The sequence below is a fragment of the Salvia splendens genome, chromosome 3, assembly GCF_004379255.2.
Source record: "Salvia splendens isolate huo1 chromosome 3, SspV2, whole genome shotgun sequence".
NCBI classification, from domain to species: Eukaryota; Viridiplantae; Streptophyta; class Magnoliopsida; order Lamiales; family Lamiaceae; genus Salvia; species Salvia splendens.
This window is the reverse complement of record NC_056034.1, coordinates 11426559-11481331: the sequence shown is the minus strand read 5'-3', so window position 1 is coordinate 11481331 and position 54773 is coordinate 11426559. Positions and strand designations below refer to the sequence as shown.

The window sequence follows — 54773 nt, the reverse complement described above, 5'->3', positions numbered from 1 at the left end:
GCTTCAAACTCCATGGATACCCGGAGTGGTAGCAGGAGAAGAAAACTAAGAACCATTCTTCGTCGGCGCCGTTCAGAGGGGGTCGTGCGGCTGCAGCTATAGCCGGAGGAGAAGGAGCGCCCATCACCACCATCGGGAGCAACCAAGAGGCTGCTAACAATCGAGGCGGCAACCCAGGATCAGAAGGGACGGTGGTCGGAGTGGCATCAATCGCTAGAGGATGAGGCAGTGAGAATTCGGTGAACATGGGGGAAATGGAGGTGGAGGCGCCGAATTTGGTGGAAGGTATATTAGAGTTGGGAAATTTATTCCCAAGCCCTCAACTTCCTAAGATACCACATAATATACCCCATACCAAGAAAAATTCCAAAACCCCCCTTATGATCCTGGAAAATTGCAAATAAAACCCAAAACTCTCAAAAATTCCAAAACCGACCCCCTACAGCTAGAAAAATTCCAAAAGCCCCATTACATTGTGAAAATAGATTTCAGATTCTTGAAAACCTTCCTGCGTCATATGCCATGTTTGTTTCCTCTGAATATAAAAATGATAAATGGATTTTTGGCTGCGGAGCCACTGACACTATCACTTATGATATTTCTGATATATCTAATATGCATAGGGCACCGAAAAGTCATATCCAAACGGCTAGTGGAGAATGTAATCCTGTGGAAGGAGCATAAACTATCAAAATTTCACCTGCTCTGACTTTATCCAATTGTCTATATGTTCCTTCCATGTCACACAAATTGTTATCAATCAGCCATGTGACAAAGGAGTTAAATTGTACTCTTGTGATGCAACCCAATTTTTTCCTGTTACAGGATATCACAACAGGGGTAATCATTGGACGTGGCACTGAACGAGACGGGTTGTATTACGTGGATGAGATAGATCAACAAGGCACTGCTCTACTTACTCATGGATCGACAGACAAGGAGGCTTAGCTCTGGCATCGCCGTTTAGGACATCATTTCTCGGGTTATTTAAAAATTCTCTTTCCCTAATTTATCCAAGATATATACTGTGAAACTTGTGTGTTGGCCAAAATCCATAGACATTCCAATAAATCAAATAATACCCGAGTTGATTCTCAGTTTTCACTAGTCCATTCTGATGTGTGGGGTCCGTCTCCAGTTATAGGGGGACAAGGGTTTAAATACTTCATCTATTTATAGACGATTGTACTCGCATGACTTGGGTCTATTTTATCAAACACAAAAAAGAAGTCTTTGAACACTTTAAACACTTTCATGCCTTAGTACAAACAAAATTTCAAAAAACCATACAGATTCTTAGATCCGACAATGGGGGAATTTGTGAACTTGAACATGAAAACCTTCTGTCATGAAAAAGGCCTTGTCCACCAAACCACATGCTCATACACTCCAGAACAAAATGGTGTGTCTGAGAGAAAGAACCGCACCCTTCTAGAAATGGCGCGTGCCTTGCTCATTGAATCCAACACCCCCAGAAATTTTTGGCTCGAAGCCATCGCCACATCTGTCTATCTGACAAATCGGTTTCCCACGAGTACCTTGAATCTCCAAACACCACTTGAAGTCCTCTCACCATTAGCCCAAATTCTTTTACCCTTTTGACCCCGAGTGTTCGGATACTCAGTCTTTGTTCACATACCCAAACATGAGTGAACCAAAATATCACCTTCTGCCGTAAAATGTGTTTTCGTGGGATATGGGGCTTCTCGGAAAGGATATCGATGCTTTGACTAAGTCTAATTACATGTTCACCACCATGAACTGTGATTTCCTTGAAATAGACTACTTCTTTAACCAACTTAGCAGTCAGGGGGAGAGAGACAATGACCTATTAAGTCGGTTAGACTCTTCAGTAGCAGGACCACCAGAGGAAGTCATCAAGGCACCGGCACAATCCTCTAAAATACAACCCACACCAATCAGTGACACCGCCCAAGAGAACCCTCTACTGATATCCGTTGTGGGTACTTCTGATACTTCTCTTGTGCATAATGATGATGATGTTCCCATAGCGGGTGAGACTGACCCTGAAACAGATATTGAGTCTGAATTCGGCAACCAGACTGAACCAGATGTATGTGACTTATTGGAAGAACAAGTGAAGGAAGGAGTTGGTAGCTATACACTACCACCACGAGAGAACCAAGGAGTTCCAACAAAGAGGTATGGCCCTGAAATCATTGGCAAGAAAGCTAAATATTCAATAGCCAACACGGCTAAAGGGCAACTCTCAGAGATGGCTCACGCGTTTGAAGCCGCATTATATGAAGAGGAGGAAATCCCCTGCACAGTAGATGAGGCGTGGAGACATAAACATTGGAGAGAGGCAATGCTAAAGGAAATGGGTGCACTAGAAAGGAATGGCACTTGGGTGAAGTGCAAGATACCAGAAGGGAAGAAGGCAGTCAGATGTAAATGGGTGTTCACTATCAAACGTCGACCACACGGTTCCATTGAAAGATACATGGCACGGATGGTGGAAAAGAGATATACTCAAACCTATGGAGTAGACTGTGATGAGACATTCTCTCCAGTAGCAAAGATGAACACAATCCGAGTGCTATTATTAGTTGCTGCAAATAGAGATTGGCCATTGCATCAATTTGACGTCACAAATGCCTTTCTCCATGAGGAATTGATGAGTGAGGTATATATTGAAGCACCACCAGGTTTTTCAGAAGGATACAAAAAGGGAGAGGGATGTCGACTGAAGAAAACGTTGTACGAACTTAAGCAGTCCCCTAAAGTCTGGTTGGGAAGGTTCACTGAGGCTATGGCGAAATATGGATTCAAGCAAAGCCAATCGGATAATACACTATTTCTGAAGAAATGGGATGACCGAATTACTTGTTTGATCATCTACCTAGATGACATGATCATAACCGGAGATGATACAGAGGAAATCAAAAGGCTCAAGGGGAGTCTGTTTCAAGAATTCGAGATGAAGGACTTGGGAAATCTTAAGTACTTCTTGGGGATAGAGGTACTAAGATCTGAATGAGTGATTTTCCTAAGACAGAAGAAATATATCCTAGACATTCTTGCTGAGACAGGGCTCCAGGACTGCAAACCAATTGATACACCAATCTTGGTTAATCATGGACTACAAATCTTGGAGGGGGCAGAGTTAGCACACCAAGGCAAATATCAACGCTTGGTTGGGAAGCTTATTTACCTATCTCACACCAGACCTGATATCACCTATGCAGTTGGAATTGTGAGCCAGTTCATGCATCGGCCATAGAAGGATCACCATGAAGCTGCATTGAGAATTGTCAAGTACCTCAAGGGAACAGTTGGACACGGAATAATGTTCAAGAAGAATGAACATCGAGGAATGTATGGATATACAGATGCTGATTGGGCGAGTAATCCAGTAGACCGAAGATCGACAGCAGGCTACTTTACCTTCGTCGAGGGTAATCTAGTCACTTGGAGGAGTAAGAAACAAAAGGTAGTCGCACTATCCAGCACTGAAGCTGAGTTCAGAGGGATTAAAAGAGGCCTAATGGAGATACTGTGGCTGAGGAGACTAATGAGGGAGATTGGACTCGCATCTGAGAAGAGTCAACTCTTCTGTGAAAACAAAGCAGCCATCAACATATCAAAGAATCCAGTATAACATGATAGGACCAAACATGTCGATATGAAGCTGTAGAACTACCATTTGTTCGATATGAAGATCAACTGGCTGACATTCTCACAAAGGCCGTTAACTCGAGAAGCCTCACAAGTGTACTGGGCAACTTGAGCTTTGGAGATCCCACCACTCAACTTGAGGGGGAGTTTTAAACAAGGAAAAGAAGATATGATTATGGGAGATGAATCACAATGATACTCCAAAGATAGATTGATACAATTAGGGGATGAGATTGATATCATTAAAATAGAATGATAGCATTCCTTGTATACACACTTGTAAATGCTTATATAAAGAGACTACATGTGAAATAATAAAATCATCAAGGAATTATCGATCATACTCTTCTCTCTACAACTTCTCTATCCTAAACTATAAACCATGCCTGATACACCATTCAAGAAAATCATTATAATGGTTACAAGCTTACAACAGTAAAGTAGCAAAATTAAAATAAATCAAATCAAATCACCATAATGGTTACAAGTTTCGACCTAATTTATATCAAGTCTATTATACAGTTTCTTTCAATTAATGTATTTTAACTCTTATATTGGAATTCTATAATTAATGCAGATGTAAAATTATTTAGCACTACTGAAGATATATGTTCTCGCCCTAGCTAGGGTTCGTAGTTCCGGTTTTGAACCAGAAACCGGTGTGTTTGGTGGGGTTGGAACGTTTTTTTTTTATCAATGTTGTCGTTTTTTCATAGATTTTCACAATTTTTTCCATTTTTCCAATTTTGGGATTGAAACTGCCAGCGTTGAGTATGGTTCCAAATTATCTAACTAGAATCAGATAGATAGAAACGGTTTTCATTCCGCCCATGAGAGATAGTGATGGTTTCTAAATTGGAAGGTATGGAACCGTTGATACAGTTCCAAGCCGAATTATCAGTTCCGATTTAACCATGCATAAGCCAAGCACTAAAGTAGTATACTTGAAATTCCTGCATTTATAGTTAAGGATATATATAGGAGGGAGTGATCAATTGTTAAAAAAAATTATTAAATAAACTTAAAGGGTATTAATGTCAATTCACTCTCATCAAAATCATCTTAAAACTTTAAATTTACGTAACTCTCTCGATTTAAATTATTTTTTCGCAAATAATATATATAATTTTATAAGGATTCCAACGAGATCTCAATTGCATATGTTATGACGATGTTCGGGCGATGAAATTTGATAAATTATATTTTAATTTTCGTATATGTTGATAAGCATATTTTATCCATAAACGCAAAAAAAATCTCAATATTGTGTATGCAAAATCTCAATATAATGTAGGTAAAATATCAATAAAACTGTGTTGATATTTTCTTATAGTTGTGTTGATATTCTCATATCATATTGTTGATATTTGTAATACGCTATGTTGATATCAAAAAACACCTACGGAAATTATAATATGATAATATAATGATGATATTACCCTTTTGTTGATATTTTATCTACTATTTATTGATATATTTTTATTCAATCTCAGCCTTTAATTTTTGGATCAAAGGGTCCATATTCAGTCTCATTTTAGGATTAAGGTGATAAACTCAGTAGAAGACGACCCTATATATAGGTACATACGTGTGGCGAATATATATAATGAAAATGATATTAAAGATATGAGAAGAGAACAAAAATATTCCTAAATTCGTATATCTACTCGTATGGATTCTAATCTGATCCAAGACATAAATATTCTGAAACCCATCTTACAAGTTCCAACTGTGAATCAGGACGTGTATATGAATATGAATCAAGATTTGTTTGATTAAACATTTGTAGTTTATCAAATGAATAGAAACTGTAGCACCATTTACTCAGATTGACACTCATATAGTAGTACATCGGAATATAATTTCTAGACTAGGATTCTTAACATGTCATTTAGGATTGAAGCCAACTTCTAGGACAATTAATTCCCCCATAAAAAAGATTTGAAAATCAGGATAATATGTGTTTCCCATGATCTATACTTGATTCTTGTCGTTCCATGATGTTAGATTCAAGAGAATTGGATATATATATATATATATATATATATATATATATATATATATTTTATTCTGTATTTGGACATGCATCATCAGACAAGAAACATGGCAATCTCTCACTTCACATTCTTGAAAATGAAAATGGAGATGCTTCCATCAGCATGCATTTGATTTCATTCATTAATTCAAAATATTCAAATAGAGAGTTGTAATTTGTAATTAGATGTTGAGTGTGTATTTACCATACAAAAAGTTAAAAGTATACTGTATTTAATTATAGTTACCCATCACCTTAAAACTACTATTTTCAAATTCAATCTAGCTAGTTAGATGATTGTACCACGTCCTAATTCGACTTAAATGATGTTGTACTTATCCTTACAGTGACAATAAATCGCTACTTTAAATAGTTGAAGTCTTGTCATCCACTACACGATGTTATTTCTTTGTTAAACGGAACTGCAAATTAGCCATGCCCATGCTTGCTTAATGTGCCAAAAACATAGATTCATATATTTAATACTCCTATAAATTATACTTAATACACTTACTTTTTTTATCTACATACGTTAGTCATTGCCGTTTACAATCAAGACGTATGACATTTCAAAACGGTGTTTTATGAAATCAAATGAAGTGGATTAAGGCCATCTTATTTTGACATCGCAATACACACGCATCTCCAAAGTGCCTAAGTTCAATGATTGGCCATCATTTTCTTATAAATAATGGATCTATTTCATGATTTTCCATTATCTAATACTTGTGTTTATGTACGTTTCTATCTATACCTATTTGTCACATTAGGGTAGTGTATCAAGGTGCCCAATTTTATAACTTTGAAATTCCAATATTTAGTTGTGATATGGAATTCCAAGTATCTAGTTTTAATATGAAATTCAAATTGTGAAATTGAAATTATAATTCTATTCTAAATTCAAATATTTTGAGTATCTAAAATTGCATTTAGAATTGAAGGCTCCAATTCCAGTTGTGCAAGCTCAATTTATGATATAGCCTAAAACTATTTCGGAATAATAAGTATTTTTTTAAGAAAATGATAATTGGGCTAAAGGAGAGGGTAGTTTGAGTTCTACTAGCTCTTGCAAATAGGACCCAATGATTAGGCGGCCATCAGAGCCAGGCCGATTTTCTTCGAAATAAATAAGGAAGATATTTGAGCCCATATTTTATTTATAATTCTTGAAGCCCAATAAGGAAGACATTTTAATATACCAATAAGATAATCACCAAAAATGGTGAAAATTTTGTCATGTCATTTTCTTCAGATTAAAGAAAAAAAGATAGCTCTCTCCAGTTATCAAAGAATTTCCAACAGAACAAGAAAAATTATACTCTCTTCGTCTCATAAAAATATGTATACTTTCCATTTTTGTCCGTCCTACAAAAATATATGCATTCCATTTTTAAAAATTTATATCAATTTAATAATGTAAGTTCCACTATCCACTAACACTAATTTAACTATCATTCTCCTCCTCTGTTTTACTTTACCATACAATTCTCCTCATTCTCTCTTACTTTACCATTTTTTATCTTAATTTCCGTGCCATATCCATTGCACCTATTTTTATGGGACGGAGGGAGTATGCCTCTGAGATTCTGAAAGAGCAGTTACTTTAACACAACCGATTCCTAGTCATTTAGAGAATTAAATTACACAACTTAACACGTTTTTCCAATCATTATAAACATCTTTTAAAACAAAAATAACAATTCCTAGCTATCACCTTCTCAATATAATAATTCCATACAAGTAACACCGTTTATATATAAATATGTAAGGAAATACCATGATAAAACTTTTTTCCGTAGAAAATATTGATTGCTTTTTTAGGAAAATTTCTGGTACTTTGAGTTACAGTACTTAAAAGGATAATGATCTAGTCTTCGTCATAATAGAGACAAATTTATACTAGTTTTGTATTATTTCTACATATTTTAGATTAATTTTGAAAATCTTCTTTAGATTATCTTAGAATCTAATCAATAAATTGTGATTATCGTAGAATCTGATAAAAATAAATTGCGATGATTTTAGAATCTAATACTCCTACCAACTTAAGAATTATTATTATTTTCAATTAAATTAAATTTTAGATAAGATATGCAATTAAATATAGAATACGATTATGAAAAAAAGGATATCGTGATATATGAGTATTATATTAGAAAAAATACTTTTTTATTCAAAAACAAAAACCTAAAGCGGCAGACAGATATAGCAATGAGACCATTTCCAAAGTTTTCATTATGAAAATAACAGTATCTTATCACGACACGTGGAACTAGCTGGCTCGATGAAACCGCCGTACTCCCCCCGTCCCATAGTAGATGTTACATTTGGGGACTGACACAGTATTTTAGGAAGTGTTATTTTGTGTGTTAAGTGGAAAGAGAATAATATATTTATATTAATGTGAGAGACAATTTTTTCCAAAAAAAAATGCGACATCTTTTGGGTGACAAACTAAAAAGGAAAGTGTGACATCTATTATGGGACGGATGGAGTATTAGAATTATCAGTTTTGTAATTAATCTAAAATCATTATTTGTCCTTTTCAATAAAAAAAAACAAAGCTAAAGAGTACACAACTCTCTCTCTGCCAAATCTCAGTTCAATTTTAACGAACTTAACGTCTATTGAGATCGCATCCTCAATCCAACATTCCAACTCATCACATCTCATAAAGCTAATGCATTTCACACGCACACACACACACACAATTTTTTGCATCTAATCTCAACACACAATCATCATCATCGTCGTCGTCGTCTGGAATAATGAAAAATGGAGCGGCATTGCTCTTCAGATCAGAACATGATTCGGCCTCCGACTCCACCAGGATTTTCATGCCCTCGTCGTCCGAGATCGAGACAAAGCCTCTCATTTCGAGAACGCCGAGCTTCACGAATCAGAATTCGACTTCCGATCAGAAGAAGAAGCGGCGGCGGCGGCGGGTCCTCAGCGAGACCTCCGTCGTCACCATATCCCTCGGCGGCACCCGCCGGAGGTTCGGGCGGATGACGATTGCGCCATCCGAAACCTTTCTCATCACTCGCCTCACCTTCAAGCTGTTGGCCCTTCTAGGGTAAAATGTTTCTCTATGTTTCGGATTTGAAATGATAATGGTGTTTGGATATAATTTGTTGTTTGCAATTGCAATATGAAATGTAATTTCTACTTATAATTGGATTGTAACCTACAAATTTGGGGGAAATTTGTACATTAAGGATATAATCTCAGTTATAAATTCAGAAGTACATGATATAAAATGGTTTCTGACTCTAAGTAACGATTAGTATATTCTAGCAACATGCTTTCTAATCGTTTATGATTATTCAGGGTAGGCTACAGATGGATCATGAGATTCATGGCACTTGGTTTCTATGCTTTTCTGCTCATGCCTGGTTTTATTCAAGGTTCGCCTGTGTTTCAAGCTATGCCACTCTATTTTGACTGTTTCTAAAATTCTTGTGGTGGAAGGGGTGTTTCCTAAATGAGATTTACTTCTGTCTTGCAGTCGGATACTATTACTTCTACTCCAGTAGGGTACGTAGAAGCATAGTTTATGGAGATCAGCCTAGGAATAGGTAAGGTTTGATGTGCTACTATGTTTTTTTGTATTCTGTTGAATTTCACTGTGTAATGGATACCTTGTTTACTAGTGCAGGCTTGATCTCTATTTACCAGAGAACAAAGATGGGGCGAAGCCAGTTGTTGCCTTTGTAACTGGTGGTGCATGGATCATTGGGTATGCTCTCTCCGCATTTGTAAACTGATTAATGTATCTGCCGGCATAGATGAATTATACTCCGTAGTATCTTTCTGTTTACCAGAAAGAAGTATAAAAATGGCGATAAACTGCTGAAATTTGGTTCTAAGGAATTATTATGTACAATTACATAGGCCTAAGAACTGCATAGGTCCTCATATTTGCATGAAAGTATATAACAGAAGAAAATTATAGTTTTTCCTTCTGAAATATGTAGGGAGGAACTTCTAGCTATGCATAATATTGAGTTATAAGATCATGTCCTCTTGATTTCTGACCGACACTTGTGCCTTCTGATACAGATATAAAGCATGGGGTTCTCTTCTGGGCCTACAGCTATCAGATAGAGGTATCATAGTCGCTTGCTTAGATTACAGGTAACACGAGTGCAGTTTTCTTTTTGTTAATATGCTTGTTCAATCAGATAAACATGTTCAGTTAAGAATTATCATCTCCTTTAACAAAAAAATGGCATTGATAAGCTTCACGAATGCATAACAATCAGCAGATCCAACTGGGTAGTGCATTTCTTTACTGGAATTCACGTTCTTGCCTCTCCTAAGCTCCTTGTGTTTACCAGAGATGCTACAGAATATGATTTGATTGCTATCCTGTATGCAGGAATTTTCCTCAAGGAACAATTGGTGAAATGGTCCAAGATGCAGCTCAGGGCATCTCATTTGTGTGCAAAAACATTGCTGACTATGGAGGCGATCCCGACAGGTTGTTCTGTTTTTCATCAAAATCCTTTTCTCACACTTAGATGTGTGATACAGATCCACAAAAACTGATCCCTAGTTCTCTCATTGCTTAGAATCTATATTATGGGGCAGTCAGCTGGTGCACACATTGCTTCTTGTGCTATATTACAGCAGGCAATCAAGGAGGCTGCTGGAGAGACGATTACTTGGAGCGTATCTCAAATAAAATACTACTTTGGTTTATCTGGAGGGTAAGATTTAAAGTTTGAATCAGTGCAACATCTAACTCATGAAACTAACGCGTGCATTCTAACCTTACAATCCATTTTCTTTGAAAAATGTGTGGACTGAAACATTTATGGATAGGTATAATCTATTCAATTTGGTAGACCACTTCAACAGCCGAGGATTATACCGCTCATTATTTCTAGGGTATGAACTATGAACTTTGCCTCGTCCCTTACAACCATAGATGCTTCCTGTCTAGCATCTCACAGCCGGTTTATATCACTTGCACAGGATAATGGAGGGAGAAGAATCTCTACATCAATATTCTCCAGAAGTAGTGGTGAAGGATCCAAACAGGAGGAATGCAGTTTCTCTGTTACCTCCTATAATTCTGTTCCATGGAACTGCTGACCTCTCGATCCTCCCTGATGCCAGGTCTGTTTCTCATGTATCATATAAATGAAGACTGTTTTTTCATTTTGTTGTGACATTGAAATGTAACAGAGCATTGGCATAGGGCAGAGGCCTAAAACTCTTGTTGATATTGCATATTTGCAGTACAAGTTTTGCTGCGGCTCTTCGAGATGCTGGAGTTCAATCTGAGGCAATTCTCTACGAGGAGAAGACACACACAGATCTGTTTCTTCAGGTAGCTAAAGATTCCACATTCAAGAAAATACAACTCCACTATAAGCTTTGAAAGTTGAAACTACTACATACACGTTGGAAAATATTTCCTGACTATTTGCATTGTAAAATGTAGGATCCTATGAGAGGTGGAAATGATGATCTGTTTGAAGATTTGATAAGACTGATTCACGGCGACGATGCTGAAGCTCTGGAGAGAGACGTGACAGCACCTCCACGGCGACGCCTTGTGCCTGAATGTATGTTGAGATTAGCCCGGAAAGTCAGTCCTTTTTGATCGTTTTTAGAGTTCAGTTCATTTTTAGCAAAGGATAGCAGTATTTAATGCTTTGTTGTTTATTGCATATAGGTTAGTGATGACCCATTTCATTTCTACTAAATTACTATATTATGGTTTAATTTTGATCGAGTCCAATATTTTTATATTCTTGAATAGCCAGCTCCATGGTTAGTAGTCTCAAGCCCAAGAATTTCGTGTGTAAATGTAACCCAATTATCATTTATGAGCCCAAAATATTTGTCTGATTATACTGGTCAAAAGGAGTAGTTTCTAAGACTTATGTAATCATGTTCAAGTTGCTTAGTGACTAGTCTAATTCACACCATTGCAACCAACTTTATTGCAAAACACTCCAAAAATATTATGGCCACTAATTTGAAGCAATGGAGATAGATTTTTAATTATATACGTTATAAGTACGACATTACATCATAGACTTAGTCTCGCACGACCCAACGTTGTCATATGAACTTAATATTTCAATATTTCCACAACGCGGAAAATTGACTTGTAACTTTTTGTGGAGTATATAAATTCAAATGTTAGCTATTAAAATGGGCAATATTTTAATTATGGTTCAATTTTCGTAAGATGTTAAATGAGTAGGAAACGATCTGGTATTTACTTTATAATAAATTGCAAAAATAAAATAAAATGGGAAGTTTAGTTAAATTTGGGTCTGCCAAGTAAATTTAAAAATTAAGTACTTAGAAACTATGAAATTTGGATTCGCAATTACATTAGACAACGAAAACGTTGGTACAATTGTAACTGATATGGAAGCTGAGAAATCATACAATGTCTGTGAATTAAACGATGTAGTCTATTTATAAAAAACAATTAGTAGTGTATGGTAGAAATACATCAACAATATATTACACATAACTACATAGGTGACCAGATTCTTTCGCTGATATAATTGTGACAAATCCAAATTTTATTATTTTTACCATTACTTTTAAAATTGTGGGATGAGCTTGACTAATTTTCTTAACTTTTCTAACAATTTTCGTTTTTTTTACATAAGGTTACTAATCAGTAAATTAGAAGTTTAGATCATTTCGGGAAATTTAATGAAAAGTAAAATAAAGTAAATATCTAAATTTTGTTTTGAAAGTAAAGACCACTTTTCTTTGTAAAATAAGATGACCTATTACTATTTACTAGTAATAAAAACATATTATGTGCATGTGTAGATAAAGTAATAAAGTGATTAAGAGCATCTCCATCCGTGCTCGTTGGCAAGAGCACGGATATGGGCCTGGATCCACTTTTACTTCCTGCTCTTAGGCAAGAGTACAACACCCACATCCGTGCTCTTCCGCAAGGACAAGCTCAAGGATCCCACCATTCTATTATTCAATTTAAATAAAAACATTTCCACAAAATTAAAATGCATTAAAAATATCCGGAATACTATTACAAATTACAAAAAATTAAAAATTACATAATTAAAATCCTAAAAATTAAAAAGTACATAATTAAATTCATAAAATTAAAAAAAAAACACTACTCGTGGCCGAATTTCACCCAAATGTGTTTGATTAGGTCTTCTTGTAGCTCAATGTGGGCTCGGGTATCGCGCATTATGTTCCTTATTTCGATCCCCTCGCCCACCGTCGTATGCACACCTCGACGTGGGGGAGACCTCGCGGTTGAGCTTCCGGCTTCATCCTCGTCGTAAAAGCTAGCCGCCATCAGTCCTTCGTCAGCTATAATCATGTTGTGCAAGATAATACACGTGTACATGATGTCGGCGATATTTTTCCCGTACCACAGCCGAGACGGGGCCTTCACAATGTTGAATCGGGCTTGAAGGACCCCAAAAGCTCTTTCGACGTCTTTCCGAGCGGACTCTTGACGCTGCGCAAAAAGAACATGTCTCGGGTCTTGCGGGTTGCTGAGCGTCTTCACGAAAGTCGACCACCTTGGGTAGATACCATCGGTGTGATAGTAACCCATGTGGTATGCATTTCCGTTGACGGTGAAGTCGATCGCCGGTGCTACACCATTCAAAACATCATTGAAGAGTGGTGAAGAATAGAGCACGTTCAAGTCGTTGTTGGATCCGGCAATACCAAAATATGCATGTCAAATCCATAGGCGGTAGTCGGCGACCGCTTCAAGGATAAGTGTTGGGCCGCCGCCTTTGTGGCCGTTTAAGTGTTGCCCCCTCCAATCAGTCGGGCAATTCTTCCACCTCAAATGCATGCAGTCAATGCTGCCAAGCATACCGGGAAAACCATGGACTGTTTCGTGAAGACGAAGCAACCGTTGGCAATCATCGGTGGTGGGTGCCCGAAGGAATTCCTCACCGAAAGTTGAACGAACGCCGTCGCAAAAAATTTGAAGGCAAAGGATTCCAGTTGACTCACCGACATGCAAATACTCGTCGAAGAGGTCAGCCGTTTGCCCAGTAGCAAGTTGTCGGATGGCACGCGTACACTTCTACAACGCCGAGAGACTTTGCCGACCGCTTGCGTCTGTACTTGTTTGAAAGTATTCAACACGGGCGGATAATGTGTTGGCAATACGCATAAACAAGTGTTTTGACAAGCGAAAACGGTGTCGAAAGTAATCTTCCGGAAGCCGCGGCTGGTCGGAAAAATAGTCTGCAACGAGCCTTTCGTTGGCTTCCTCCCGGTCACGATGGATGTAGCGGCGAGTTGATCTAGTTGGTCGAGGGGGAGGGGCGGGGGTATTCGCGGTGACATAGGCTTCATATGCGACACGATATTGTTCATAGTATTCTTGTTCTTCGCGCTCCGCTTCCGCAATGAGATTGGTGAAATTCATTTGAGAGGGTTTGAGTTAGAGAGGAAGATGTAGATAAGTTGCATGAAAAAATATGAATGAGAGATTAATGGAAGATGATTTGATGTGAAAAATGGATGATAAATGTGTGTATTTATAGATGATTTTGGGAATAAAAAATATTAAAAAAAATCAAAAAAATTTCAGAAAAACGGTAAAAAAACGGTCATATTTTTGGGTATCTGAAAATATTTTTTTTAATTTTTGGTATTATTTTCAATTTAAAAAAAATGAATTTCCAACGGAAATGCTGTTGGCCAATCAGAACGCGCCACGTCAGCTGCTCGCTGTCACGGACGTGCTTGATGCATTGAACAGCGCCGCGCCAGCGGGCGGACAGCGGGTGTCGTGCCGCTGACATGGACAGACGGACGCCGTTCGACCGCTGCGAATGCTCTAATGTTTGGACTAAAAGATCACGAGTCGAGTTTACTATGGCGACCTTTAAAAATTTGTGAACGTAGGGAGTATTGTTGAGACGGCACGCCGATCATGGAAAAAACAGAAGTTGAAAAAGACGGCAATACGGAATGAATAATGCAAATAGTGGGCCAAATAATTAATTTGGGCAGACACGTGAAAGTTATGGAGTTCGAAAAGTAATGGACGATTGTCAATTCTCTTTTTAGAATGTTGTTATTTGGATATTCCTTTTCCTGGTAGTAAACGCCAAAACGTTTGGTGTCACGTTGTTAATAATTTACTAAAAAGAAAAACCACTTTGATGATTCTCACATGTTATTGGTTGTCAGGATATTTTAGTATGTATAGATATATATAAAATATAAATGCTTATTTTTGGAATTAGAAAATGCCTATTAGACTGAATTATTGTTGTTTAAATTTCGTGACAGAGTCATTGTAAAAGGAAAGGGTTTTCAGATTTAGGAATCGTTGAATTGAAGATGATAACATAGGTCATAGGTGTACTTTTGTAAGGAGGAATTGAAACTATTGAGCAAGTGATTATATGTCTTCTTATAATTTATAATGTTATATTTATTGTTATTGACGGAACATCTCATATTTATCAAAACAACCAAAGAATTGTTTCGCTGCAACGCCGTTCACAAATTTGATAAGAAGATATTAGTATCAATGTTCTAGGTCATTATTTAGAATATATTCAGATTAAGATCGTTTTCTAAGGTTTAATCTCAACTGAGAATTTGGAAAAAAAAATGTCAGTTTTGATGTATTGGTAATTGGACATGGGGATGATACAATGACATTGACATAGTTGATACGAACCAGATTAAATTCATGTTCCTCCCCAATTTAATTTTCGTTAAGTCGGGTCATTTACTGTTTGTAAACATTAGTCTGTAATTTTATTTTGAATACCTCTTTGTACTTGCATATATAAAAGAACTCACGCGGTGCCAAATTTCATTTAATATATGGCGAAGTTAATTAAATGGCCTGAGTTAAAATTAAAAGAAATAAGTACAACTATATCCTAATTGATCATAGCCACTTCCCCAAACTTCACAACCATATATGTAGTGAATTTAATGGTAAAATGCCGACTTCCACCAACCGAAATTCAATATTGGTATGGCATCAAACCAGTTCATGAAGCATATGCATATCAAAGAGGGTGGTTAGTTTTAGACCATACCTAACATATTTTAGGTTTTCATCGAAATTTGTTTTTTACTCCTTGATTAAATGATTAAGTAATTTTTTTCGTTGAAACTAACCAGTTTAATTTTGTATTAATCTGGTTGAAAACGAATATAAAATCAATTATGAATAAATAAATTGAATAATATAATGAAATTAAATTACAAACTAAAGAAATGGTGAATTCCATATGCCCATAAGAGGATTACGTTGTCAACATAATTAATTTAATCATCAAAGTTAATGATTACCACACACAAAAGACTGAAAGAGCACTAGTCATATACGTAGCATATGTACATTCATGATTCATCCATATTTATTTATAAATATATACTATCAGGTACGTAAAAATCGATATAATAAATGAGTACTACTATTTATGTTCATATATAGTACTACTACCATCATAAAATATGTTGGCAATTGAAACTAAAAATATAACATATAACTGTCCCACATCGGTGTCAAGAGAAAACTGAAACTAGTATATAAGTCTCATGGGCCCCTTCTCCTATAACCAATTGGTTTTAGGATGGAACACACGGATTTCTATCAAAATAGATTTTGAATTTCGATTGTAAATCGTTGGTTCAATGGTTTTGATCGTAAATAAAAACTGACATGAATCAAACGTCAATAAAACTCACAGTACATGTTTATAAATGATGCGTGACTTATAGATTCTCATGTAAATTATTATAATATGATTTTAATGCTGCAGTTTGTTTATCTAAGACTAACAACCGAGTAATTAATGCTGCAGTCCTTATCTTGATCATAGTTTTATCATTGTCAGAATTAATTGATTATCCTTTAAAATAATTTTAGTTAATGGAGTAGTACTTGATTTTGTGTCGTTAAAGGCTGATTTACTTCATAGCTGGCGGCCTAGATTTTAAAAAATAACCTCTCTTAAAATAAAACTTGCCCGTGTGATACGGTACCTCAACCTGTGGACGAGAAGCCGGCGAAGGCACGGCCGGATGGGCGAAGGGAGTTGCAGCAGCCGTCCATCACGACTTCGAAGCCGAAGAGGAACGTGCGTCCGCCGGAGAAGCTAGGCGACTTCGTTCCTAGATAGTGAATTAGATAGCAAGTTAATTTATGTTTTATTATTTCCTTGAATATTAGTATTTTTGTTATTTTATTTTTGCTAAGTGTCGAGCGTAATTATAAGCTCCGTTTCGGGTTTTCTTTGTTGGTTTTTTCCCGAGATGTTTAGGAGGTCGAACCAACCCTAGGGCTTTTGTTCATAATCTCCATGTGAATGAAAATATTATTTGCCCAACTTCTCGTTGACAAACTACACAAAACCCTAGATCTCGAGCTGCCCGACGGGAAGAGTCCCGCGCACAGCCGAATCTTGATTCCGCCGACCCTACGATTGGGCGCCGGAGAGTTCTATCATCGTCGAGCAGAATCGTCGACGTTCGTTAAGGGAAAAGCCCTTAACACCGTGACAACGTAGATTTTATCAAAATCATTGTTACCTGGCATTGGTAACAAGTACTACCACAAATACTTATTTGTGTGTTTTTGGAATGTAAATTTTGTATAATTGATGCAAATAACACAAGGCAACTGAAAAAACTACCTTAAAAATGCCCAACAACTACACCAAAAAACTTCAATTTTGCATTATCACCTATACTAATTGAAAACTTTTAATAACTGTTTGATTTGAAATAACTAAAAAAGATAAAATATTTGTAGTTCGTGAAAAAACATTTAAGCTTGTATTAAGAATATTATTGAAGCAATATTACTGATGGAGTACGTACTAAACAAGCCCAACAGCAGTAAAGCCCATCAGCCTAAAGCCCAAGAAAGAGTATCAGTTCGGCATGACTAAAGAGTATCAGTCCGGCATGACTAAAGAGTTCAGTTCGGCACAACCAAAGAGTTCGGCCCCAGCCTACAGCTCGGTAAAAGCCAACCAATCAAACTCTGCTCTCAGGTCGGCATCAAGCTCTACTCTCAGATCGGCAAAAGCTGCTCGGCAATAATTCAGCAGTTCGGTCTCAGTATTCGACCGAACTAGGAGATAGTGGACTCATGCAAGATTTCCACCTCCACTACACCCACGATCTATTTAGTGGTGTCAAGCAGTCATTAACTCATGCAGGATAGTGGACCCATGCAAGATCGCCACGATCTCCACGACATCCACTACCTAGTAAATGGTGCTGCATGCCACGATCTTGGTTCAATGTATAAATAGAACCTAGATCAGATAGATAGGGTTAAGTTCTGTGAAGCTCTCTAGAGATAAAAAGATCAAATAGCAAGTCTGTATTGTAAGCTGTAGAAAACAGATCAAGCAATACAACTCTGCCCTCTTTTCTTCCCGTGGACGTAGATTTACCTCAGTAAATCGAACCACGTAAATTCATTGTGTCGTAGTCTTTATTCTCGACCAGCATTTACTAACATCAGAAATTCGCGGATTCATCACTGGCGCCGTCTGTGGGAAACAGAGAACCAAATTTGTGATAAAGCGAATTTTTGACCCTTTTTCCACCCCAAAAAAATGCATACCAGATCACACACTACCCGTAATACCGTTCGTGATAACCGTGAGGAAGCTAGTCCAGCTCGCAGGTCTGAAAAACGGCCTCGGGAGACATCTACCTCCGGTTCTCACGAAGAAGGAACAAGCCACTCCAGGAGAGATCGCACCGAGTCTTCCCAGCAGCCCGATTTAAACGAAGCTGTCAAGCTGTTCTTAGCCGAGAAGCAGGAGGAGTTCTTAACCTTCCTGCAGAAGAGCCAACAGCCGGAGAAGACAACGGCGGATTCTCCCTCCTCATCCAGACATGAAAGTCACTACCGCAGTAGTGACGTGTCTTCCAGGAGAAAGAATCCTCAACCCCGACATGTTCCTGTTCCTCCTCGGTACCGGAACCACAGGAGAACTCCATCTCCTCCGTACCGAAGAGATGTCGGGTTCGCCATGTACGGAGCATTAAAGACTCCGTTCTCGGACGATATCACCCGAACTCCTTTGCCGCGGAACTACCGGACACCGTCAATGACTTATGACGGGTTGGTGGATCCTCATGACTTCCTGGGACGCTATCAGTATAATATGGCAAACCAGGGTCTCAATGAGGTCCATATGTGCAAGCTGTTCCCCGAGCTGCTCATCGGGAACGCCAGAAGGTGGTTCGACAGCCTTCCTCAAGGCAGCATTAGATCCTACCGAGATCTAATGGATGCTTTCCACAGGAGGTTCTTTCAGAAAGCGGAAGCCCGAATTACTTCGGCTCAGCTGCTTTCTATACGTCAAGGTCGCGACGAAAAGATCAGCGACTTTTTGACGAGATTCCACAAGGAATGCCTACAAGTAGATGATTTCAATGATCTACTTGTCATTTCAGCATTCCAAAATGGAATCCTGCCCGGAGCTCTCTACAGAAAGCTCGTGGAATGCAGTCCGCAAACAGCTCAAGAGATGTGGGACATTGCGGACCAGTTCTCCCGTGCCGATGAGGCAGACCGTCGAAAACGGTCTTTAGACAGCTCATCTAGAGGAGACGAAAAGAAGCCCGATCATAGCGATCAGAGGTTTCCTCGCCGAACTCCTTTTGAAAGAATTCAAAGGGCACCGGTACAAGGCAGATTGGGACCACGTCTCAATCCTGAGAAGCCGCCCGCTCAGTTCGTACCATTGAACAAGTCAAGAGCGGAAATTTTCGAACTGCATTCCGATATGTTCGAAAAGCCAAGGCGGATGACGAAATCGGCCGCGCGCCGACCTCAGGATCAATATTGCTCCTTCCATCAAGACTACGGTCACGATACCGAGGAATGCCGACATTTGGCTGCAGGTATTGATGCCCTTGTGAAAGCAGGGACGTTAAAAAAATACCAAAGCAAGCAGCCGAAAAGGAACAAAAAGCAGGGAGGTGCGAACTGCGCTCCTCAGGATCCGAAAAGGCAACAGGATCCTGAAGACGATAACGAGATCCAGAAGGTGGTTCGACAGCCTTCCTCAAGGCAGCATTAGATCCTACCGAGATCTAATGGATGCTTTCCACAGGAGGTTCTTTCAGAAAGCGGAAGCCCGAATTACTTCGGCTCAGCTGCTTTCTATACGTCAAGGTCGCGACGAAAAGATCAGCGACTTTTTGACGAGATTCCACAAGGAATGCCTACAAGTAGATGATTTCAATGATCTACTTGTCATTTCAGCATTCCAAAATGGAATCCTGCCCGGAGCTCTCTACAGAAAGCTCGTGGAATGCAGTCCGCAAACAGCTCAAGAGATGTGGGACATTGCGGACCAGTTCTCCCGTGCCGATGAGGCAGACCGTCGAAAACGGTCTTTAGACAGCTCATCTAGAGGAGACGAAAAGAAGCCCGATCATAGCGATCAGAGGTTTCCTCGCCGAACTCCTTTTGAAAGAATTCAAAGGGCACCGGTACAAGGCAGATTGGGACCACGTCTCAATCCTGAGAAGCCGCCCGCTCAGTTCGTACCATTGAACAAGTCAAGAGCGGAAATTTTCGAACTGCATTCCGATATGTTCGAAAAGCCAAGGCGGATGACGAAATCGGCCGCGCGCCGACCTCAGGATCAATATTGCTCCTTCCATCAAGACTACGGTCACGATACCGAGGAATGCCGACATTTGGCTGCAGGTATTGATGCCCTTGTGAAAGCAGGGACGTTAAAAAAATACCAAAGCAAGCAGCCGAAAAGGAACAAAAAGCAGGGAGGTGCGAACTGCGCTCCTCAGGATCCGAAAAGGCAACAGGATCCTGAAGACGATAACGAGCCGCAATATGATGGAGTAATCCTAACTATTGACGCTCTCCCTGCCGGGAAGACTAAAACGTCTCTGAAGTCATAGAGCAGAAAAAGGCTTTTGACGAGCTCAAAAGTTATTTAGCCGAGCTTCCAATTCTCTCTGCTCCAACAGATGCCGAAGTGATTTTCTTATACTTAGCGGCATCCGATCAAACCATTAGCGCGGTGCTTGTACGAGAAGAAGGCCTAAAGCAGTTTCCCATCTACTTTACAAGCCGAGCATTAAGAGGTCCAGAAACAAGGTATCAACCTCTGGAAAAAATTGCTCTGGCGTTAGTAAATGCAGCAAGGAGACTGCGGCCATACTTCTATGCTCACAAGGTATGCGTCTTAACCGATCTGCCTCTTCGGCAAGTTTTGACCAAGCCAGAAGCATCAGGCAGAATCGCCAAATGGGCCATAGAGCTGGGAGAACACTCAATCAAGTACCTACCTCGGAAAGCCATCAAGGGACAAGCCTTGGCAGATTTTCTTGCAGAAGCAAAGTTCGATCAAGCAATTCCTGTTATTGCCGAACAGAAGAATTCTGAAAATGCCGAACTAGCACAGCCCTTGGAATCCGAAGTAGAGCCGCCGGACTGCTGGAGCGGATTCGTAGATGGAGCTTCAAACAAGATGGGAAGTGGAGCTGGTATTTTACTTGTCGCTCCCGACGGACACGAGGTAACCTACTCACTTCGGTTCCTATTCCCCACTACTAATAATGAAGCCGAGTACGAAGCCCTCCTGGCCGGACTCCAGTTAGCGCAAAGTCTGCTCGTCAAATCTCTCAAAGTCCATTGTGATTCACAAGTCATAGTAAATCACATGTTGGGTACAAATGAAGCTCGTGACGAGAGAATGAAGAAGTATTTGGACAAAGCGCAAAGCATCAGCCGAAGTTTCTCCTATTTTCGGATAATCCGCATTCCCAGAGCGGAAAATAGCCGAGCAGATACCTTAAGTAAGTTGGCCTCAGATCCGAGCTCAAAGGCGGAAGAATTAATGCATCGAAGCATTGATGAAGCCGAGGTACATTCAGTATCCAGCTCGCCGAACTGGATGACGCCGATCTTGCAGTATCTGGATCAAGGACAATTGCCCGAGGATAAGAGAGAAGCTCGGAAGATCACGTGCCGAGCACTTCGGTACGAACTTCATGAAGGAGTCCTCTTTAGAAAGTCTTACCTCCAGCCGTTATTGCGGTGCGTAGGACCAGAAGAGACGGACTACATCCTCAGAGAAGTTCATGAAGGATCGTGCGGTAGCCACATCGGAGCCAGAGCTTTAGCTAAAAAAGTTCTGAGATGGGGATATTATTGGCCAACCATGGTACAAGAGGCAGTGCAGCTCGTCAAGAAGTGTACGAAGTGCCAAATTCATGCAAATGTCCCAAGGATGCCGCAGACCGATCTATACACTATGCAAAGCCCTTGGCCTTTCATGCAATGGGGCATAGACATAGTGGGTGGAGGCTGAACCATTAGCTACGATAACGAGCTCAAAGGCATTGGACTTCGTCTGGAAGAACATAGTGTGCCGATTTGGCATACCCCACATCCTTATCTCGGATAACGGGACTCAGTTCACCGACAAGACGTTCAAGAATTGGTGCCAAGAGCTGAATATTCAACAGCGGTTCACTTCGGTCTCTCATCCACAAGCAAACGGACAAACGGAGGTAACAAATCGTATCCTGGTGAAAGGGTTAAAAGCTCGGTTAGAACAAGCCAAAGGACAATGGGTAGAAAATCTCCCTCAAGTCCTATGGTCCTACCGAACTACACCCACAACCTCCAACGGTGAAACTCCGTACAGTCTTGTGTACGGCACTGAAGCCGTGATTCCGGTGGAGATCGACATACCCAGTCCCCGAACTCTAAATTTCTCAGCAGAAATGAATGACGACGGACTGAGAGCCGAGCTAGATCTTGCCGAAGAAAGAAGAGAATTGGCATGCATAAAAGCAGCCAAGTACAAGGAGCAAGTAGCCCGGTATTACAACCAAAGGGTGAAGAAGCTGCAATTTCAAGTGGGAGATCTCGTCTTGAGAAACAACGAAGTAAGCCGAGCAGAAAAGCTGGGCAAGCTCGAACCCACATGGGAAGGTCCGTATCGGGTGTCAGAAGTCCTCGGCAAAGGGTCTTACAAATTGGCTCACATGTCAGGAGAACAGGTACCCCGAACATGGCACATTTCCAACCTCAAAAAGTTCCATTTGTAAGAGACAGTCCGGTCAGTCAGTCTTGAGTCCTGTTCGGTCAATGTGCTTTCTTTGGTTTGCTTGGTCTTTGTTTGTCTATGTGCGTTTTGTCTATGTGCGTTTTGTCTATGTGCGTTTTGTCTGTCTATGTGCGTGTCGTCTCTTACAAATGTTACTGAGGTATCTTGTTCTTCGAAGGCTGATCCCCTTCTTAGAACATATACAAGCCAACGATTGTGAGTCAAAGCTTCTAAAGAGGATACAAGACCACAATTCAGCTTAAGAATCAAGCACTTCGTCTGAAACGAACTGCAATAAGCCAACGATTGTGAAGTCCAAGCTTCTAAAGAGGATACAAGACCACAATTCAGCTTAAGAATCAAGCACTTCGTCTGAAACGAACTGCAACAAAAGTCCGATTCACGCGATAAAACTTGCCTGAATTAGGACAAGGGAAAGTCCGATCCACGCGATAAAACTCGCCGAATTAGGACAAGGGAAAGTCCGATCCCCAAATTAGGACAACGGAAAGTCCGATCCGAGCGATAAAACTCGCCAAATTAGGACACAAACCAAGTCCGGTCAAAGAAGAGTTTACTTCATAAGACCGAGGACAAACATCAACTTACCCCGTACCTTTATCCAGAATGCCGAAGTGATTTACTTCGCTTTCCGGGGGGGGTAGTGATGGAGTACGTACTAAACAAGCCCAACAGCAGTAAAGCCCATCAGCCTAAAGCCCAAGAAAGAGTATCAGTTCGGCATGACTAAAGAGTATCAGTCCGGCATGACTAAAGAGTTCAGTTCGGCACAACCAAAGAGTTCGGCCCCAGCCTACAGCTCGGTAAAAGCCAACCAATCAAACTCTGCTCTCAGGTCGGCATCAAGCTCTACTCTCAGATCGGCAAAAGCTGCTCGGCAATAATTCAGCAGTTCGGTCTCAGTATTCGACCGAACTAGGAGATAGTGGACTCATGCAAGATTTCCACCTCCACTACACCCACGATCTATTTAGTGGTGTCAAGCAGTCATTAACTCATGCAGGATAGTGGACCCATGCAAGATCGCCACGATCTCCACGACATCCACTACCTAGTAAATGGTGCTGCATGCCACGATCTTGGTTCAATGTATAAATAGAACCTAGATCAGATAGATAGGGTTAAGTTCTGTGAAGCTCTCTAGAGATAAAAAGATCAAATAGCAAGTCTGTATTGTAAGCTGTAGAAAACAGATCAAGCAATACAACTCTGCCCTCTTTTCTTCCCGTGGACGTAGATTTACCTCAGTAAATCGAACCACGTAAATTCATTGTGTCGTAGTCTTTATTCTCGACCAGCATTTACTAACATCAGAAATTCGCGGATTCATCAATTACCAACCACAATCTAGAGATAATATGTAATTATTGAATAATCTATGATCAAAGCAATGAAGTCCGCTTAAAATACTTGTACCTCAATTATAGGTCAACTTTTTTACACCTAACTTCAATTTCTTTATTCTAAGTTTCTTTTTTTATTGAGTTGAAATATCATAAAATAAGTTTATCGCGTAAGATCGTCAAAAAAATCAAATTAACTCCATTCTCAAGAAGTCAACTTTGGTTTACACTTCATTAAATATATGATAGATACTTAAAGATTGAAATCGACTCGAAGACTATTTGCTACATGAAACCATATTACTAGTAAAATCGTTAAATTAATACTAAGACCATCTCCAAGGGTACACTAAAACCTATGGAGATACACTAAAATCTAAAATGAGATAGGTATTTAGCTCCAATAATACTTTAAAATCAATCCCATTTTTAGTTTTTAGGAAAAAAATATATATATTTAGGTTTACGCTAAACCCAAACCTAAATTTTTTTCAAATTTTGTGAAAAGAAAAGCATAATATAGAGAAGATTCTTCTAAGTTTGAGTTTAGTATAAATGGTTGGAGTAAAATCATATTTAATACTCCCTCCGTCCCAAGATAAGTGAGCCAAAACTTTTCGGCACGGGATTTAAGAAAATGAGGTTTTGTTAATAAAGTGGAAAGTGAATAAAGTAAGAGAGTTAATAAAGTAAGAGAGAAAAAGTAAGAGAGAGGATGCCAAAAAAGGAAATGACTCACTTATCTTGGTACGTCCCAAAAAGGATTGTGAATCGCTTATCTTGGGACGGAGGGAGTATGACATTTACACTGAAATGAGTTTGAGTTTAATGTAAATAGTTGGAGATGCTCTAATATTTTGATGAGAAATCCGTACGTGATTACTATTCATGGATATATTTGAATTCAAGTTAATTTCTAACCAATTAACATAGGTATATAACATGAGAGGGGAAAAATGCACCAGATAAATTTTCCACGACCAAAATTCATAATCTTTAAATTAAAAGGTCAATGCACCACCAAACTAGGCTGGCATAGAGGCAACGAAATATTGTAAGTTATAATTTCACTCAATTTAAGTAAGTTGTGTTTTAATTAATCGCAATTAATTCATTTCTTTCTAGAAGCTAAAGATCGCATAGATTCACCAACGCGCGGACAATGGCTGAAATAGATTTTGTAGCAATTAACTTAGCAAAATAACAAAATTAACTCGAAGCTTCAAAATTCAAGTCATAATTTTCAATTACTACTACTCCCTATTTTATTACTACGAATCATAAAAACCACGACATAAATGAGCACGACTTCCGGAATGTTTCTAGAAGCTACATTCCACCAAAAAAATCAAATAAAAAATCAGTTTAACTTTCTTGTTTAACAATTAATTATTTACAATCCGCCCACACTGTTAGCCACTAAGGCCATCATCCACTGTGCTGTCACTATACCGTCTATTAACAGTCCATTAAACTACTATTTAATGCCCTCACTGTCCTTTTTTACTCCATCCCTTAACTAAGGGACGGAACCTGCAACCCTCTGTCCATTATCCGTCCCTTAACCGTCCCTTAAATTACTATTCATTCAATTTCATTTTTTTTAATTTCCAACCAAATTCAATTAATAAAAACACAATTCATTAAATAAAATAAACTTACAACATAAAATTCGTAAAAAAAACATAATTTAATAATTTCCTAAAAAATAAAAATACATAATTTAATAATTTCCTCCGCTAAAGTTCGCCGCGTCGTTGGGGCGGCGCGGCTTCCTGCGCCTTCCGGCGTCGATCTTCTTCAGGTGATTGTTCCATTATTTGACGCATTTGCTCAAAAGGATCCATTAGTTTGAGTTGATTTGAGATGGAAATTGGAGTGGATATAGAGAGGATTTGAGAGGAATAGATGTGTGCTTGTGTGTGAAATGAGTATGAAATAGGAGTATTTATAGAGTAAAGAAATTAAAAAAAATTAAAAACAAATTGAAAAACGGCTTAAAAAACGGTAACATTACCGGTTGAATTTTTTTTAAATATTTAAATTCAATTTTTTTTTAAAAAATGAATTATTGCGTCAGCGTGACGAAACCCACTCGGGGGGCCAGCGGGTGGGCGTCACGCATGGCCTGGGAGCTCGCCACATCGCCTCGGCGCGTGGCGAGACGTCTCGTCCTGCGTCGCGGCGTGACGGGTCTCGGGACGGGCTGGGGACGGAACGACCTGCTGCAATGCGTCCCGCCGCGGTTCCGTCCCTCCGTGACGGAACGCGAGACGGTGACGGGACGCGTAGTGGATACTCTGAGCAAGAAATTAATTTTTGAGTAAAGGCCAAAATTGGTCCTAAACATATAGTCATTTTACAATTTTGGTCCTAAACATTATCTTTTGGATTTTTTGGTCCTGCACATATGGACATTTGATCATTTTGGTCCTGCACATATGGAAATTTGATCATTTTGGTCCCCCGTCAACATTTTCGTTAAAAACTAACGGTCAACATTATCTTTTGGATTTTTTGGTCCTGCACATATAGATATTTGATCATTTTGGTCCTGCACATATGGAATTTTGATCATTTTGGTCTTCCGTCAACATTTTCGTTAAAAACTAACGGTCAACGGCCGATTTTTGGCTAAAACAATGGGTTGGGTCGGGTCGTGTTTGGGTCGGGTTTGGGTTACACGTTAAGAAAAAAAATAATTATTTTTTATTAATTAAAAAATTATAAAACTTTAATTTTTAGTTATTTTTGTTGATTAAAAATATTATAACGACTAAAACATGATGTTATTATACGATTTAAACATGATATTACACAATAAAATAAAAAATTACCAAATTAAAATAATTATTTTTTAATCAAAATAATAAAATTAAAGTATATTAATATTAAATCTATATAATAAAATTAAATAATTAAAAAATTATTTTTAATAAAATCTAAGCATAATATTTTCTTCAAATTCATGAAAAAATTAATTAAAAAATACTATACTTTAATTTTATTAATTAAAAATATTAATTAATTTTTTAAGAATATTATCCTTAGATTTTAACGAAAATATTATGCTTAGATTTTAAGAAAATATTATTTTTTTCTTAACGTGTAACCCAAACCCGACCCAAACACGACCCGACCCAACCCATTGTTTTAGTCAAAAATCGGCCGTTGACCGTTAGTTTTTAACGAAAATGTTGACGGAGGACCAAAATGATCAAAATTCCATATGTGCAGGACCAAAATGATCAAATGTCCATATGTGCAGGACCAAAAAATCCAAAAGATAATGTTGACCGTTAGTTTTTAACGGAAATATTGACGGAGGACCAAAATGATCAAATGTCCATATGTGCAGGACCAAAAAATCCAAAAGATAATGTTTATGACCAAAATCGTAAAATGGCTATATGTTCAGGACCAATTTTGACCTTTACTCTTAATTTTTTACCAAAACATGGCGTCATTTTATCTTCAGATTTTCGCTGCAAATTCATAATATAAACGCATGAGCATAAATCATGCGGTTTTCCATAGCATTTGGTCTTGTGAAGCTTCTTCAACAAAATTCTCATTCAGAAAATATAAATAAAGAAAAGAAAAATATTATACTCTATTCTTTTTCCCTATTTATACTCTCTCTATTTTTCAAAAATATGAACTTTTGAAGTGATATGATTTTAATCGTATAAAATTATTAAAATAAAAGAGACATACATGAAAACGCGTGTAAGTGGAAAATGAGTTTCTTCAATTAAATTTTTTTTTAAATATAAAATTTCTAATTTTAGGAAATAAATAAAATAGAAAGAATTTTTATTTTGAAGGAAATAGAGATTTATTTTATTGTAGGAAATTTCAAGTTGAATACGAAGGTACTTTCCTAAGCTTTTTCGTGTATTTTAATAAACGGTGGTACTGGTAAGTTTGAAGGCAACCACTGCGCGTGTGTCCAATCGAGCGGCTGAGGAAGTCAAACCAAAAGATCCAAGTCAATGTTCAATGCTTTTGTTCTATCAGAAAAATCAAATCTCTGAATAATTGCTTCTCATACATACACGTTATAAAGGATTTTATTTGTATATAGTTTCATATTAAACTCCTTCAAAATCTTTAAATCTCTCACTGAATTCTGGGCTATTTCCATTCTCTGTTATTACTACAAAGATCGAATCTTTTCAAGATTTAAGGTGGAGGGAGAGAGAGAGAGAGGGGGGGAGAGAGAGAGAGAGCTGTGTTTGTTTAGTGCTAATACTATCATATTTTCTGGCACATGTCACTGTTTCTTGCATTTAGCGTCTGCATCATCTTCCTGTTTGGTGAAGTTTTCATCCACCCTTTGTTATAAAACATTTTAATAAGGTTTTGTTGTGACATCTGTGGCTCTCTGAGTTATTGGGGTTTGAGGCCTTTTCTTGGGCTGATAGAAAGAATATTTCATTTATTATTAAAGCCAAAGTTGTGATTTTGAGGTAGCTTTACTGCCTAGCTTTCATTGTCAGTTGCATTTCAGTCACTGGTGTTTAAAGAAGAGAGCCAAGATTCAACTTTTCTCAAAATGAGAGGAGAGAGAAGGAAGAAGCTGCATCTGAGCAAGATCTACTCTTTCAAATGTGGGAGAGGTGGATTCAAAGAGGAGCATTCACAGATTGGGAGACCTGGTTTTTCAAGAGTGGTTGTTTGCAACGAGCCTGATGGTGCCGACACCGGTATTAGGCATTATGCCTCAAATTATGTGAGAACCACCAAGTATACAGCTGCAAGTTTCTTGCCCAAGTCTCTCTTTGAGCAGTTTAGGAGAGTGGCTAACTTCTACTTCCTTGTCATCGGCTGCTTGTCCTTCACGCCGCTTGCGCCTTATTCCGCCGTCAGCGCCATCATTCCGTTGATTGTGATTATCGGAGCAACCATGGTTAAAGAGTTCATTGAAGATTGGCAACGGAAGAAGCAGGTAATTTTTATTGCCTCATCCTGTTTTTCACATTTGTAGTCCACCGACATTATTGTTGTTGATGATTCTTATTAGATTGATTGAATGGTGTTCATTGATTTCTTAATATTCAGTGTTGTGCATCTTAGGTGGTTGGAAATGGTTTTTGGAATTATTGTGTTGTAGGAATTAGATGGAAACTATTTATGGAAAGTGACAGGAGTCGTCCCTTTTATTTTCTGTTTCATATGCTTGATTTCTTTGTTTATTGAAACAAGGAGAAGTAGTGAAAATTTAGGGCTATTTTTTCTGATGATGAACTGTTTTGGGATTTTTAGGATATTGAGATGAACAATAGGAAGGTGAAGGTGCATCAGGGTGGTGGGATTTTTAAGCACACTGAATGGAGAAATCTGAGAGTGGGTGATTTAGTGAAGGTGGAGAAGGATCAGTTCTTCCCTGCAGATTTAGTCTTGCTATCTTCGAGCTACGAGGATGCTATATGCTATGTTGAGACGATGAATCTTGATGGGGAGACGAATTTGAAGCTGAAGCAAGCGTTGGAAGTCACTTCATCGTTACACGAGGAGCATGACCTTGGTGATTTCAAGGCCATTGTGAAATGTGAAGATCCCAATGCTAACTTGTACAGTTTTGTTGGGAGCATGGAGTTCGAGGAGCAGCAATATCCACTCTCTCCTCAACAGCTGCTGCTTAGAGATTCTAAGCTACGAAATACAGATCATATATATGGAGCAGTGATCTTCACTGGCCATGACACAAAGGTGATTCAAAACTCCACGGATCCTCCCTCGAAGAGAAGCAAGGTTGAGAAGAAGATGGACAAGATCATCTACCTTCTATTCGGTGTGCTTTTCTTGATGGCCTTTATCGGCTCAGTTTACTTTGGTATTGTAACTAGGGAAGACAAGGAAGGTGGGCACCAGAGGTGGTACCTCAGACCCGAGACAGCTGACATTTTCTTTGATCCTGATAGGGCTCCCATTGCAGCTGTGTATCACTTTCTCACAGTGCTGTTGCTCTACAGCAACTTCATTCCAATCTCATTGTACGTCTCAATAGAGATTGTGAAAGTGCTTCAGAGCATTTTCATCAATCAAGACATACATATGTACTATGAAGAAACTGACAAACCAGCTCACGCCCGTACCTCAAATCTGAATGAGGAGCTCGGCCAAGTTGATACAATTCTCTCTGATAAGACAGGTACATTAACTTGCAACTCCATGGAGTTCATCAAGTGTTCGATTGCTGCCACTGCTTATGGCTATGGTGTAACGGAGGTGGAAAGGTCGATGGCGAACAGGAAGGGGTCGCCTCTGGCTGTGAGTGCAAAACATGCAGCTGAGCACCCTGTTAGCCCTAAGAAGTCCTCTGTCAAAGGCTTCAACTTTGATGATGAGAGGGTCAACAATGGGAATTGGGTGAATGAGAGTCACTCGAACGTGATCCAGCAATTCTTTCGTTTGTTGGCAGTCTGTCATACAGCAGTGCCTGACGTGGATGAGAATACAGGGAAAATCACGTATGAAGCTGAATCACCTGATGAGGCTGCCTTTGTCATTGCAGCCAGAGAACTTGGCTTTGAGTTCTTTAAAAGAACACAAACAAGTGTTTCTATCAATGAGTTGAATCCCGTCACTGGCAAACGAGTTGAAAGGTCAGTAACTTATCTTTCTACCACATTCATGCTATCATAAATGAGAACCTATTATTAGGCAATGGGTTTAACTTCAATGTTTTTATTACTGTTGATAACTGATGTGGTACATGTAAGTTGATCATGCAATATCTGTGTGTTGTTTGATGCAGATCATACGATCTCTTAAGTATTCTAGAATTCAACAGTGCAAGAAAGAGAATGTCAGTTATAGTAAGAGATGAGGAGGGAAAGCTAATGTTACTTTCCAAAGGAGCAGACAGGTTGCTTTTTCTTTGCAGCTTAATGAATCACAGAAGTCGAAAGTGGCATTGCCATGGTTGTTTAATACAGATGATTTTCTTGATGCAGTGTTATGTTTGAGAGGCTTGCTAGAAATGGAAGAGAATATGAAGAGAAAACCAGAGAGCACTGCAATGAGTACGCCGATGCAGGCTTAAGGACCTTGATACTTGCTTATAGGGAGCTAAGCGAAGATGAATTTCAAGCGTTTGATTCAAAACTTTTGGCTGCCAAAAACTCAGTTAGCACTGATCGTGAGGCACTGATTGATGAAGTGACTGAAAGTATAGAAAAAGATTTGATTCTTTTAGGTGCAACAGCTGTTGAGGACAAGCTCCAACAAGGGGTTAGTTATGAGACAATCATGTAGAACTATGCAGCATCCTCCCTCTTTCTCTCTCTCAAATTTAGAGTGTTTGTGCTATTCCTTTCAGGTTCCAGAATGCATTGACAAACTAGCTCAAGCAGGAATCAAATTATGGGTTTTGACTGGGGACAAGATGGAAACTGCTATCAACATAGGGTATATATAAATTCTTGGCCTAATTAATATCTTGAAATTGTTTTTGAGGTGTATGATTTCCAACAGATTTCTAACTGTGAGAATCAATTTTGCAGTTATGCTTGTAGTTTGCTCAGACAAGGAATGAAGCAGATTATTATCACATTGGAGAGCCCTGAGATCAAAGCTCAGGAGAAAAACGGCGAAAAGAGTGAAATTGCTAGGGTAAATTTGTTTTCTTGACAGATAATCTTTCATGGTAATCTAAAGGCTCCAAATGCTGAGATTCTTGCTATTTCCTTTGATTTATTAGGCTTCGAAGCAAAGTGTTGTTCGACAGATCACCGAAGGGAAGGCTCAGGTTGCTAAGTTAACCAGTGATGCCTTTGCATTGATCATTGATGGGAAATCTCTTGCATATGCTTTGGAAGACGACGTCAAGAAACTGTTTCTTGAGCTTGCAGTCGGCTGTGCATCAGTCATCTGCTGCCGCTCCTCCCCTAAACAGAAGGCGCTGGTGAGTTTATTGCATCCTTATTCTTCACTTGTTCGGGTTTATTCTACCTTTCCTTTATGTTACTAAGGTTTCTTGTGATTGTTTAGGTGACGAGGCTTGTCAAGGATGGAACCACAAAGACAACCTTGGCCATTGGTGATGGAGCCAACGACGTTGGAATGCTTCAAGAAGCAGATATCGGAATTGGGATCAGTGGCGTTGAAGGAATGCAGGTAGAAGATCTGATTCCTTATAACTCAGATCTCCATTTCTGATGCAAGCCATTCCACCTTTCAAAACTGACCATATTTCTTGTGCAAATTTCAGGCAGTGATGTCTAGCGACATTGCCATAGCTCAGTTCCGATTTTTGGAACGCTTGCTTTTGGTTCATGGACACTGGTGCTACAGAAGGATTTCCACAATGGTAATTACTTTTACTCTGATAAACAATCTTCATTGTTGTATGAAAACAACTAGTCTCTGAAAATCCATCCTTTTTCAATGCAGATTTGCTACTTCTTCTACAAGAACATCACTTATGGCATCACAGTCTTCTTGTACGAGGCTTTCACATCATTTTCTGGACAACCTGCGTACAACGACTGGTTCCTGTCTCTCTACAACGTGTTCTTCACATCGTTGCCTGTGGTAGCTCTAGGAGTCTTCGACCAAGACGTATCAGCTAGATTCTGTCTAAAGGTAACAAACTCCCACTAGCATCTCTCTCTGTCTCTCCTTCATGTATAAGTCATATTCATCAATGCTGACATATTTTGGCAATGCAGTTTCCCATGCTGTACCAAGAAGGTGTGCAGAATCTACTCTTCAGCTGGCGCCGCATAATTGGATGGATGTTCAACGGCCTCTGCAGTGCCATCATTATCTTCTTCTTCTGCGAAAGGGCGCTGAGCCCTCAGGCGTTCAACGAGGACGGAAAGCCTGCGGATTTCCAAATCTTCGGAGCCACAATGTACACCTGCGTTGTCTGGGTCGTGAACTGCCAGATGGCACTCGCAATCAGCTACTTCACTCTGCTGCAACACATTTTGATATGGGGCAGCATTGCATTATGGTACATTTTCCTCTTGGCCTATGGAGCTATGTCTCCATCCTTTGCCACTACTGCATACAAAGTCTTTGTCCAGTCTCTTGCAGCCACGCCCGCCTACTACTTCATCACCTTCATTGTTGTAGTCTCTGCCCTCGTGCCTTACTTCATCTACAATGCGATTCAGATGAGATTCTTCCCAATGTACCATGGGAGGATACAGTGGATAAGACACGAGGGGTGGTACGAGGATCCCGAGTACTGCAACATAGTGAGGCAGAGGTCGATTAGGCCTACAACCGTTGGATTCACAGCACGTTCACTGGCACGAACGAACCCTCTGCAGGAACGAAGCCATGGCCGCTAGAAGCAGCATGACATTCTTGAGCTTTTTGCTATGTACAGAAACATGCTCTGGTTGTTGTAAGCCCTCATGATTTTGTAAATTTTTTTATTCTTTCAATTTTACTACACATTGTATAATTCTTCGTAGTTAGACAGTAGAATCTTGATGTAATAATGGAATAAGTTATCATGAAATAGAGATGGAGAGAGATTTGGTTCTAAAAATTTCTGGCATTAAATAAAAATTCAATCTTGATTTCAAGAACATTCCTAACCATATGATGAAAACCTTAACCTGTGCTACCTAGGATTCCAACCACGAGGGAGGGAGGCTGAGGGTGTCTACAGCCGATTTAGCCATGATGTTGGCAAACTCGTGGAAGCTGATGACGCCATCGCCATTGACGTCAGCCTAATGCATCATATCGGTGAGCTCGTTGTAGGTGAGGGGATGGCCCATCTTGGCCAACTGGCCAGCCAGCTCAGCCGCGGTGATGTAGGCATTTCCATCGCAGTCGATGGCCTCGAACACCCCCATGAGCTGTTCGTGGTTGGGGGCTTCTTTGCTAAGATCGGACAACATCAGCTCCACCAATTCATCAAACTCTATGGCGTCATTGCCATTGGCGTCCATGGTGGCCACGATGGTGTGGATTTGGTCGCCCTCGGGCTTGAGGCCGAGGGACCGGAGAAGGGCCGCTAGCTCCAGCAGCGTCAAGCTGCCGTCTTTGTCCATGTCAAACCGGTCGAAGATCTCCTTTAGCTGCTTCAGCTGCTCGGCGTCGCATTGCATTGAAGCCATCAAATTGTAGAATAGATGAGAAAGAGGGGAAGGGAGAGGGAGGAATATGATTGATTGATGTATTTTTTTTTCTTGTAAGTTGGTTTTTGGTTTGTGTAATGATGTGGGGCTGGCCTTATTCTAGAAAAGATTGATCCAAATGAAATAGAAAGATTATGCTATGTCTATATATAGAGAAGAAGAAAACAATAAAGGAATCATGGCATTTCGTGCAAGAACTATTTTTGGATATTTCTTTTTAAATAAGGACAGAATCTAAAGAAATCAATGCTGTGAAGAGAAGTTGGCAGTGCCAAATAACTCCATCAAACGGCAGCCAACAACATCATAATCAATCTGATCATTGTTAAAACAAGAAGGGAAATTTGTGTCTGAAGCAACTTCTCCACCCCAAAAACTGCCAAAAGCAAACTCACCCCTACTCGAAAGATCATCCAGGACGCGCTCGATTTCAGACATGCAACACCCAAATCGAATGGATTCTATTCTGATGGATCCACCATGGCTGGTGAAGCTTTCCTCTCTATTTCTTGGCATCTCTATTTGCATGATCTTTGTTCCTCTCTTGCATGCTCTCAATTTCTTTGCGTATTTTTTAGTCTTCCTCATCAGCTTGTATGGGAGCTTCAGCAGTATAAAAATGAGGATCTGCAGCATCATGCATTGGCAGCAGCAGCACAGGACAATGCAATCTGCAGCAAGAATGTTTCGATCTTCCATCTTGATTTTGTGTGTGTTGGAAGAAGGTGATCAATGGAAGTCATATCTTGATAAAGGAATAAGTTTCTTGGCATGTTGGAAGGGTATTATCATGTGTGAAGCAATGAAAATGGCAAATTCAGAAGCTATAAATAAATTATAAGGAACAAATTGTTATGTGTCATAGTCAATGACTTCACATACATGATTGCTCATAGAAAAATGGGGTCTTTTATTTTTTTTATTTTTTTTGGTCTTCGAGAGGTGGTTTTTTTTAAATGAAAAATATAAGCTGTCAAAATCTGATAACTTGCACTCTACATTTCACATGAAATCTTGGAATACAGCATAGTCTAACCATGAATTATTTAAACAGAAAGCCCAGATCACAAGACTTGTATTTCAAGTATAAAAATAACCTCTCTTTTTTTCAGAATCTGTTGCTTTTTTTACTTTCTTTTTTATATTTGGTGAATGTCTGCTTGAGACCAACTCTGCATATGAAATCCTACAAAATGTCTAATATAATCCATAACAAATAAAGTCTACATAAATGGAAGGGGGCAAAATTGAATGAACTTTATTATAGCTGAATACCCAAAAAAGAAAGAAAAAAGAAGAGAGATACAAGAAAAATTCGCCCTAGAAATAGAATGCACAGAATCTACAAGATCTCAAAAAAATCTAAGTTGCAATGCACAGTTATAGCTCAATGCAGCTATTACCTCTCAACCGGCATCATTTGCCATATTTTCATTTCCTTAAAAAAAAATCATTCTTGATTGGAAACTGCAACTCAATTCCATCAATCTCTCTGGTCACTTTGCGGATTGCGCTCGCTGCTCCCACTGAAGAAATCACTACTAACTTCTTTACTTCCAAATGCCCACCTCTGAAACAACCTGATCTCTTCAGATTGTTCAGCAGAGTTGATTATTTCACTTTCCCCGACTCTCACCCCGTTTGTCAAATCTTGGGTCACCATTCTGTCGAAAGCCCTCACAACCTGGATTGCACGTTTACGCGTTTGAGAGGCCCCATCGCCAGCCAAAGAGAGTTGTACTGAAAATGTAGTATAGTTAAATTTGTTACCTGTCCCATTGATGGCCTGTTCATGGATGAATGGCGAACACAAGCTGCTGCAGCTTGAATCAGTAGGACCATCTCATCAGTAACAAAATTCTCTGCTAGTCTTGGATCTGCTAGTCCCACAAATTCGTTTGTCTCGATAGCTTGGCTTAACAATGGTCGGGCCTGAGAGAAAAACATAGATGTGAGAAAATGTTATTGGATATCAATTGTCGTGTTAGATTCATCGAATCTCAATGATTACAGGTACAAGCAGCTCGAGACTAAGAGAAATTTAAAGCAGAGCCTTCTATTGGTTTTGCAAGCGGAAGCATTGATAATGACAAGCTTACTACAATTAATGTAAATTAACAATCAAGCAAACGAACCCCAATAATCAAGAGGATGTCGGGTGAAAGAACTTACCCATTCAACGAGGCTCTCATCCCCTAAAGGCTGAGATGTATCTACAGGCTTTCGTCCAGTTATCAACTCTAAGAGCACAACTCCAAAGGAAAACACGTCGGATTTTTCAGTCAACTTGCCACTGGATGCATACTCAGGCGCCATGTATCTGAAGAAAGTGGTTATCAACTATTAGACTATGAATAAGACCAGAAAATGATTTGTTGAAGACTTCAGCTTGCATTGAACCCAAAGCCTTGTTTCTGACTTGATCACTTACCCAAAAGTTCCCATTACACGTGTACTGATATGTGTATTCGCATCCATAGCTATTTTAGCTAGTCCAAAATCAGAAACCTGGGGGTGAAAATGTTAAATACGGTGTAAAGAACAAGAAAAGAGAAATATAGCTTGTTGGGCATCCTCCACACCTGAGCTTCAAAGTTTATGTCCAGAAGGATATTTGACGACTTGATATCTCTATGGATAATACGAGGTTGACCTTTAACAATAAACAAAATTAGATACGTGCATATGGTTCTCCACTAAAAAGTACATATAATCATCACCAACTGCACATATTATTAAACCAGAACAGGTGGAGTTTGAATGCAAGAGTGAAAATGAAGTGCTTACAGTCTTCGTGAAGGTAAGCTATCCCACGAGCTGCCCCAATAGCAATCTTCACACGTGTACCCCATTCCAAGACAGGCCGGCCTTCAGCTGAGCAGGAAAAACTAAATATCAACAACTAGTTTCCAAGAAACCAAAGTTCCACCCTAGAAAAAGAACAACTTACCATGAAGATGGAAGTAGAGGGTATTGTTAGGAACATAATCTAATACAAGCACTCTTCTCTCCCCAGAAATGCAATAACCTACAAGTGAGACCAAATGACGGTGGTGTATACGGCTAATTATCTCAACTTCGGAGGTGAATTCCCGTTCCCCCTGCCCTCCACCGATCCTTAATAGCTTAATAGCTACTACTTTACCATCTGCGAGAGTTCCTTTGTACACAAAACCAAAACCACCTTGCCCCAAGAGATTCTGGTCTGAAAATCCATTACTGGCATCAACTAGTTGTTCGTAGGTGAACAACAACCTTGAGTTCCCCAAACCACGCTCATGTGGTGTACGCATAGAGTGATTTCCAGAACCACTTCCATTATTTGGCGTTACTTGTACTCTATGTAATCCATCACCTATGCAAAAATCAGAATACATACATACAGAGTTTCCTTTTATATGTGAGGATATAAAATATAAGCAAGTGCTAACTGTTTGTTTACCGGATTGTGGAGAAGAATTTGAGGTTGCCATGATGTAAGCCCTTCTCGTTCGCTTCCAGCAACACCAGATTGCAAGTCCAAGACCAAGTATCACAAGAAATAGGCTACCCACGCCAATTGCAACTTTGGCGCCGGTGTCAAGGCCACCACCACTTGAGGGTTGAGAATTTCTCGGTGCAGTATCATTGGAGTTGGTATCACCTGGTGGATTCAGAGATGGAGTTGGTGAGGCCATGGAAGGTGGAGGTGGTGATGTTCCTATTGAAGGCCGTGGCGGTGGTCTTGGAGGAGAATTTGGGCGTGGTGGAGACTGAGGCGGTATTGGGGAAGGGGAAGGGTTACTGGGTGGCACGACTGGTGGCGGTGGTGAATCTTGGGGAGGTCTATTTGATCGTGGTGGAGGAGGGTTACGTGATGATGGTGGGGGCGAAGTATTAGGAGGCGGACGTGTAGGAGGAGAATTGCTCGGTGGTGAAGTTGATGGTGGAGGTGGGGAACTATTTACAGGTGCTGGTGGGGGCGGGGGCGAATTAGTCGAGGGAGGTGGCGTAATAGGACTAGTTGGTGGTGGATCAGGTGGAGGCGGAGAGGAAGTTGGAGGAGGTGCATTTGCCGGAGGAGGTGGAGCATTGGGCGGAGAAGGAGGAGAGGATGGTGGTAGTGGGGGGGCAGGTAAATCCGGCTGAGGTGGCGGTGCAAGAGGAGGACTTGACGGAGGCAAATTGGGCTGAGGTGGTAGTGATGGTGGAGAAGGAGCAGAGGAGGGCGGAGGGGGAGGTGAATTTAGGGAGGGAGATGCAGATGACATATCACCAATCAAATTCTACCATTCCTTCCAAATCAAAACCAGCATATCCACTCAACTATTTACCGTAACACAACATTAAAGAAATCAACAATGTACACTAAAACAAGAACGATTTCAAGAAATCAAAAGAACACAGATAATAGTCAAATACTTGGTCTGAGCACTCACAAACAGAGAAATTTAAACGAGAATCACAATTTACCTGCTCCAAAATCAAATCTTGCAGTGATCCCAGTAAACAATTTCCAATCTAATGCAATCCCACAAGACAGAAACCTCAATCACCGGCATCAAATCGCTGCTCCGACGACAAAACAAAATCACTAAAAATCCCAGCTCTATCACCAAAAAAAAGAAAGCAGCTCCGATAGATAAAAGGACAAAAAGCCAAATCGCCCACTTGAGTTGCAGAAAGCCAAAATCAACCAATCCTATTTACACGTACGTTCAACTTTTCTTGAGTGGTCTGCAACTTCAAAGCCACAGAATAGATAGCAGATATCTATTCAGCCGAAAATGAAATCTCCCTTTTATATATTTTTCCAAATTGTTTACTCCGTATAAAAAGAGATTTTAGATAGTCGAAAGCTTTGGATTTTTGGAAGCTATAACTGAAAACACGGAAAATGGGGTCTGTCAAGATTTAATTTTTATTTAAAATTGAATGAAAATGAATGAGCGAGAGCAACTATGAGACAAAATCTGGAATAAAAACTGGTCGCTCCAACTCTTTGAATGTGTAAATTACGTGTTTGCGTCTGAAAAATCTTATGTCAATTTTGATTATATGGTGATGAATATTAATTCTCGAGTTAAACGTCCAAATCAATGACATTTGCATTGCGGTTGGTGGGGTCACAATTAAATAAATGAAATATGGATCTCAATTTTAGTGAGTCAATTTATAAATGTGAATTTTACTAGGAGTTTTAAAATAGTTATTTCAAAATATCAAAATGACTTCACGTACCAGTACCAATGCCAATGACATATTTATAAATTTAATTAGACAGATCAGAAGTGGAAATAAATTAATATGCTCTATGTTTTTATTTTTTATTCTATAAATAATGAATATGATCTGAATTGAAATTGAACTTTTCAAAAGTGAAACTGATTCATATATTTATTGTGGTGATTGAGAATTTTGTAATTACTCGTACTACTATTTAGAGTCCAATTGAAATTGAATAATTACAGCTGACAAATTATATGCTAATTTGGGTAAAATAACTAAGAGCATCAAATTTCCAAAATGAGATCTATTTTCAAATTGTCATGCTGCTTGAACTTGAAGTGACAGATATAATATGGGGATCTAATATGAGTATTTCGTACTATAAAATTCTCTTCTCATATTAATTGATTTTCATTTACAACCTCATATTTACACCATTTTCAAATCAGACTTATAACTTTTATCCCATCCCATGTTTTCGAATTTTTTAATACGTATCAAGGTTGATCTTGTATAGTTGCATTGCATTGATGATCGTTATTTTTAAATCAGTTCGTTATGTAATTTGATTTTAATATCCATGCAATATTTTAAAAATCAAGTCTTCTAATGTTAACACGAAATCACAGTAATTTTAACTTTTGCAAATGAAATGCAGGAGCCCATTTTTTCGCAAAAGAAGAGTGTGGAGTCCACGAAATCTCACAAAGCACGTGAATCACTGTATCTAAATATTCTTTGTTCCTGCATTATTGAATAAATATCAAAACATATTAGTAATTGATTAATAAAAGTATATTCGTGTGAATGTGGATCAAATAGTTGTGAGACACCAGTTGCACGATTGAATAAACTGCAACAAGAAAGGTAAAAACACAGTAATTACGTGGTTCGGCTCTAGGCCTACGTTCACGGGCAGAAAACTAGTGTATGTGTTTATTGATCACTCAAAAGGATTTACAAGAACACTCAATTCTCTCGGAGATTTACAAGTAAAGAACTCACTCAACTCGCTCCAAGTCGACTTGCTTCGAGAGCACAAATGCACAGTTGGAAAACCTTCTCCTCTCTACTCTATCTTTCTTGAATTCTGTTGTTGTTGAATGAGTGGAAGCATCGTCGCTACTTAAAGGAATTATGCTGGATCAATTCAGCTCAACCGCCTTCCAAATTCTGTTGTAACCGCTAATTCAACAGCCACTCTCGTTTTTAGCACAACAGCTAGTTTTTGGAAACTGCTTTCTCTTTTCCTTGGTCAAGTTGTATCTATACTCCTTGATCAAGTTGCATCTCCCTTTTTTTCTTCTTGATCAGCTTGCCTTCTTGATCAAGCTGTAGCTTCACCGCGATGTCTACTTGATCAGCTCAATAAACTAACCAATCCTCCACCTTGAGCGATCCAAGGATCCCATACATCTAGCTCCACCTTTCTCCTTTCACTTACAAATTCTGAACCACCCCAACCAAATCTAAGCAATGTCGAAACTTAGACTTTGGCAAGGCCTTTGTAAGTACATCAGCTGCATTGTGTTCGGTGCTTACCTTCTCAATTCTGACTGAACCTTTCTCAATCTCATCTCGAATGAATGTAACCTCACGTCGATGTGTTTGCTCCGCTCATGAAAAGTCTGATGCTTTGCGAGGCAAATTGCGCTATTACTATCGCACTTGATAGCAACATTTTCTTGCTTTACTCCAAAATCAACAACCATTCCTTTGAGCCAGAAACTCTCCTTCACGGCCTCAGTCAACGCTATATACTCAGCCTCCGTTGTTGACAAAGCCACTACAGACTGAAGATTGGACTTCCAGCTCACCGCAGATCCAAATAAGGTAAAAATATATCCGGACTACGAGCGCCTATTGTCAAGGTTAGCTGCATAATCTGAGTCGCAAAACCCCATAAGAGCATCTCCATTATCTTCATTTTCTACTTTGAACATAATTCCCAGATCTTTTACTTCAAAGCCTTCTTTCAGCAATCGTTTCACTCTATCCAGCTCTTGCCTATCTGGTCCAGCAAGTAATATGTCATCCACATACAACAGTAGATACACCGCTGGCCCCTCAGAATCAGATTTAAAGTAAACGCAACTATCATACTTGGAATTTACAAATCCCATTTTCTGCATGTGCTCATCAAATTTGATGTGCCATTGCCTGCTTGCTTGTTTTAAACCGTAAAGGCTCTTTTTCAACAGACACACTTTATCCTCACTGCCATGTATCACAAATCTCTCTGGCTGATCCATATATATAGTCTCTTCAAGATCTCCATGAAGAAAAGCTGTCTTCACATCAAGTTGATCTAGAAGCCAGTTTCTTTGTGTAACTATGGCCAGTAGAATTCAAATTGAGGCATGCTTCACCACTGGAGAAAACACTTCATTGTAGTCTATTCCCTCCTCCTGTGTGAAGCCTCTAGCCACAAGTCTTGCTTTAAATCTGATTTTGTTCCCAGCCTCCACCTTTTTTCTTGTATATCCATTTACAGCTTACTCACCACTGGAGAAAACACTTCATTGTAGTCACATAAAATACTCCTACTATTATTTCACACTAGTTCTAATTTTGCCAGATTTCTAAATCATGGGAAAATTTCTACTACAAAGTTTAAGTTCATATTTTTTTCGCAACTTATAAATTCGTGGAAAATAAAATACCATAATTCATGAATTTTAGCATAGTCCAAACTATGTTCTTAGATAATAATTTTTGACGGAGTTGGAACATAAAGCCCAACATCTTCTTCGCACGCATTGATTTGTTTTCAAGAGCCCAATTCTTCATGTTTACAGCCCATACTTTTGATTTGTTTTCATATTCCCAATTTCTTCATGTTTAGAGCCCATGCTTTAAAATGTTCTACAAAAGAATCGATTCATTCATTAATTGTCATTAATGCTAAACACACCCCTATGGCTGAATTTTCCATTCCACTTCAAATTTTTTCATGGTAAAACGTTCTTACATTATTTAGGTCATTAGGTGATTTAGTATAGGGTTAGGTGTGGCCCATTTTCGAAATTATTCCCGGCGGCCCAAATAATTACTTCGGAGGACTTGACTTTTTGCCTATTTTGATTGGACAAATTTTCAGAAGAAATTATGACATTTAGTTAAAAATCAATAAATATTACTCGTACTTTGTACATACTATTGGATTTCTACTAAGAATAGTTATATATATATATATATGATAACCCATATTTATGGTGATAATAACCTATCATTCTATGGACGAAATATATCATTTTATAAAATAAAATATCATTTTATAGATTAAAAGTATCATTCTATGCATGCTGAAAAAATATCATTTTATAGTGTATAAATATCATTTTTAGTAAAAATGATATTTTTGACCCATAAAATGATAGGTTATTAGGTTATCACCATAAATATGGTTATCATTCTAACGCACTATATATATATATAATACTTTTAAAAAGCCTATAACTGCCTTTTTTTAGTATCTCGAAGGTTTGGTTCTGCATATTTTTTCAAGATTGGCATGTTTATGATTTACATTAAAAAAAAACATTACTGATTTTTTTATTGTCCAACGTAGGCTTACAATTTATACCGAATTAAAAATCCACACATGCAAAAACCTGACTAACAGTTTTGCTGTGTCATTAATTTGACTACAGAGAAACTAATTTGGACCAGCGACTTTTACACTCATAAATGAATTGAAATAGACAAATATTACACTCATCCAATATTCATGCTAATAAAAGTCACAACCCCTTGCATTTCTCAGAACCCACCCTCCCAAACAGTCCCTTACAATTTGGAGGCAGTAACCAAAATTCTATTTAATCAGTCTCTATAAATACCCAAAACAAAGGCAGACGCAGAGCTAAGAAAAGAGGAAAGTGGAGAAAAATGTTTAGAGTGAATATTCCAAAATCAGCAATGCTGAATCACACGATTGCGATGATGACGCAGCTGAAATGGGCGTGGGAATTCATTCTCTACCAATCCTTCTTCCAGCCACGTGTCGCCGACTACTACTGCGAAGACGGCCGGTCCGAGGAATGCGCGGTGTGCCTGTGCAGGATGGAAGGCGCGGGGGACGAGATTAGACAGCTGAGGTGTCATCACGCTTTCCACAAGGTCTGTCTCGATAGGTGGCTCGGATACGGCCACGTCACCTGCCCCCTCTGCCGGGACAATGTCAAGCCAAGGAAGTTCGCGCCCGACCTCCGCCACGAGCTCCTCATGTTCAACTTCGCCGCCGTCGACTCCAGCCACGATCGTGCCACGTGGTGGCTACGCTGATATAATATGGAAATCTAATTCCTATTAATTAACCGCTGATGGAAATTGTGGTTTTCATTTTGTTTAGTACGCAATGTAATGAAAATCAATCATTGTATAGACAACACACAAGTTCAGATAATTCTCTTTCTATCTTAATTAAGTTATCATTTTGAAAACAACACCGACACCTGGCGTCGGACCCATGTCGTCCAAAATACCAAACTCCATTTTTCTGTTTTCTTCTGCGTATATCATTGACTCTAGTTGAATACGGAGTAGTATAATTATTATACTATTGGTATGTTAACATTCAACTTATTTAAATAGATTAGTAAAATTAAAAAATTAAATCAATCAATCACAAAAATTAGTTCCAGGTTCCATTGATGTTCAATGTAAGCAGCACTCGACCATGCCCTTTATAATTTTTTTTCAGCTGTTTTGTTTTAAATTGCAGAATCAAGCTGGACTAAACCAAATTTTATGGTTTTCAATAATTTGACTATAATACTATCAATATTCTATTCTCAGTCCAAATTTGTGTAACTTGAAATTTTGAGTTGAAAAGTGAAAAGCACATGATTCTATTTAAATTTTCCTTCATTTTCGTAGGGCAAGAAATTGGAAAAATCAAAGCGTCTAGTTTACGGTCTGTTAACTTAACCCCGTATACTTTTCCTAAGTTATTTGTCAGTCAACAATGTGAGTAATATTTGATCATGACCTGCAAACACAAAGAACGACTGAAGGACTATAGACTTCCAGAAACCTTTTTAATATATTTTCGACATCAATATCTGATGGATGGGCGAATTTTTGATGGTAGTAAATGCAGGTAAAAGAAAATATAGATCACGACACAAGGAATTACGTGGTTCGATTTACTGAGGTAAATCTACATCCACGGGAAGAAAGGAGGGCAAGATTGTATTGCTTGATCTGGTTTACAGCTTACAAATACAGACTTGCTATATGATATTTGATGTCTAGAGAGCTCTTTTTCTCCTCCTTAGTCTATCTGATCTAAGTTCTATTTATACATTGAACTAAGATCGTGGCTTGCATCACCACTAACTAGGTCGTGGCTTACATCATCACTAATTAGGTCGTGGCTTACATCATCACTAATTAGATCGTGGATGTCGTGGAGGTCATGAGATCCTGCATGGGTCCACCACTAAATAGATCGTGTAGTGGAGGTCGTGGAGGTTCTGCATGAGTCCACTATCTCCCAGTTCGGTTGAAAACTGAGACCGAACTGCTGAACTATTGCCGAGCAGCTTTTGCCGATCTGAGAGTAGAGCTTGATTGGTCGGCTTTTACCGAGCTGTAGGCTGGGGCCGAACTCTTTGGTAATGCCGAACTGATACTCTTCCTTGGGCTTTGGAGAGTAGAGCTTGATTGGTCGGCTTTTACCGAGCTGTAGGCTGGGGCCGAACTCTTTGGTAATGCCGAACTGATACTCTTCCTTGGGCTTTGGGCTGATGGGCCGTCACTGCTATTGGGCTTGTTTAGTACGTACCCCATCACTACCCCCCCCCGAAAAGCGAAGTGAATCACTTCGGCGAAGCGAGTCACTTCGGCATTCTGGATAAAGGTACGGGGGAGGCTGACGTTAGGGGACGTGCCTTGCGCGTGACTGCATTAAATGCGACAGTAAAATCCGGCCGTTGAATCCTGAAAAGGTGGGATTCGAAACGGTGCGATGATTTTGAAATCTTCTCCGAATCTGATAAATACGTCCTTTCTTCATCAGTTGAACACTTTTGCTATTGCTTCTTCTGCATTCTCTTTCTTTTGCGTAAAAATTTCCTTCCGCTTTCAAGAATTTCTTCAGAATTTCTTCAGACTTTCAAAGAGTAAGAACTATGTCTTCTTCTTCTTCTTCTGAGTCAGGTAGCGGTAGGAAAGGGGATAAGGGGTCTTCTAGCCGGAAAGAATCCGGGGAGAAGACCGTAGAGTATTTTCACAGCATCTTGAGTAAGGATACTGTGATATCCTTACACGAAAAATATTTTTTTCCTGGGGGGAAGGTTGCGATTCCCGACGACCTTCATAGGGCTGACTCGCCGCCGGAGGGTTACGCCACCGTTTATGAAGCCGGCTTGGAATGCGGGCTTCGTTTCCCTCTTCCCCCTGCCTTTGTAGAGCTGCTTGATTTTTTCCAACTCCCTTTAGGTCAGGTGACTCCGAATTCTTGGAGGCACTTATCGGCCTTTGCTGCCGAACTGCGTAGGCTAGATAAGGATCTGTCTCTGAGGGCAATCCTTAATTTTTTCCAGTTTAAAAGAAAAGGATCTTGGTTTTACTTGATCCCTTTACAGCCTTTTAGGGCCTTCTGCAAAACCAAGTGGCCAAAGTGGCAACATCGCTTCTTTTTTTATAATAGGACAGCGGCTCCGGGCTTTCCCTGGAGAGGGCCGAAGTCCGTGATTCCTCATCCTCGGTTAGAACCGTTGAACGAGCTCGAGGGCGAGCTCAATAAGATTCCTATGATTAGGAAGCAGTACCTGGAGTCTGAGCTCGTCAAAGGCGACTTCGTGTTCGACTCCTCGTCTTCGGACGAAGAGACTGAGGGTGAGGACTTCTTTTTTGTGCCTTACTGCTTTTGTGGCGAAAACTAACCTTGCTTTCTTGCTTTTTGGCAGTGAACTTGCTAAATAAGATTAGCCGCAAATCCTCCGAGCTTAAGGAGCCGGAGAAAGAGAAGGCTACCAGCTCGGCGCCTGATGCCGAGAAGAATCCGAAGAGGCAAAAGACCTCTTCTTCGGATCCAAAAAAGCCGGAGTCGACTTCGGCAAATAGGAAGGGGAAGACCCAGAAGCCCCCAAGAGCGCCGGAGAGAGACATCGTCTTGGCGCCCCCTTCGGAACATATCTGTGAGCCCTTTTTATGGCCCACGGACTTCGCCGAGGTGAATTCTCTTCTTGATTTTCTGGCCTTGCTTTTTTCCTGTATTTTTTGTGGCCCCTCGGTTGACTTTTTCCTTTTTCCATTTTCAGAGGAACGATATGCTCTCCAAGCTCGTCGCCGTTGAACTCTCCAAAGCGTCCAACGATTATGCTGAGATGCAGAGGAAGTTGGCGGCAGCTCGTCACCAGGCCGAACAGGCTAAGGCAGACTTTGAGAAGGCCAGAGCTGCTAGGATCTCGGCCCAGGATGAAGCCCAGTTTGCCAAAAACCAGCTCGTCATCCAGCGAGAGCAGACGAAACGGAGGGATGCTGCCGCCGTGGTTGCCCAAGGGGAGGTTCTCCGTGCTTTCGCGGAGAAACTCTTTCTGAGCAATCAATTTTCGGCCTTTGTCGGTGATCTGCTGAAACTGATGACCGATAATGCCGAGCAAGGGCCCGAAGTCTTCCTGCCGCTGTACGGCCGAGAGATAGCAGCTCGTCTCCAGAGTCTGCCGCTCCTTGAGGAGCTTGCTTCGTCCTCGGTCTTGCTTTCTGCTGACCGAGTTCGTAGTTGCCGAGCTGACCGGGACGAGAATATGGAGGCTATCTTTGTCTCCTTAGGGCCAGTTTCACCCGCTCCAATTTTCCACGGAGAGGGTGAGACCGAGCAGCTTGATCAGCAGACCGGAGACAGGCAGGCCGAGCAAGAGGTGCTGCTGATCGGTGATGGGGGCACCGAGCAGGCTGGGGGGAGCAAGGAGGCCGAGGCTGAAGCTGAGGCAGACAAGGAGAAGGAAGCTGAACCTCACCGAGGAGCCGGAGACGAAGCTGGCGGAGTATGATTTCGTCTCCCTTCTCTTAGTTTAGTTTCTTCCTTGTTGTAAAATGGCCTTGAAGCCCTCCTTGTGTAAAAAATTTTTTCTTATGAATGAAAAAATTCTTCTTTCTGCACTTGTGTCTTCGTATAGCTTTTCGTACTCTCTTTTACTCCTGTTGTGGTTTACTACCTGCTCAGTAAACTGAAATGCCGAACTGACATAGGCTGCTTTGTATTCTTTACTCTTAAGGAGCTGGAGGTATTTCACTGGAAGCGGCTGTACTCTTCCGCTTTAGACGAAGCTGAGAAAAAAGCCATAGCTGACCAGATGAAGAATGACGAACTCTTGGCTTGTTTAGTGAAGCTGGAGGCCGACAATAAGGACTTAGAGTCCGAAAAGAAAGATCTGGAGGCCGAGCTGAATACTGCCGTCGCTGAGAGGACTGCGTATGAGGATTTCATCAGCAGGCGCGGGGGAATGACCATCTCTGAAGTTCAGGAATGAGTTGACGAACTGTGGGAGGAATATCATGTACTCCGGAGGAACAATGCGCTGGAGAGCTCGGCTTGCCAACAAGTTGTGAAATCATTGCGGCGCTGGGCTTCTCGGTACGACATCGTTCTTTCCCGGCGTCCTTCAATCGAGAGATTCCTTAGGCATTTCCCGCCAACAGATGCTCATACTCCAGCTCAAACCTCTGATCCACTTGCTCAAAATCCTACTCCAAATCAGCAACGAACTCAGGAGCAACCGGAAACGTCAAGACGAGAACGGACTCAGGAGCAACCGGAAACGTCAAGACAAGGACGGACTGAAGTTCGTAGAGGAGCTGTGATTATGAGTGAGCAAGATCAACAAATGCTTCGTGAAGAGACTCTTCGCCGCCGAGGTGCCAGAACTTCCCGGGCTCAGGGAAGAGGCGGTAGGTCGATTAGAGCATCTCGTCGACCTGCTTATTCTTCAGCTGCCCGGAATGACCGAACTCGGCTTCACGAGGATTTTGTGAATAGATGGCTCAACTTTAGCAACCAGGGACAGTAGAATAGTCCTTTGTAATGGCGTAACGCCTTCTTGTAGGGCAGCAGAATTATATGCCGAACAAGATTTAATAAATGAAATTTTCATTTCGCTTCTATCACTGCGTATTTACAGCTCAGCGAAAAAATTTCATCGTGCTCGTCCTCGGTCTTATGAAGTAAACTTCTTTGACCGGACTCGTCCTCGGTCTTATGAAGTAAGCTTCTTTGACCGGACTCGTCTTTGGTCTTATGAAGTAAACTTCTTTGACCGGACTTGGTCCTCGGTCTTATGAAATAAACTTCTTTGACCGGACTCGTCTTTGGTCTTATGAAGTAAACTTCTTTGACCGGACTCGTCTTTGGTCTTATGAAGTAAATTTCTTTGACCGGACTAAGCTTGTGTCCTAATTTGGCGAGTTTTATCGCTCGGATCGGACTTTCCCTTGTCCTAATTTGGGGATCGGACTTTCCCTTGTCCTAATTCGGCGAGTTTTATCGCGTGGATCGGACTTTCCCTTGTCCTAATTCGGCGAGTTTTATCGCGTGGATCGGACTTTCCCTTTGTTGCAGTTCGTTTCAGACGGACTGCTTGTTTCTTAAGCTGAATTGTGGTCTTGTATCCTCCTTAGAAGCTTGGACTCACAATCGTTGGCTTATATATGTTCTAAAAAGGGGATCAGCCTTCGAAGAACAAGATACCTCAGTAACATTTGTAAGAGACGACACGCACATAGACAGACAAAACGCACATAGACAAACAAAACGCACATAGACAAACATGAAAAACAAGTAAAAAACAAAGAAAGCACATACCCCTAGGACCGAACTAGACACAAGACTGACTGACCGGACTGTCTCTTACAAATGGAACTTCTTGAGGTTGGAAATGTACCATGTTCGGGGTACTTGTTCTCCTGACATGTGAGTCAATTTATAAGACCCTTTGCCGAGGACTTCTGACACCCGATATGGACCTTCCCATGTGGGTTCGAGTTTGCCCAGCTTTTCTGCTCGGCTTACTTCGTTGTTTCTCAAGACGAGATCTCCCACTTGAAATTGCAGCTTTTTCACCCTTTGGTTATAATACCGGGCTACTTGCTCCTTGTACTTGGCTGCTTTTATGCAGGCCAATTCTCTTCTTTCTTCGGCTAGATCTAGTTCGGCTCTCAGTCCGTCATCATTCATTTCTGAGGAGAAATTTAGAGTTCGGGGACTGGGTACGCCGATCTCAACCGGAATCACGGCGGGCGGGCGGCTTCTCAGGATTGAGACGTGGCCCCAATCGGTCTTGCACCGGAGTCCTTTGAATCCTTTCAAAAGGAGTTCGGCGAGGATGTCCCTGATCGCCAAAAGGAGTTCGGCGAGGATGTCCCTGATCGCTATGATCGGGCTTCCTCCCATCTCCTCGGGATGAGCTGTCTAAAGACCGTTTGCGACGGTCTGCCTCATCGGCACGGGAGAACTGGTCCGCAATGTCCCACATCTCTTGAGCTGTTTGCGGACTGCATTCCACGAGCTTTCTGTAGAGAGCTCCGGGCAGGATTCCATTTTGGAATGCCGAAATGACAAGTAGATCATTGAGATCATCTACTTGTAGGCATTCCTTGTGGAACCTCGTCATAAAGTCGCTGATCTTTTCGTCGCGACCTTGACGTGTAGAAAGCAGCTGAGCCGAAGTGATTCGGGCTTCCGCTTTCTGAAAGAACCTCCTGTGGAAAGCAACCATTAGATCTCGGTAAGATCTAATGCTGCCTTGGGGGAGGCTATCGAACCACCTTCTTGCGTTCCCGATAAGCAGCTCGGGAAACAGCTTGCACATATGGACCTCATTGAGACCCTGGTTCGCCATGTTATACTGATAGCGTCCCAGGAAGTCATGAGGATTCACTAACCCGTCATAAGTCATTGACGGAGTTCGGTAGTTCTGTGGTAAGGGAGTTCGGGTGATATCGTCCGAGAACGGAGTCTTCAATGCTCCGTACATGGCGAACCCGACATCTCTTCGGTATGGAGGAGATGGAGTTCTCCTGTGATTCCGGTACCGAGGAGGAACAGGAACATGTCGGGGTTGAGGATTCTTCTTCCTGGAAGACACGGCACTACTGCGGTAGTGACTTTCATGTCTGGATGAGGAGGGAGAATCCACCGTTTTCGTCTCCGGCTTTTGGCCCTTTTGCAGGAAAATTAAAAACTCTTCCTGCTTCTCGGCCAAAAACAACTTGACAGCCTCGTTCAAATCGGGCTGCTGGGAAGACTCGGTGCGATGAGTCTTTGAGCGGTTTGTTCCTTCTCCGTGAGAACTGGAAGTAGATTTCTCCCGAGGCTGTTTTCCAGACCTGCGGGCTGGACTAGCTTCCTCATGGTTATCACGAACGGTATTATGGGTGTTACGTGATCTGGTATGCATTTTTTTGGTGGAAGAGGATCAAAAACTCGCTTTATCACAAATTTGGTTCTCTGTTTCCCACAGACGGCGCCAGTGATGGATGGGCGAATTTTTGATGGTAGTAAATGCAGGTAAAAGAAAATATAGATCACGACACAAGGAATTACGTGGTTCGATTTACTGAGGTAAATCTACATCCACGGGAAGAAAGGAGGGCAAGATTGTATTGCTTGATCTGGTTTACAGCTTACAAATACAGACTTGCTATATGATATTTGATGTCTAGAGAGCTCTTTTTCTCCTCCTTAGTCTATCTGATCTAAGTTCTATTTATACATTGAACTAAGATCGTGGCTTGCATCACCACTAACTAGGTCGTGGCTTACATCATCACTAATTAGGTCGTGGCTTACATCATCACTAATTAGATCGTGGATGTCGTGGAGGTCATGAGATCCTGCATGGGTCCACCACTAAATAGATCGTGTAGTGGAGGTCGTGGAAGTTCTGCATGAGTCCACTATCTCCCAGTTCGGTTGAAAACTGAGACCGAACTGCTGAACTATTGCCGAGCAGCTTTTGCCGATCTGAGAGTAGAGCTTGATTGGTCGGCTTTTACCGAGCTGTAGGCTGGGGCCGAACTCTTTGGTAATGCCGAACTGATACTCTTCCTTGGGCTTTGGAGAGTAGAGCTTGATTGGTCGGCTTTTACCGAGCTGTAGGCTGGGGCCGAACTCTTTGGTAATGCCGAACTGATACTCTTCCTTGGGCTTTGGGCTGATGGGCCGTCACTGCTATTGGGCTTGTTTAGTACGTACCCCATCAATATCTATTTTAATTATCTTCAAGTGTTATTTTCAAAAGATACTTGATGTACTTAATTAACATGCATGTCTTTGAAATTAAATTAAATAGTACAATACGCGCACTACAACAAAAAAAAAACGTTTAAGACATTTTTAATGCAATTAAGGATACTAATTTGTGTTTCTAAATGTACTACCAACGCTTCAAAAAAATGTTCTTATTGTTGGTGTTCCAACTAAAATTAGAGGACGCAAATGAGAGTGTTCTAAAAAAGTAAAAGATTAAGTTAGTTTGTTCTTAATTTAGGGACACTTTCTTTTGTGTCCTATATTATATTTTTTTGTTCTTTTTAAAAAATTTTCGAAGCATCTTAATTTTTTATCCTTAACCGTAAATTTTTTGCGGTGGCGATATGAGATCCAGAATGCACTTTATAATACGTCTCATTTTAAAAGACCAATTGGTTAAAATGGAAATTCAATACATAATAAACACTGCAATATACTTATTATATATTTACATCATACTTCCTCCATCCCCCATTTAAAGAGTCATTTTGATTCGGTACGAGTTTTAGGAAACTATTTGTCTTTGTGAAGTAAAGTAAAGAGAGAAGGTGAGTAGAATGTAGGACTCATTTAAAGTATTAGTTTTATATTGGATTATGAGTGTAAAAAATTGGTGGAATATGGAGTCGCATACTAAAAGTGGAATAAAATAAATAGTTCTATAAATTGTGGACAATCTAAAATGACAAAATAGTTCTTTAAATGGTGGATGGTGGATGGTGAAAGTATGTTATTAGCTTATTGCGACCTTTATTCTGTCTCACTTAAGGATAGTCTACATATTCTCTATTTATACTCTCTGTTATTGGCTTACTATTTTATACTCTTTTTTATTGGTAGTACACCCTGAATAAAAGATACACTCTACACATTCTCTAGCCTAATTGTATACTTGAATTACCCATTTTTTTACTATTTTTTTAGTTAAAACAATATTTTTAAATAATAATAAATATGAAAAATTAATTTGATTGGACAAAAACTAAGAAAATAATAAAATTCAAAAATTGATAAATATTAAAAATATATGGTTACAATACAGATAAAATATAGTAAATAATAAAATACACTTAAATGAATAGGAAATCACCGACGAATAACTAAAAAATGAACATAACAAAACTAAAAATAAAAATAAAAAAAGAAAAAAAGGTATAACGAAGATGGTGAGAAAAAAACATGAAGTTATTATCTTCATTCCCCAACCACAGAAAAATGAACATAACAAAAATAAAAAAAGGTATGGATGGTGAGAAAAAAACATGAAGTCATTATCTTCATTCCCCAACCACAGAATTAGTGAGTGAACTACACGCGCCAATACTAGGTGAATCTCTCTTCTCTTCTCTCTGGCACGGTGGCACCTCGGCAACGAACTTCACGTGAAGCATATTATTCATCACGTCTTAATTATTTTTACTTACTACGGAGTACTATTTTTATACTACAATATAGTACTTAGTAAATTAAAAGCATGTTGCATCGCAAAGTAGTTGGGTCGGAAAACTAATTGACTTGATTATGCAAAAACTAATGAGAAACTACGCGACTAAGATAGATTCAAGAGGCCTTGGCTGTGAAATGGTAGGCATGTGATATTCAAAGTCACGTGTTAAAGAGGGTGGATGTTCGAATCATCTTCAAAGAGTATTAAGATGAATAAGTAATTCTATTAATAAGAGAGCTCGGTGAAAAGTAGAATTCGAAAAATAAAATTACACTAAAATATTTTAATGACTATATTCTATTGTATTGGATTTATTTTTTATTTTTACTACTGTTAAATTTTTGGGTGTTCTAACTATCTAAATATGAAAAGATTGTATTTTTTATGTTTACGAGATTTGATTCTATCCTTGATTTGCACGAATCTCGCCATGGTTTATCTTGATTTCTTATTCTCTATGAGCATCTCCAATATTAATAGATCCGCCATAGGCTAGCCACAAACTCCTCTTATCATATCATCAGCACTAAAAACTCATTCTGTCATATCATCAGGACAAGCAACTAGACAAGCAATAGGCTAGCCATAATAAACAAAATTATAAAACACAAATAATTAACAATCACACAAAATACGGAATTAAATTTACGACACGGATACGGAAAAATTCAATAATAATATTTAAATTAAAAAATACATTAATTAAAAAAAAATCTAACGACGTGCAGTCCTCCGCGCCCACAATTATTCAATTAAATCCTTTTGGAGTCGAATATGAGCATCCACTTGGCGCATGCCGGCATGTGCCTTGAGGCGGCCGACTTCATCGTGAGGTACCCCCTTCGTACGTTGGGGGCGGCCACGCCGTGCCTTGGGCCGGATTCATTAGCATCGTCATTGGCTCAACTAGTCAGTTGTACACCTTCATCTTCGACAATCATGTTGTGCAGGATAATACAGGCGTACATTATATCAGCAATGCAATCGACATGCCACAAACGCGTTGGACCCCTAATTGCCGCCCATCGAGACTGGAGCACACCAAATGCGCGCTCCACGTCCTTGCGCGCCGACTCCTGCCGTTCCGCAAAGTAGGTCTTCATCTCATCTGATGCGCATCTGATCGTCTTCACAAAGACGGGCCACCTAGGGTATATCTAATCCGCCAAGTAGTAGCCCATATCATGCTGGTTCCTGTTGGCGATAAAACTGATGGCCGGACCGACACCCCGGCATTGCTCGTTGAAAAGGGGCGACGAGTTGAGGACGTTGAGGTCGTTGTTCGACCCGGCTACCCCAAAATATGCATGTCAAATCCACAGCCGGTAATCAGCTACGGCCTCGAGGATCATCGTGAGATTCTTTCTCTTGTAGCCGGTCGTGTAGAACCCTTTCCAGGCAGATGGGCAGTTCTTCCACTCCCAATGCATACAATCTATGCTGCCCAACATCCCGGAGAACCCATGCTTCTCCCCGTACATTTGCATCAGATCCTGGCACTCTTCAGGGGTAGGGCTTCGAAGATACTGATAACGGAATATTTCAATGACGCCCTGACAGAAATACTTCAGACAATCCAGGGCAGTCGTCTCACCGATGTGGAGGTACTCGTCCCACATGCCTGCCGCGCCTCCGTA

General features: G+C 40.0%; 6 protein-coding genes across 8 annotated transcripts; 3 read left to right on the top strand and 3 right to left on the bottom strand.

The window, feature by feature from the left end:
* The first annotated feature begins 8327 nt into the window (after positions 1 to 8327).
* On the top strand, positions 8328 to 11414 carry LOC121793885 (probable isoprenylcysteine alpha-carbonyl methylesterase ICMEL2). Its single transcript, XM_042191908.1, has 11 exons — positions 8328 to 8750; positions 9005 to 9081; positions 9183 to 9252; positions 9333 to 9413; positions 9737 to 9811; positions 10056 to 10157; positions 10249 to 10386; positions 10502 to 10567; positions 10655 to 10798; positions 10922 to 11012; positions 11127 to 11414. The coding sequence occupies exons 1-11, from the start codon at positions 8443 to 8445 to the stop codon at positions 11286 to 11288; spliced, it is 1314 nt and encodes a 437-aa protein (XP_042047842.1). The 5' UTR covers positions 8328 to 8442; the 3' UTR covers positions 11289 to 11414.
* A 16673-nt stretch (positions 11415 to 28087) lies between these two features.
* On the top strand, positions 28088 to 33624 carry LOC121794941 (putative phospholipid-transporting ATPase 9). Its single transcript, XM_042193353.1, has 11 exons — positions 28088 to 29064; positions 29382 to 30724; positions 30877 to 30987; positions 31076 to 31352; positions 31441 to 31529; positions 31625 to 31733; positions 31822 to 32025; positions 32112 to 32237; positions 32332 to 32430; positions 32514 to 32705; positions 32792 to 33624. Exons 1-11 carry the CDS (start codon positions 28672 to 28674, stop codon positions 33419 to 33421), a joined length of 3573 nt encoding a protein of 1190 aa, XP_042049287.1. The 5' UTR covers positions 28088 to 28671; the 3' UTR covers positions 33422 to 33624.
* On the bottom strand, positions 33611 to 34433 carry LOC121794943 (probable calcium-binding protein CML15). The gene has a single exon (XM_042193358.1). It carries the CDS (start codon positions 34199 to 34201, stop codon positions 33812 to 33814), a length of 390 nt encoding a protein of 129 aa, XP_042049292.1. The 5' UTR covers positions 34202 to 34433; the 3' UTR covers positions 33611 to 33811.
* A 32-nt stretch (positions 34434 to 34465) lies between these two features.
* On the bottom strand, positions 34466 to 34921 carry LOC121796560. Its single transcript, XM_042195384.1, has one exon. It carries the CDS (start codon positions 34919 to 34921, stop codon positions 34466 to 34468), a length of 456 nt encoding a protein of 151 aa, XP_042051318.1.
* A 533-nt stretch (positions 34922 to 35454) lies between these two features.
* LOC121794942 (proline-rich receptor-like protein kinase PERK9) lies at positions 35455 to 39184 on the bottom strand. Of its 3 annotated transcripts, none has more exons than XM_042193355.1 (9): positions 38675 to 39184; positions 37665 to 38527; positions 37173 to 37577; positions 37010 to 37096; positions 36805 to 36875; positions 36654 to 36730; positions 36395 to 36542; positions 35993 to 36154; positions 35455 to 35906 (listed from the first exon to the last, which is right to left on the bottom strand). In XM_042193355.1, exons 2-9 carry the CDS (start codon positions 38470 to 38472, stop codon positions 35706 to 35708), a joined length of 1959 nt encoding a protein of 652 aa, XP_042049289.1. In that variant the 5' UTR covers positions 38473 to 38527; positions 38675 to 39184; the 3' UTR covers positions 35455 to 35705. The 3 variants fall into 3 exon arrangements, with proteins under 3 accessions (XP_042049289.1, XP_042049290.1, XP_042049291.1); XM_042193356.1 differs by having other exon boundaries at positions 37665 to 38496; XM_042193357.1 differs by having other exon boundaries at positions 37665 to 37865; positions 38675 to 39172.
* Positions 39185 to 43375: 4191 nt separating this feature from the next.
* Positions 43376 to 43717, top strand: LOC121796559 (E3 ubiquitin-protein ligase RHA2A-like). Its single transcript, XM_042195382.1, has one exon. It carries the CDS (start codon positions 43376 to 43378, stop codon positions 43715 to 43717), a length of 342 nt encoding a protein of 113 aa, XP_042051316.1.
* Positions 43718 to 54773: the final 11056 nt, after the last annotated feature.

Bases quoted from the DNA above. Each gene is read 5' to 3' on its own strand.
- LOC121796560 (XM_042195384.1), bottom strand. From the start codon at position 34,921: ATGGAAGATCGAAACATTCTTGCTGCAGATTGCATTGTCCTGTGCTGC.
- LOC121793885 (XM_042191908.1), top strand. From the start codon at position 8,443: ATGAAAAATGGAGCGGCATTGCTCTTCAGATCAGAACATGATTCGGCC. The intron at 8,751-9,004 runs GTAAAATGTTTC...ATGATTATTCAG, and splicing joins AAGCTGTTGGCCCTTCTAGG to GGTAGGCTACAGATGGATCA. The intron at 10,158-10,248 runs GTTGTTCTGTTT...CTCATTGCTTAG, and splicing joins TATGGAGGCGATCCCGACAG to AATCTATATTATGGGGCAGT.
- LOC121794941 (XM_042193353.1), top strand. From the start codon at position 28,672: ATGAGAGGAGAGAGAAGGAAGAAGCTGCATCTGAGCAAGATCTACTCT. The intron at 30,725-30,876 runs GTCAGTAACTTA...TGTTTGATGCAG, and splicing joins ACTGGCAAACGAGTTGAAAG to ATCATACGATCTCTTAAGTA. The intron at 32,431-32,513 runs GTAATTACTTTT...TTTTCAATGCAG, and splicing joins ACAGAAGGATTTCCACAATG to ATTTGCTACTTCTTCTACAA.
- LOC121794942 (XM_042193355.1), bottom strand. From the start codon at position 38,472: ATGTCATCTGCATCTCCCTCCCTAAATTCACCTCCCCCTCCGCCCTCC. The intron at 36,543-36,653 runs GTAAGTGATCAA...CACTTTCTTCAG, and splicing joins CGTGTAATGGGAACTTTTGG to ATACATGGCGCCTGAGTATG. The intron at 35,907-35,992 runs GTAACAAATTTA...CGTGCAATCCAG, and splicing joins ACAGGCCATCAATGGGACAG to GTTGTGAGGGCTTTCGACAG.
- LOC121796559 (XM_042195382.1), top strand. From the start codon at position 43,376: ATGACGCAGCTGAAATGGGCGTGGGAATTCATTCTCTACCAATCCTTC.
- LOC121794943 (XM_042193358.1), bottom strand. From the start codon at position 34,201: ATGGCTTCAATGCAATGCGACGCCGAGCAGCTGAAGCAGCTAAAGGAG.